This window comes from Benincasa hispida, chromosome 7, assembly GCF_027475165.1.
Source record: "Benincasa hispida cultivar pf3 chromosome 7, pf3_genome.v1.1, whole genome shotgun sequence".
In the NCBI taxonomy this organism is placed as follows: Eukaryota; Viridiplantae; Streptophyta; class Magnoliopsida; order Cucurbitales; family Cucurbitaceae; genus Benincasa; species Benincasa hispida.
The window spans coordinates 22,966,721-23,038,809 of NC_143484.1; the positions used below are offsets into that span (position 1 = coordinate 22,966,721).

The 72,089-nt window shown below is 34.1% G+C and overlaps 1 long non-coding RNA gene and 1 pseudogene across 1 annotated transcript; both read left to right on the forward strand.

The window, feature by feature from the left end:
• The first annotated feature begins 430 nt into the window (after positions 1-430).
• LOC120081867 (uncharacterized) lies at positions 431-17,673 on the forward strand. Its single transcript, XR_016530794.1, has 6 exons — positions 431-2,113; positions 2,192-2,232; positions 2,814-2,863; positions 3,309-3,463; positions 14,468-15,738; positions 15,839-17,673. It is a non-coding gene; the product is annotated as an uncharacterized LOC120081867 (long non-coding RNA).
• A 23,368-nt stretch (positions 17,674-41,041) lies between these two features.
• On the forward strand, positions 41,042-42,253 carry LOC120081874 (MLP-like protein 43 pseudogene; annotated as a pseudogene).
• The last annotated feature ends 29,836 nt before the right edge of the window (positions 42,254-72,089 follow it).

A 72,089-nucleotide genomic window follows, 5' to 3' on the forward strand; every position in this document is an offset into this window, starting at 1 on the left:
GTTATAAAATTTTGCTATATTTTGTAAATATTTTGATTCATTTTCTATATTTAAAAAAAGCTCGAAAGAATTTGTGTATTAAAAAATAAATATTTGTGATCTTGATTTTGGGAGTTTTTTTTCTTATATTTTCCAAGTTTTTGTGAAGGTTAGAGATAGCAATTGCAAAATTACAATTCTGATTTGTTAAAAAATCAACAATCAAAGAAACACAGAGAATGTAAAAAGTAGAAAAATCGACACAAAGGTTTATATAGTTTAGTAATAATGTGTTATTTTTGTTCACGAGCAAAAGAAGAGGCCAGTTTATTATTAAAGAGAAAATCTCATATTATAGACTCAAAGAAGTTGGTAGAGTTAGAAAACTTTTATATAATGCACTTCTCTATTCCATGATAGAATTAAAATCTCGCTAAGTTGCGAAATCCATGATGACAACCCCGATTCTCAGTAATTTCGTGGCGCAAAAGATCTCGAAGAAACCTTGACATATGGAGGCCATAAATAGGGCATGAACTTCAAAGATTCGAGACAAGTTACACATTTCTTCACCAAGCATTCTTTTATTATTCACGATTCAAGCATTTTTTGTTCTTTGTAATTCTATCATACTCAAGAGTTCTTATTGCTTTCTTATTCTGTCCATCTTTATCGAAAATTTTAGGGTGTTAAGACCTAACTCTCCTTGACAAAGGTTGAGTTGGATTGATTGAGGAAGGATTGCAGTAAACACTTCTTGGGTTTTGGCTAGTATACGTTGTAATTTCCAATTTTCTGCATTGTTTTACTCTACATTACAGCACTGTTTTTAGTTTTCAGTTTTTATTTTCATTCAAGTTTTGTACTCTTTCACATTAGCTTAATTTTATATAAGTTCTTCCATTATTCTCCATCTTTATTTTGTTTTAAGTTCTTTCATTATTCTCCATCTTTATTTTGTGTTTACTTTTTATCATGTTTTTCAACCTATTTGTTGTTTTAGTTTGTTTCAATATGGGCTAAATCCTCCTTTGAGATTTAAATACGTAAGTGCCCCAAGGGAGGATAATAAGCCTTCCATGCCCAAAAATTAACTTTGCTAATTTTCATAACATTATTTGCTATTGTTGAGTTTATTTTCATTATTAAGTTAGACTAATCACTTAGATTGGTAAACAAAAGTTGGGTTTAATACTGAAAGGGTTATATACGACTTAGTTTTCATAAAAGTAATATAGTGAAAACCTTTAGGATCTTTGATCATGTTTTATTTATCTAAGTTTACATTAACCTTAGACATATAAGTTTAATAGTTTAGTTTTCTAAAGGTACTTCATAGAAGATTGAATAGGTGTTGAAAATGGTCCACCAGTTTTAAGTTTGAGTCAAAATTACAGTAGCATGAAAGGTAACATTCTCCAATGGGTACACATATGTTTGAATCCCTCTTTTCATTATCATTTATCTTTTCACAACAGCCATCTCTCAAAATATTTTCTGGCTACATTTGGTTTCTTTCTTGATTAAATTTTGTTCATCATATAAATTTTGCTATACATGTTCCCTTGGGTACTAATGACCTCAACCAAGACGTAGCCTTATTGTTGCATTCGATACGGTTAACATAAATTATTGTTGTGAACAAAATCCTAAAATCTTAGATCACCTTCTGATTCACTACTTTTATGAGGGATTACTGTAGCAGGAGAAAAGCAATATTCACTAGAAGAAATTCAGGCTTCAATGTCGGTTGAAAATAACATTATTGGATGTATTATGTCGGTTGAAAAAAACGGATCTTCAATGTCGGTTGTAAACCGACATTGAAGATGGCCTACAATGTCAGTTTAAAACCGACATTGATGGCCACCCATTATTTATTTTAAAAAAATTTATCAAAATTAAATTTTGATTTCCCTCTCGCGTGTGCCCTAACTTTCATCTCTCAGCTCTCTCACTTTACCAAATGTACTGCAATGCCGTCGAAGCCGTCGAAGCTCCCTCGTAGTGCCCTAAAATTTCCTCTCTCAGTAGTTGCTGGTCGGCCGTTTGCCTTCAGGTGGGGTTGTCTTCATCGGGCGGTCATCGGGCGATCATCGGAAACGAGCTCGTCATCCAAGCTTCTCCATCGCAGGTATATTTGAACAACATTTTCATTTGCCTTCAGGTGGGGTTGTCTTCCTCTGTCATTTGATTATGTTTATAAACACAGGTATATCCTCTGTCGTCATCATCCAAGCTTCTCCATCGCAGGTATATCCTCTGTCAAATATCTGCTCACAAACTAATTGCATCCCATAATTTTCTGATTGCATTTTGTTTTCTCTCTTGATTGCATTTCACACCACCTGAAAGTTACCATTCTTTTTTTTTCAAAAAGAAATTTCATCAATCTCATTTTCAGCTTTATTATTTTTGTTTTTTTCTTGTTTGCATTTAGATCTTGTTGGATTTTGTTGAATTTGTTTGACTGTTTCTGAATGGATATGAATGTTGAATGGATCTTGTTGGATTTTATTGAATCTGTTTGATTGTTTCTGAATGGATATGAATGTTGAATGGATTTTATTGAATCCGTTTGATTGTTTTTGAATTAGTCTCCGTCGGTCTCCGTCCGGTGGTTTCAATCTCAGGTGGATTTTGTTGGGGTTTCTATTTCTTTGCCTAATGGTACTCATGTCATGTGGATTGTGTTGGGGATGTTTGTCTCATTACATATATTGTCTTGACTGATGTTTTATTCCTGCTTTTTCTTTCAATCTCAGCTTCATTAGTGCATTAACACAACAATTACTATTACTATTAAATTTGATGGTAACAATTGTGTTCTTTAGGACAAGTCGTCTTTGACCACAAATGGCAAGGCTAGCTTATCTCATGGATGGTATGTTTTGGACAATGTTTCATATTTGCCAACTACTTGTGATGTATGCCCACAGGCTAGACCAAAAGCATTTGTCTTTTGCATCAAATAAACATGTTGTTGCTTATGTTTTTGAACTAATACATTGTGATGTTTGGGGACGACATCATGTTGCTTCTCATGCTAGTTATCGTTGTTTTGTATTCATTGTTAGCTTTTCTTGAAGTATTTATAGAAAGAGTCAACTCTAAGGACACAGTTTATTGTGATATTTGTTTGGATTGATGGAATTTTGAACTTTGCTGAGTTTTTGTTTTTTAACTTTTTTTTTGTCGATAGGAACTGAGTCCTTGATATTGACTCATACGAAACACAGTCTAAGGACATAGTTTATTGTGATATTTGTTTGGATTGATATTTATTTTGATTCAATACTTGATTTTGAGTGAAGTTCTTCATTTGTTAGGTTCAATTTTGACGTGTAAGGCTAAATTTTGATTCTTGGGAATTTGGAAGGAAGATAGGAAGATTGTATTGGACGTGTTTTAAGAAGGTTGACAAGTGGAGAAGGTGCACCCAACACAAAAAGGACTTCATAACAACATTAATAACAAGGACAAGGTAATATTTATAAGATGCTTATATTAAAAGTCTAGTTGTTCTAAATTTGTTGAAGTTGCATATTTTTCAATCATAATTTTATGCTTTTAAATTTTCCCTTGTTATTGTTTTTTTTTTTTTTTTGTAGATTAAGTTGCATATTTTACAATCATGGATAAGTCATGGATGAAAATGAATAGAATTTCAGCTGAGTATGGTTTAGGGGTCGAGATGTTTATTAAAAATGGTTTACAACATTCAAATATATCAAACGTCATGAGTTGTCCATGTTTGAAGTGTGCTAATACAAAGACTCTAGATGTGAACAAAATAAAAGAACACTTATTTTTTAATGGTATAGATCAAAGTTATCAGACATGAATTTTTCATGGTGAATCATTACTGATTAAGAGGAACAATGAAAATGTGTCTACTAGTGAAAGAGACAAAGCTGATGAGGATGATGTTGATGTTGATGACACAATTGGAATGTTTGAGGCTGCATATAATAACTATTTTAGTGGAAAATCCGATAATTTTGAAAAATTATTAGATGATGCGAAGAAACCTACCCAAATTGTAAAATTTTTTCCAAAATATCTACATTGGTAAAGTTATATAATTTAAAAGCTAAATTTGGATGGAGCGATAAGAGTTTCACTGAGTTGTTGGAATTAATTCATGTCATATTACCTAGTCCTAATGAAATTCCAACTTCTAATTATGAAGAAAAAAAGATGTTGGATACTCTTGGAATGAAGTACGAGAAGATTCATGCATGTAGAAATGATTGTTGCTTGTTTAGAAAAGAACTCTCTAATGCAAATTTATGCCCCATTTGTGGTACGTCAAGATGGAAGCTTAAAAAAAATTTAAACGAAAAGGCTAAGAATATCCCAGCAAAAGTCATATGGTATTTCCCCCCAATTCCAAGATTTGAAAGAATGTTTCGAAGTAAAGAGACAACAAGTTTATTGACATGGCATGCTAAAAAAAAAGAAACAGATGGTTTATTAAAACATCCCAAAGATGCCTTATCGTGGAAAAAAATAGACAATTTGTGGGAGTTTGGGTCAGAACCTAGAAATCTTCGTCTTGCTCTTTTGACAGATGGGATAAATCCATATGGAGATTTGAGTAGTAGATATAGTTGTTGGCCAATGATGTTAGTGACGTACAATCTATCTCCATGGTTGTTCATGATGCGAAAATTTTTTATGTTGACTGCACTAATATCTGGTCCTAAACAACCGGAAATGACATAGATGTTTATTTAGCTCTGTTAGTAGATGACTTGAAAAAACTTTGGAAAGATGGGGTAGAATGTTACGATGCATATGAAGAACAACGTTTCATACTTAATGTCATTTTATTATGGACCATTAATGATTTTTTTGCGTATGGTAACTTGTGTGTTTGTACGGTTAAAGGATATCATGCATGTCCAATTTGTGGAGAGAATACTTCATCCATTTATTTACCAAAAGGGAAGAGGATGGCATATCTCGGGCATCGCAAGTTTCTACCCCGCCATCATCCATATAGGAAACAAAAGAAAGCTTTTAATGGTGCACAAGAATTAGAATTTGGTCCAGAACCATTGAGTGGGGAAGAAATTCTTGTAGAAACAAGTAAGTATCAATATTCATTTGGTAAGAAAAGTATCAAAGAAAAGAACAGTGGAGATAACACTTCAACTTATTGGAAGAAAAAATCTATTCTTTTCGAGTTAGAATATTGGAAGTATCTTGACGTGCAACATTGTTTAGACGTGATGCACATTGAAAAGAATGTATGTGCAAATCTTATTGGCACATTGCTTGGTATTCCTGGTAAAACAAAAGATGGAATAAATACTCGATTAGATTTGGTGGAATTGAACATTAGATCAGAGTTAGCCCCTTAAGTAGGAGAGATAAAATCCATTTTCAAGCTATGGAGCTGACTTCCACCATGGCTGAAGATAACCAACAGTTTGGAACCAGAGATCACATCTCTCATGAAAGAAATCTAAACATAGACATCCTGTCAGCGAAAGCGAATCGTTCCAAATCTCATTAAGAATGAACACAAACAATTACAGTCTAAACATAAACAATTATGCATAATAAGAAAATTACAAGCATGCTACTTAATATAAAGATACAAGGGATAGAGTATGCATACATTTGAAGAACTTTTCTTCAAGTATCCCTCGAACGTTCAGCAACACGTTCAACAACACGAACTTGAATGCAACGATCAGAACACGATCTCAATGAACGACGGAAAGTACCTCGATCACAATTGAGTTCAACCTGATCCTCGAACGGAATTAGAACACTACCACAAATGTTACCTTGGTATTCTCGATGTGAGAATCCAGGAGTTGTGGGCTCTGTATGATTTTGGATTGAGGAAAGCAGGAGGTAGATGATCGAGTAAATGAGAGATGAATGCTGTCTATCGTATAGACGACTACTCAATCGTTTAGTAAAAGGAAGCCTATCGTATAGACTTTACTACTCGATGTTTAGCAACAAGTAAATGAGTAACTATCGTATAGTCAACTCGATTGTGTATGCTCTCTATGCTGTCGTTTAGTAAAGCCCATTTACTCAATAGCCTTTTTGTGAGATTAATGCGAGTGAAAAATCAACTAACTGATTTTGAAAACAATTTTTCTTTTATCTCACAGTTACCATAACTTCCAATAACCTCCCATTTAATCGATTATTAAAGAAAAAGAATTCATTATCATATAATTAATATATTATAAATAAACATGATAGCCAACTTATCATATTATATTTATAAACTATAATTTTAATATTTCATCATATGAAACATATAAACCATAGTTCTTTTTCTATGTTATGATATTTAATATAAATCATATTTATATTAATTCCTTCAATTATTGTATCTAATACATCATATAAATTATATCACATATAATTGAATTAATTTAATTATATCACATATAATTAAACTTCCTCTTGTTAATTTGAACACTTTAAATTAACCCAAAATCTGATTCCCAACTTGAACCAATTGAGCTACCAAGGGGACCTTATGGATCTGTAGCTTGAAGCTCCAACGGTATGTGAATAATTAACTAAACTCTTTAATCACGAGATTCACCATCCATTAACTGTTGGTCACTTCACTAAAGACTGATAGTTGTACTTTTCGCAATACAGATATATTTTTGTGTCCATTGGATATAACTGATCAATAGTGTGATGACCTTTCGCAAATCGTTCGTAAGTACAATGGGCCAATTTACCATTTTTCCCCTGTAGTTACATCTAACTCCTTAAGTACCACTGATTCCTCTAATGAACAATAAGTCATAGTCTTACTATGACTGAGTCCTCTCTTCCAAAGAGAGGGAGTGGCCACTATGTTCAAGACCTGAAATCAGCCCTTAAGGGAGCAATTTATCTACTTACCCTTTGGGGAAGAAGTGAACTCCGTCTTGTGTAGCTAAGTTTCCAATTCCCCAATCAAACGAATCCTCAAAATGGTAGGCTTGCTGAGTTGGCAATCTAGCCACTCTCACCCATAGAAATCAAAGGACCGCCCTCATGAGCAGGAGTTCCTAACTCACTCAGGATTAAGGTCATGTCCCTTATGGTCATCCTAGTGAAATGTAAGTCTCAATTATTAATGGCGTTATATAAAGAGACTAATCATTTCGTAGTCCGATCTTATACAAACTCTTTGTATAGGATACATCCGCTCTCATGTCTCCATATGAATGGTCAGGATCAGACCATTTGTAGTACTTTACAACACTTGTAACATCTACAAAGCGGGTCGTATCCATAATGTCACAAGGATAAGGTATCCCTCCTTTATCCTTATACTACATACCATTTAGGTTATTACTTAAGGCATGATCCAATTCTAATATACGATACAAAAATAGTATAATATACAATAAATAAGGGCATACTCTATACCCCAGTATCATCTCCCACTTGCCCTAGACAGGATCAGCAATGTTGTGCTTCAACGCGATCTTTGTGGCTATCACATCACCATGATGCACAATCTCCTTGAATAAATGATATTTCCGTTTTATGTGCTTGCCTCTTCGGTGACTCCGAGATTCCTTAGAATTTGCCAAAACCCCGTTGTTATCACAATAGAGAGTGATCGACAAAGACATGTTTGGAACAACTTCCAAATCGATAAGGAACTTCTTAATCCAAACAACCTCTTTAGCAGTTTCACAAACGGCTACATATTCGGCTTCTATAGTGGAGTCCGCGATGTATCCCTACTTGATGCTTCGGCAAACTACAGCCCCTCCATTCAGAGTGAACACTGACTCTGATGTCGAGAGAATCTCTATCAGTCTGAAAGTCAGAGTATGTGTATCCTGTAAGGATCAAATCTTTATCTCCATATACGAGCATATAGTCCCTCATTCTCCGAAGATACTTGAGGATCGTTTTGACCGTCGTCCAGTGGTCTAATCCTGGATTGGACTGATATCGACTGACAATCCCTACTGCATAGCAAATGTCAGGTCTAGTACATAACATTGCATACATGAGGCTACCAATAGCTGATGCATAGGGAATCTGTCTCATTTCCTCAACCTCTTGAGGTGTCTTAGGACACTGTTCATTAGACAAAATAATTTCATGCCTAAAAGGTAATAAACCCCTCTTGGAATTCTATATCGAGTACCTGATCAACATCTTGTCAATGTACGATGCCTGAGACAAGGCCAACCTTTTGTTCTTACGATCCTTTATGATCTGTATCCCTAGAAAAAACTACGCCGCTCCCAAATCTTTCATTTGGAATTGGGTGACTAGCCATTTCTTAATGTCAGTCAGAAAACCTATATCATTCCTAATGAGTAGGATATCATCCAAATACAGCACTAGGAAAGCTACTGAGTTGTTGATGATTTTCTTGTAAACACAAGGCTCATCAACATTCTAGTCAAAGCCAAATGATTTGATCACACCATCAAATCTAATGTTCCAAGATCTAGATGCTTGTTTCAACCCATAAATGGACCTATTAAGCTTGCAAACCTTTTGCTCTTGATCTGGATCAATGAATCCCTCTGGTTGAGCCATGTAGATGGTTTTCTCAAGATTACCATTCAGAAAGGCAGTCTTGACATCCATTTTCCATATCTCATAATCATAAAATGTGGCTACGGACAGAAGAATCCTAAGAGACTTCAACATGATAACAAGTGAGAAAGTTTCCTCATAATCCACTTCCTCGACCTGGGTATAACCCTTTGCCACGAGTCTAGCTTTAAATGTTTGCACCTTTCCATCTACAACTCTTTTTCTCTTGTAGATCCACTTACAACCTATAGGTCTTACCCCCATCAGGATGATCCACAAGTTCCTAGACGGAATTGAAGTACATAGACTCCATTTCCTGATTCATGGCTTTAATCCACTCATCTTTGTTAACATCCTCCATTGCTTGCCTATAAGACAATGAATTCTCAACGCCATCATCAGATATGATGTTTTGGGCTTCAGTCAAACCCATGTAGCATTTTTATGGGTTCATAACCCTCTCACTACATCGAGGCAGTCTCAACTCTTGAGATGGTTGACTAGATGAACCGACATCAACAACTCTTGTTGATCTATCAGTCTATTCAACAACTCTTGCTGAACTCTCAGTAGTTTAATTAGAAATCTCATTTAAAACAAGCTTACTTCATAGTTTATGATCCCTGATGTAGTCTTCTTCTAAGAAGATAGAATTTGTCGACGCAAACACCTTGTTCTTACTTGGATCATAGAAGTATCCACCCCTCGTTTTCTTAGGGTAGCCTACAAATAGGCAAACTTTCGCACACTATTGCAACTTTTTAGGGTTAGCCACTAGCACATGGGCTGGATATCCCCAATTCCTGAAGTGGCGTAAACTACCTTTATGGCCTCTCCATAACTTAAAAGGTGTTTCAGAAACACTCTTTGAGAGAACATTGTTCAAAATATAATCTGCAGTCTCCATTACAAATCCCCAAAACGAGTCTGGAAGATGAGCATAACTCATCATAGACCGAATCATGTCCAACAGGGTTCTGTTTCTCTTTTTTGATACACCATTTTTCTGAGGTGTACCTGGGGTCGAGAGTTGGGACGTGATTTCATGTTCTATCATATAGTTATGGAATTCTAAGTCCATATACTCTCCACCATGATCAGATCGTAGTGTTTTTATCTTCTTACCTAACAAGTTTTCAACTTCAGCCTTATACTCCTTGAACTTTTCAAGAGCGTCAGACTTAGGTTGCATTAGGTATAGATAGCCATATCTTGAATAATCATCTATGAAAGAGATGAAATATTCATACCCACCTCGAGCTCTAACACTCATCGGACCACAAAGGTCTGAATGTATAAGCTTCAAGGTTTCTTTAGCTTTATAACCTTTTCCAGTAAAAGGTCGTTTGGTCATTTTGCCTTCAAGGAATGATTCACATACCGGCAAAGAATTTTCTTTTAGACCATTTAAAAGTCCACATTTCATCAACTTCTCAAGCCTATTGAGGTTGATATGACCTAACCTTAGATGCCAAAGTTGGGCGTTTTTCTTAGGAGAAACCTTTGGTCTTTTTGTCGTTGTTGCTATTTTGAACATTTCAGTATTAAGCAAGGCTTTTATGATTAACGACCTTAGTACATACAAGGTATTTTCTATTGAAACAAAACCAATCTCCATACCATTCTTAAAAATAAACATTTTATTCTCAGAAAAGAAGATGGAATAACCTTGTTCAATCAGACAAGAAACTGAAATTAAATTTCTCTTGATATGAGAAACTACATAAACATTATCCAGTAACAGATAACCTTTCTTGTCCAAAAATAACTTAAGTCTGTCTACAACAACAACTAAAACAACCTAACCAATACCGACTCAAAGAGTCATCTCTTCATCTTCCATCTTTTTCCAGGAACTAAATCCTTGATGGGAAGAACATGGTTGGTAGCACCTGAATCAAGTATCCAGGCAGAATCAACATTCTCTACCAAACACGTCTCCAAGACAAATAAATCACATTTACTGTCTTTAGACTTCTTCCTCTTTTGGAGAGTAGTGGGATCAGTATCAAAATCTATATAAGCTCCAAGTTCCATTTCAGAGAACAATTCTCGTCGATGAACTTCATCAGAATCAGCAACAATTGCCTTCTCTTTAAGTCTTTTGACATTTAAGAAAGACTGGAGAATATCTTTGGAACTCCCATTTTGCTCAAAAATTGAGAACTGACGTTCAAATAATTCTTTCAACGAGTCCATGATCTCATGCAATGATAATGTTCTCGATCCTTTTAGCCAATGCATCAGGTATGCTAGCCAAAATGTGAAGTCGGGCCAACGAATTAGCCTTCCCATACCTCATATTCATTACGAACATTTTGCAGTCCATCAGGGGTCGGGACTTGAGGACATTCCTAAACTATGACAAAGTCGAGGTCGTTTACCAAGAAATATGTTTTAATAGACTCTTTCCAATGTATATAATCGGTCAAATTTGAAAAGGAAACTAACGAAAAATCATGCAATGACATGTTGCTGAAAAATAAACATATTGATCTACACTAGATTTTAGCAAATACTCTTGAAATCCAGAACCCTGTATGATATCTAGTTTTGCAATGACATTTCAGTGGTATAGGACAAAAGCCACCGAAGGGTAGTCAATTTATCTTTCCTCTGAATTGAGACATTCTCAATCAATCATTACACCAAAACAATTGTTGTTCCTATAACGATTAACCATCATTGATTTGGTCAAGAAATCATTAACTTGCTTAACAATTTCTCGTAAGTGTGACCCTTCATTTTAGATCCCAGCGTTCCGCCCCAAGCAGTCAATCCAAAGGGAAAAAATCCGATTGGGGAAAAAACTAAAGTGACCCTATCCATTTATGGAGTTCACCTTGATATTGTCCAACCTTACAAATCATTCGAAAGGGGACGCTCCTAGGGTGCCACGAGGCCGTGCAAGAAGATCTCACAGTACAAACCAATGAAGAAGACCGCAGAACATGTTGACACACATCTTTCATCCACTTACTATAAATACTCTCTCCGTTCACCTTGATATTGACCTATGCAAATACCATCTGAAGGGGGATGCTCCCAGGGCACCACAAGGCCAAGCATGAATCTCACGGTGTAAACATTTAGGGAGAAATGTGAGTAGAATTAATATATCATATATATCTTTTCCTCCCACTGAGTATTTTAAGAACATAAGGTTTAGTTTACTTAAAAAAAACACGATGAATTATTTTAAATAAGTGACTATTTAGATTTGCCAAAAAGTAACTCTTACTTTGGAAAGTTAAACAACTTTTGATCATCATTCATTAAACAATTTAATGAACTCTTTGATAACTGTTGCATGCTTGCAGCAAATCTATCTAATTCACCTTTCCAGGTAGGTTCCCACGTAGAGGTGTTCCATTTCCATCAGCTTAAATACCCTAGCCTAGCCAGAACCCGCCTTAAACAAAAGATCCCTTATAGATAGATTTATTACAAATTTATTCTTTTATGGAAATCAATTTAGTCCTATTAAATCGATTTAAAAGATTAAACTTAGGTTTGTAATCTCATTAGAACCGTGAACTTAGGTCTATCTCAATCAAATTTTAAAACCCTTTTAAAACATGATTTTACCTAAGTTTGCATGCAACTCTTGGTTATTGATTTTAGTTCTAATTTCCATTATAACTCTTATAAAAGGAAGCAACTAAAACCATCCACAATGCGAAGCAACACATTCATAAGGCATTCACAACTCTTATAAATAAGCCTAAGTGTCATGCTCCATGCATTGTTCATTCATTACTACTTTTATATAACTCTTATATAATAAAGTAGTGAACCAAGCATACATGCTCTCATACATCTTTATAATATAACACTTATAATATAAAGATGATGTATGAATATGCTTATTGCATGCATAAATATAACACTTATATTATATGATGCATGAACATGCTTTCTTGTAATTTAATCATGTAACCCACCATATTATAAAACTTATAATACATGATGCATGAATAAATACATAACCTAAGGTGAGTTTTAAATCTATATGTCATATATTATGGCATATAAACAAACATACATCTTAGGTACATTTAAAAAAAAATGATGGATCGGGATAATATGCCTCAAAATCCAAAAAAAAAAAAAAAACTAACTATTATATTGAACCATCGAGTCAAGCAATTCAAACAAGTGAACCGGGTCTTGAATCGCCCGGATGAATCCTCGTTTCACTGATCATGTAACTTTTTCTTATGATCGTCTAATAAAGTTGGTCGAGTAACCACGATCGTGTAGCAACGATCGAGTACCATTGACTATGCGATGAAGCATGAAGGTCACTCGATCGTGTAGTGCACTGAGTGATGCATGCCTAAACGGTCAAGTAGACGAAAATTATGTGATGAAGCATGATTGTCTAAACAATCGCAGAGCAAGCATCAAGTATCGTATACAGGGTGATCGAGTAGTTATGACTATGTGATGAAGCATGTTGGACTACACGATTGTTTAGTGCGCGCCTACCATGCAACGAGTATCATATACTCTATGCGATCGTTTACCCCCATCGTTTACACGATCGAGTAGCCAACGTAAATCGATTGAGTAAACACTTTACTTGTTTGTTTAGCATAAGCCATACGATTGTTTAGTAAATGCTATATGATCAGGTAGAACTTTTCTACACGACTGTTTAGTCAATTCTCAACGATCGTTTAGCCTGGGCTACACGATACGACCAACGCTTGGTCTTCTTCTTCCTTGATGAGAACAACATCTCCATGCTTCTTTGAAACTTCATCACGAATGACTCAAGACACTTCAAACACTTTGAATACAGACTCGATTGCTTGTTAATTATGTCCAAAAATGCAGAGGCCCTTACAAATTAACACTTAAATGCAAGAGAAAGCTTTAAAATAAAGGCTATCATTCTGAAACATCCATCAACTATCCATAAACACATTTAACTCTTAAACACATCGTAGAAACAAACTTAACACCCACCATGACTCTAAAAGAAGTTCAATACAACAATGACATTTGGAATATCAGAACAATCTGGCTTTGATACCAATTGAAGAAAATCTAAACATAGACATCCTGTGAGCGGAAGCGGATCGTTCCAAATCCCATTGAGAATGAACACAAACAATTATAGTCTAAATGGAAACGATTATGCAAAATAAGAAAATTACAAGCATGCTACTTAATATGAAGATACAAGGGATAAAATATGCATACTTTTGAAGAACTCTTCTTCAAGTATCTCTCGAACGTTTAGCAACTTGTTCAACAGAACGAAATCAAATGCAATGATCAGAACACGATCTCAGTGAACGACTGGAAGCACCTCGATCACAGCTGAGTTCCCAACTCTCCAATTAGACGAATCTCCAAAATGGTAGGCTTGTTGAGTTGGCAATCTTGTCACTCTCACCCATACAAATCAAAGGACCGCCCTTATGAGTAGGAGTTCCTAACTCACTCAAGATTAAGGTCATGTCACCTATGGTCATCCTAGTGAAATGTAAGTCTCAATTATCAATGACGTTATATAAAGAAACTAATCATTTTGTGGTTTGGTCTTATACAAACTCTTTGTATAGGATACCCTACTTATAACATCTACAAAGTGGTCCATATCCATAGTGTCACCAGAATAAGGTATCCCTCCTTTATCCTTATACTACAAACCATTTAGTTTATTACTTAAGGTATGATCTATTTGTATGTCTCACATACATGCTTAAGTTACATAAAATAACCACAGATCTTAGTTTATTGGATTGAGTAAATGCTTATAAAATAACACTTATTTTATAAATAATAATATGTTCACAAAATGTTTATAAACTACGAGACTACCAGGAGAATTAAGACATCAATCCAAACATCTCAGTCAAACATGTCTTAACAGAAGATAAATGGACTTAAAGCTGAAATTGCTTAACTATCTATTCTTGTGAAACAGGTTTTCTCTGCAAAGACACAACCTCAGAAGCATGTTGTTGAGGTAAATTATGCTAGAAATCAGCAAGGCGATCGAATGTACAACAACAATTGTTGGGGAACCAAGGCCACTAAGGCAAGAGCAGTTCGAGTATGCCTTTGGAGGATATGGTGAAGAGCTCGACAGAGTCTACCATGCAGATTCAGCAAAACCAAAAGAAGTTCCAGTAGAGTTTTTCCTCTTACATGAGTAGTATGGCTACCCAAATCTTCTAGTTAGCTGATGCGGTCAGTAGGTTGGACACTTAGTATGGGAAGCCTCCTTCTCAATTAGTGCTCAATGTGCGTAATGTCAATGTCATTTATGCTATGAGCTACATATAGGGCCCTAAGATGCTTGATGATGTTTTAGTTGAGGTTGTAAGTGATGAGAAAAATGATGATGTTGAGAGACAAATTGCTAGCCTGCTAAGAAGATGTAGGGTAAGATTTGATCCACTTTTAAATTTAAAAGCTAAATATCCTTTGTGCTCTTTTTCCTTGCAAGTCGATTGTTGCTCAGGGAGGATTAGTTAAGAAGAAGGTGAAATCTGTCCAATCTTCTATAGAAAAGAGGCCTACAACAAAGGGCAAGAAGGTTTGGGTTGAGGTTTCTAAAGAGAAAAAGAAAGAAGATATGGTCAAACAGAAAATAGTTATCCTATGTAACTTACCTATTAAGCAGGAAGACCCAGGTATGTTTTTTGTGCCTTGTTAGATAGGCATGAGAAGATTTGAGCATGCCATGTCAGATTTAGGGTTTGCTATTAATATTATGCCTGCTTATGTTTTCTGTGAATTTCAGTCTCATATCCTGCACTCACATGCTATTTCGATACAGTTAGCTGACCACTCTATTGTTAGGCCATTTGGATTTGTAAAAGATATGTTGGTTAGAGTTAATGATCTAACATTTTCTACTGATTTTTATGTTTTGGATGTGATGTCTTCTTCACCTCCTTTTGATTTATCTATTATGTGAAAGAGACCCTTTCTTAAGATAATTAAGGTTGTCATCAATGTGGACAAACAACCTCTATAAATTGATCAGGGAGGTAAAGTTGAAAAAAATTTAATGATTGATTCTTCTCCCCCCACAAATCCTATGTGTTATAGTACTCATATTTTACAGGATAGTGGTTAAACTCCTAAGTTGGGAGTGGAAGATGGAGATATGGCGGTTCATGATGGTTATGGTTGATGAAGCCGAGTCGGGTCGAGCATACCGACGTTAAACAATTGCGCTAACTAGAGGCAACCAAGATTTATTTTTTTTATTGCTTTTTTAGTTTAGGTTTATTTTCTATTTATTTTTTTTTTGGGCTTAGTTCTTTCAATTTTTCTTGATCTTTAGGTTTTAGTTATCCTCAGAAGATGGAGATGATTATATTTTTGATGAGCAGGATATTACGGTCATCCAATGTGCCAAATTTTAGGAAAGTTTTATGTTTCACCTTTCATTTTGTTTTTTTTTTTAATTCTTTATCACATTGGGAGAAATGTTAGATTTTAAGTTGGAGGTGGGGTATGTCTATGTTCTGGTTGGAGCCCTTGAGCATCTCAACTCGAGCTATTTTGTTTGTGTGCTTTATATGCATGTTTGTTCATGTTAAGTGTTTTGTTATGATGACTAGTCTATGATGCATTCCCTTGTGATTTTAATTTGTATGATATGATGTTTGATAGAACAACATTGATTTTTAGCCATTTTAAATTTTTTTTTCTTACTTCTCATCCATGCTCAAGTTCTTTGTCTGCCTACATTAGACCTTGCATGCTTAGAATCGTATTACTTAGCCTGTATTTTGTTGTCACTTCCATAGGGCCCAGTGACTAGAGAGTGTATTGCAAGATGGGTTATAATGCAATACTAAGGGAAAAAAATGATTTATATGCTTGCTAAATCAACTGATATATATTTTCACTGAAAAGAATATATAAAAATGAGAAAAAAATGAACTTGTACTATTATGCATGACTAGGGGTAGAAAGAACTACCTCGTTCTGATTAGTTAGAACACTCGAGAGAGAAGAGTGAGTATGCAGTCTTGTGTGAAAGGTATTGGCCCTAGGTAAAATAAATACAAGTTTAGAGCCCTAGAGTTATTTTAGGACCTTAGTTGAAATATTACCGTCTTGATTGTTTTGGTGTTTGATAGTTGGTCAATGAGCCAATGTAGGGGGGGAAATAAATTGAGGGCCATTTAAAACCATTTTAAGCTGTTAGGATTTAACCAGAAGGGCTTTGAACTCACCCTTGCATAAATAAGTGTAGAACTAATTTTAAATTGTGCTTCGTTGATTGATCATAATTTGATTTCATTGTTGAGTGAAAATTAAATCCTAGGAGACTATTGAGGCTTGAGTAATGGACCATGTAATTTGAGTGAGCATATCATTTGTATGACTATGTTTTATTCTACCTTACTCGAGGACGATCAAGAATTAAGTTGGGAGTTGTGATAGTACAAAAAATGTGTTATTTAGCTCTACTTGATTCGGGATTGTTCTATGCTTTTATGTATTTATTATGTGATTTTGTAGGTATTGGGCACTCAAGAGGTAGAATTGACCATTTGGAGTCAATTGGAGTTAATTTGAAACAATTTGAAGCTAATTTGAGCATCTGAGCTTCAAAAGAGATAAATTACCAAAATGCCCCTAGAGCTAGTGTAACTACTCTCCACCCAGTGTAGAGCTAAGTTCAAAGACAGAAGCAACTCATTGCCCACAACGTTGCTAGAGTCCCTTTACGCTGCATCGTTACGTTGCAAGATAGAATTGCATATCAGGATAGCATAAAAACACTACACTAAGTGTATCTACGCAACAGATATTGATGGAAATCACTGAGCACGCGTGTGTTTGGCCCAAATCACCCCAACCTTACAATGTTACCCTTATGCTCAAGGTCTACACTCTGATTGGAGCATTACAACGTTGTCCTCAACGTTGCAATGCTGCGACGATGATTATAAATATCTCTTTTGTCGAATTAGGTTAGGGTATCACATTGTATCTGATTCCGACCGACTTCTAAACGATTTCTCTCTACTTTTCTTCTCTTTTTTGTCAATATGACATATCAAAACAATACCTTGGCATTTTTCATGAATATTATGGGCTAAGGTAATCATTTCTAGCTTGGGTTTTGGGAATTTTCTTCCTATTTGATGTATTTGTGAGTTTTCGAACTAGTTCATTGTAATTGTTAGATTCGATTCTTTTCTTGAATGTTTACGATTATATTTTCGACAGATGGAAATTTTATAATTATCGTTTTTAATTAACATTTGATATATGCCATTTAAGCTTGTGTTAATCAACTAGAATCAATAGGTTAGGTTAGTTTGTAAATCATTCAGACGAGTATTGTTCTAACCAACCTAGGATTGAATCAACCAAATATTTAATTAAGGTTGTTTCTGTTAGATATGCAACCTAACTTTACCCTAGATTTTAATATAATTAGGCCAACTTAAATTAACATGCTATTCATCGATTTAAATTAGGCTAATTAGTTTATTAGATCAGAGCATTCAGTGCCTGTGGTGAGGCGCGACCCACATCATAACCCAAGCTAGACTTTCTCAAATTGAAATTAATCACTTTAATTTTATTTTATGCATTTAAATTTATTTTCCAACAAAATAGTTTGAAAAGAAACCGCCATTTGGATACTTAAGGACTGGAAACTACTTTAATTGAGAAATTCGAGGGCTCCCTGAGTTCGACCTATGCTACCACTACTACATTACTTTGAGTGAATATGGTTAAATTATTTGGTTTGATTTTGGTTGACGAAATCCGCTCTGACCAAGTACCTGGTTGAAGGATATCATACCGAGAGTTCCATGAGTGGGCTTAGATTGCTCCGATTTCACAGTGACCGAAACATAAACGATATACATTCTATACTAATAGTTATGCATATTAAAATCGTCAGCGGCATCCTCAGAATACAATAAAACATAGGAAAAAGAGATTCATACCAAAGGAAGACTGTTTTCGTATGTGTGAACAAAAAGCAGCAGAAAAACTTCCCACCAATCTACCAGCACCCGGCGAGTTTATCGACTGTTATTGCACGATCCGAACGTACACGAACAAGGCCGCAGGGACAACACCACCACAAGGGATACCCGGGTATCCTCGGCGTAAAAAACCCAAAGAGTGGGCTCTGGTGAGTTTGGTAGAGGACGGAGGAGAAGACGTCGTGTAGACGATAAGCGCACGCGAGAAGAACTCTACTATCGTATAGCGGAGACGCTTATCGTATAATAGAGCTACACGATCGTTTAGGAAAAACTAAACGATCGTTTAGGAAAGAGGTATACGATCGTTTGGAGAATGCGTGAACTAGACGATCGTTTACACAAATGAGCTTCTATCGTATAGGCTCTCGCGATCGCTCTTTCACGGATTCTTTTTAGGTGCGGGCAATTAGAATGCACGACTTAATTATTTCATCAAATGAAAACTATTTTCAAAACTCGAACCCGCCAGTTTCCATAACCTTCATGGTCCCATCTTCCCACGTCCGAACGTGGATTAATTGGTTAATTATTAAATAATTAATCAATTTATTTAATTAATAAATATAATCATATTATATTTATATTCTATAGTTTGATATCATATATCTACTATAGTATTTTTCCTCTACTTGATATAAATCATATTTATATCTAATTTCCTCCAAAATAATGTATCTCATACATTTAGCCAATTATATCATATATAATTAACCAGTCCAATTATATCATATGTAATTGAACTTCCTCTTGTCAATTTGAACATTTCAAATTAACCAAAACACTGGTTCTCGACTTTATCCAAGCTACCCAGGTGACCTAATGGACCTATGGCTCGAAGCTCTAACGGTATGTGAATAGCTGACTAAACTCTTTAGCCACGAGATTCACCATCCGTTAACTGTCAGTGATTCCATTAAAGACCAACAACTTAACTCTTCTTACCACAAATATATTTCTGTGTCCATTGGATATAACCAATCATGAGTACAATGACCCTTCATAGATGCTCGTAAGTACAGCTGGGCCAATTTACCGTTTTGCCCCTGTAATTACATCTCACTCCTTAAGTACCACTGATTTCTCTAATGAACAATAGAATATAGTCCAACTATGTGTGAACACCTCTCGGGCCAAGAGAAGGTGTGTGACACCACATCGTTCAAGCCTCGAAATCAGCCCTTAAAGGAGTCATTTATCTACTTACCCCTACCTCGAGGAAGGAGTGAATTTCATCTTGTGTAGTTGAGTTCCCATCCCCCAAATCAGATGAATCCCCAAAATGGTAGGTTTGAATTGGCGACTTGGCCACTCACACCCATACAAATCAAAGGACCACCCTCAATGGCAGGAGTTCCCAACTCACTTAGGATTGAAGTCTCACTGATATCATGCTATTAGTGATAGTTCTCTATCACCAATAATGTGCTATCAATGGTAGCTTCTATTACCGATAGCGTGCTATCGGGTAGCTTCTATCATCGATAACACGCTATTAGTATTAGCTTCTATCACTGGTAACATACTATCATAGTAGCTTCTACCAATCATAGCCACTGGACTCCTTTTTACCCCTTTCTCATCCTTCCCAAACATTTATGTCTGTTTTCTTTTCAATGATAGCTTTTATTACTGATAAACGTGCTATTAGTGATAACTTCTAGGCATTCCACTTACATTTTAGTTCGAGATTCAACTTTATTAATTAAATTGACTAAGTTGGCTATCAATGATAGATTTCTATATGGCTATTAACTATGAAAATATAATCAAAGATTAAGCTATAAATGATAAAAAATATTAGTGGCTATTACTCATAGACTTTCATTTGCTATTTATATTTATTATTTGTTATAATAATCAAACTTGATGATTGACTTGTTGGTGTTAAGTCACTTATGAATTGAGTACTTTCAAGTCATGGGTACAGAACCCAACCTCATAATTCTTGTGAAAAAAAAGGGAAAGAAGAAAAAATTCAAATAAAGGAAAGACAAAATTTACAAATAAGAGAAAGAGAAAAAACTAAAACTAAAAAAGGGAAATAAATTAAATATAAAAAAGGAAGCAAAAACTGGACAAATGAAAGAAAAACTAAAAAAAGAAAAAGAAAGGGAAGAAGCAAAAAATCGAAGAAAGAAAAATAAAATAATAAAAAAAGATAAGGAAAGAAGCAAAAATCAAAGATAAGGAAGAAAATAAAAATAGAAAAAGGAGAAGCAAAAAATCGAAGAAAGAAAAATAAAATAATAAAAAAAGATAAGGAAAGAAGCAAAAATCAAAGATAAGGAAGAAAATAAAAATAGAAAAAGGAATAAGTAAGAACCGAAGAAAGAAAATAAAAAAAAAGAAATAAGCAAAAATCAAATAAAGAAAAGAAAATTAAAAAAAAGAAAAAAAGATTGGAAAAAACAGAAGGAAATGAAAGAAAATAAAAATAAAGAAAATAAGCAAAGATCGGATAAATGAAAGAATAAAATAAAAAAAAATAAAGAAGAAGCAAAAATTGAGAAAGAAAAGAAAATGAAAAAATGAAAAAAGAGAGAGAAAAAGCAAAAACCGAAGAAGAAAAAGAAAATAAAAAGACAAAAAAAAAGTGTACAACAATATAAGATAAGGGAGGACGAAATTAGAAATGAAAAAAATTCAAAAATTGACTAGTCAACTCATCCATATTTGCAAATATTTTAAAGATGTAATATATTTTTAATTTTTTTTCTTATTCTACCATGTATTTCAAATATCCAATAAAATAATTTGAATCAATCCATATAGCAGAAACCAAATTTACTCAGTTATTTGGGATTAAATGAGAACACAAATATCCTTTTCAAGGCCTTCTTCACCGAAGTCAAAGCTTGATCCAAAGTTGAATCCCAACTCTAATCAATGATCCGTAAGTACAATCCAATGGCAAGGGAATTAAGCCCAAATATTAGCAACTATCAACAACTCACAAACGGAGTCACCAAGTCGAAGAACTTACCAAAATCCACAAAAAATTGATCTCTAATAATGTCGAACAGCACATTTTCGGCCTAAAAAATTAATGGCAAGGGAATTAAACCCAAATATTAGCAACTATCAACAACTCACAAACGGAGTTACCAAGTTGAAGAACTTACCAAAATCCACAAAAAATTGATCTCTAATAATGCCGGACAGCATATTTTCGGCCTAAAAAATTCCTCTAAAGCAAATTTAAGGCTCAAACGTAATAGGTAAACATTAATTATTCCAAATCTGAATAGACATTCAAGATCCCTTCAAGAAAGTCCAACAAAACCACTAAATCTTACCCAAAAATCAAAATTTCGTCAATTAGCAGTGGCTTCTTGCGACGGGGCTCGTCTAAGGGCGATAACAGAGGTTTGGCGGCGTGATAGAGGTGATACTGATGGAGGTCAGAGCTTAAAACAAAAAATGAGGGAGAGAACTTAGAGAGAGAGAAATCAGAGGAGAGAGAGAGGTGGTGCACTCACCAGCATGCGTTAGCATGGACTATAGGTGATTGACAACCTGGCTATGTTACTATATTTTAATGGAGTTAACGTACAATTAGCGGGAAAAATTAGGATCATTAAGCATTCTAATTCATCAATTTGAGCATCTAAGTAAGCATGCTCATAAGATAAAAAGAGGGTTTATGAAACATACCTTTGAAGAACTCTTTAATCTTCAAATTGAGCTTGAATCTCTTCATAAAAACGTTATAGACATCACTTGATCTTTCCTACCATTCTCTAAGATCTTAGATTGGGTAGTGGAACCTAAAATAAGCTGGAATTTAGGGAACCATAAGAAGAAGTTTTTCTGGTTTTCAGCTAGAAGATGAAAAACAGTTTCGTCAGTAACTTAACTCTCCAATTCTAGAATGCATGGCCTCCCAATCTCAGCAATTGAACTAAGTTTTTCTCACCTCTTCCATGCAAGCCAAATTGACATGGAGAGGACAACTCCTACTTGGGAGAATTAGTGGAATTGTATGTGTTAATAGTGGGAAAAATTCACTTTGTGGAATTATCCAAAAATTGAATTTTCAAAATTAAAATTCAATTTTCTTTTCAATTTTGAAACTAATTTTCAAAATTATTTTTCGAAAATTCAATTTTCATTTAAAATCAATATTCAAAATTCAATTTAAATTATTAAAACACCAATTCCACAATTATGATTCTTATTCATGAAATTTAAATTAATATTTAAATCGAATTTAAATATTATCCAATTCTTCAATTTCATTTAATTTGATAATTAAACGTGTAATTATATCACATATAATTACTAACTCCCTTAATTGAAAATTAAACACTTCAAATTTACTCATCACTCCATTATAAGGTTTAATCCGTTTGTGATTTAGTGGGGGACCTAATGGACCTATAGATCATGGGCTCCAACGATCCAAGATTAATTGACTAAACTCTTTTAACCAAATTAATCAACATTCGTTACCTATCGGGTCACTCCACGAAAGCCCAGTAGTTGCATTTCTCTCACTGGAGATATATTTTTTTCCATTTGATTTAACCGTAATCAGTAATTCGACCACATGTTGTTTGTAATAACGGTCGGGTCAAATACTGTTTTACCCCCGAGATTACATCTTGCTCCTTAAGTCCCACTGATCCTCTAATGAACAATTTGTTTATGATCCAATCACCAAACCAAATTCCTCTTAGGCTAGTGAGAGGGTGGAGCCCTTTGTTCAAGACCCGAAATCAGTACTTAAGAGAACAACTTCCTTATTATCCCTAAAAGCGAGTAGGAGTGAATTTTGTCTTGCATCCTATGTCTCCAACTATCCACTTGATCTTACCCCTAAAATGGGAGGCTTATTGAGCCAACATTGTTGAGCTAACCCTTACTTATGCAAATCTAAGGATAATCCCAAATAAACAGAGATCATAGTTAGCTCAGGATTAAGGTTGAGTTACCCAGGTCATCGTTTTGAAACAGTCAATCTTAAACAGTAAACAACGTTATAAGGTAAGAGTGACTTATTTTTTAGTCCAGTCTTATACAAAATCACTACATAGGATATCCCTACTCGCATGTCTCCATATGAATGATTCAGGATCACATTGTTTGTACTAAATACAAAGTGAGCTGCAGCCAATAGTGTTACCAGAATAAGGTAACGAATCTTATTCATATACTATAGAACGTTTTGGTTATCTACTTGAACTTGATCAATTCTTATGACTCCGCATAAAGTCCAAGTATTCATGTAATAGCCATCGATCTTAGTTTATTGAATTTAGTGTAATTTACGTATTTAATAATAATTTTATTGAACAAAACCTCAATAACATTTTATTACAAATAGAATATGTTTAATTTTACAAACTACGAGTTTTAGGACATACAACCAACATATTCAACCCTCAATATATTAAATACATAAACACATGGATTTCAACTTCTTCTCGACAAACAAAATTGGTGTGCTTGGAGGCAAAACATTATGGCATCTGAAAAACTTCTATAAATAGTCATGTATCTATGACTTGCTATTCCACCCTACTAGACTACCCTATAAGAAGTTTTGAGAACGAAGGTGTTCTATTCTCAAGTTCATATCTTATACTTGTAGTCATCTAGGAAAAGAAAATTTAATTTCCTTAACCTTAACCATTAGTTGGAGCTAAATTACTTTCAACTCTCAATCAAATTGACGACTTTGTTAGTTTCTTGTTCTATCTTGTGCCCAAAGTCACAATCCCTTAACTCTACAAACACATTCGATAACTTAATTTTTCGCTAATAAGGCCTAAACCTTCCCTTTCAATTGTTTCTGGTAACAGTTGCTTATCAAACTTCACTACATAAAATATTATTTTCATCAACTCCCCTATAAATTGAAGGAGCTTATCAAACACCCCAATGTTTGATTGTCTTGCTTAATCTTTTATTTTGAGAAGAAGATTTTCATACTAACACTGAGTTCCATGACCAACAACTTGAAAAAGCCACCATTTCTACCTACACAAAGGTCTAAAGTTCCCCAAGATAAGTAGAGATTTTACTTTTACACCAAACCAATACCTTGTAACCACTCATATCATGTTTAAAAAACCAAACCAATCATACTTAACTTGGAATTTTGAACACATTAAGTTCCTTTCTCTCTCCAAAATGGTAATATTTTTTAGAAATTTTTATCTCATTCACACTTATCTTTGACAAAATCACTAAATTCAAAACGTCTTTTTTTCCACTTTTTAAGTGAAACTTAATCTCTTAACCCAAAATGTGTAACTATTCATAATCCTTTATAAAAACTACAATATAATTTCGAACTTAAAACTTTAGTAGGGGATCTTCCACAAGTCAATATTGATATTAATCTTCAAATCTTTTTTCTTCCTCTTGACATGATTAAACTCAAGTTTTTTTCATCACATGAAATACATAGACGAAAGTACCTCGATTGGGATTTTGTGGGTTATATGTGTTTTGATATGGGTTGTTACATACAAAGTAGATCGATTGGGATTTTGTGGGCACATTTTGTAAGAATGTGGTTCGCTGCATTCCACACAACTAATTGCTACAACTTGGTTCAACGCTTTGATCTGGTTGACATTCCCTACCAACGTTCCATTGTTTAATGCCATGGCTTTCAACAAACTAGTCACTACTACCATTTGCGCGCTGACAGCTGATTGGTGATATCAGTTCAATCAGCTCATTATTTGTTCTCTGTCCATCTTTAGATCTTATTCTGTAACCGTCATCTACCCATTCATCATTGTTTATTCAGATTCGATGCAAAATAGCATATGCTTCAGTATACATTGTGTCCAATGATTGTCCTGCCACGGAGGCATCTGCCACTGAACGTGATGGTTTACTCATTCCAACATAGAAAATTTTCATTTGTACCCAATCAGGTATATCATTGAGTGGGAAATTTCTGACAAGTCCTTTGAATCAGGCCTACACATCATTTAATATTTATGTTTCTTTTTGTTCAAAGTTGGTGATGTCACGTCGGGGTTGAGCATTCACTATAGGAGGAAAATATTTATGCATAAACTTCTCTACCATCCGTTCCCAAGTAGAGATATCACTTAATCCAAGTGAATAAGCCCATTGTCGAGCTTCATCTCTGAAGGAGAATGAAAAAAAGCGACAATTGGATCCCTTAGGCTATAATTCCTAGGATCACAAATGTATTACAAATTTCCATAAAGCTCTTCAAGTGAGCATGTGGGTCTTCGCCTTTGGCACCTCCAAACTGGCTAGTGACTTGAATCTTCTGATACATCACATGCTTTATCTCAAATCTAGTTCTATAAAACACTAGATACATGATTCCTGGTAAAAAAATCATACAGATTCAGCTTCGCATACTCTCTTATCAGTCTATTACCATGATGCACGAGTAATATAGGATTCACTAGTGCGTCTACGTTGTTGGTTGCATTTTCAATGTTAGGATTATTTTGTTGATCATGATAGGATAAAGAAACAATCAGAATCAATAAGTACTCTAATTACAATTAATTTGAGTTCTAAAAAACATGTAAAACATAAATAGGATAAACATATTCGATATAAAACATAAATAGGATAAACATATTCGATATAATTAATTAACATTTAATTTATCGAAAATAAACTAAATTGGAGAGTTTATAATATTTAAATATTGATTTAAATATTAATTACATAAATAGGATTCATGTTTAAAATGAGGTGTGTTATTAGTTTAATATTTGATATTAAATTATTATTTAATTAATTAAATTTGTTTAATTAATTAAAATCAAATTAATTTTCATTTTTAGATTCATAATGAGAAATTGGTTTTTTGAAATTTTGAAATTAATTAAATAAGATTTTAGTTAATTCTGATTTAATTAAAATTGGAAATTGAGTTCTTCGTGGAAACATCCAATCTTCTCTAAGTAGGAAGTGGATTCTTCCTTATTCACATACCTTGCCCACTTCATCTTGTCCATTTGAAGTGGCATCATCAATCTCCATAGTGCCTGCATGAAGAAGTATAAAACTCTCCAATTTTTGCAGATTGAGGAGGTTTTTTTTGCGGTTGGAAATCAGCTTCTACACATCTGTTATTCATCTAAAAAAACCCACTCCAATTCCTACCAAATTCACTTCAATCTTGAGTTCCACCACTCAAATTCAAGGTTGAGAATAGCAGAGAAGCTCTCTTAGTAGTTCACTGAAGATTTAGAGTTGAAATTACTTGAAAAGCAGCTTGGGTTGGAGGAATTCTTCAAAGGTATGTGTTGTTTGAAACCCTCTTCTGAAAATTTTGTTTTTGAATGCTCTTAGAACTCAAATTAAATATAATTAGAGTTTTGATTATGATTGCTTCCATTGCATATTTCTACATTCTGTCAATTGGTATCAGAGAATGATTTTAACACTCAATTAATGTTAATTTGAGTTTGGTGGGTGAATTTCTATGATTGTATGTTTTGGTACTGATATGGTAGCCGGTTTGATCGGTTTGGCTTTTTTTGGTCTGATTCTGCCTAGTTTGGTCTGATTCATCACCTTTTGAAGCTCTGGAGGTCTGGTTTAGATGGTTCAAGTCCTGTTCGGATTGGTTCATGTGGTCCAGTTTAAAATTGAAGCTATTTTGAACCTATATTTTGTAATAATTTAGTTATTATTGCTTGCTTAGGATGCGAAAGTTGAACCATATCAGTGCTGTTTAATTATTTATGCATGTGTTGTATATTATTTTTAAATGAAAACATGTATGTGCATATTGTATGCCATGTAGATTTAAAATCTCACCATAGGAAGCATGTTACATGCATTATATATATGTTATAAATAGTTATAACATATAGTATGCATGTTTCGGGTTTCTTTTGTTTAATATAAGTGTTATATTAAATGTTGAGTGTCTTTGTTGAATGTTATGGATGCAAAGCAGGTCGTTTTTTTATAAGTTGTTATAAAATTGAATTAGACATTTAAATCCATAACAAAGATAAGTTGCATGCTCACGTAGGTTAAATACTTGTTTTAATAGTTAAAATAGGTCGTTATCTTATAAATCATGGTTACAAGCTCAATCGGTATATAATCCTATCTAAGGCTGGAGGTTTTTAAGTTGACGGTCTACGGAACACCTCCTACCTGGGGATTATGGCTAAATAATTGAGCGTTGTTAACCAGTTTATAAGTGTACGTGAGCGGTGTGAGGTAATAAAACGGTTTATCACCTAGATATCATAGGTTAAAATCTATTTATAAGCATTATACTTGGATAAACTACATAGAGTTACGGTTGTTTATTTAACCGAAATAAACCTGAGTATATATATACCAAACAAAATAGTAGAACACTTCAGTGGGTGTTTAATAACATGGATGATATATTATTAGAATACTTTAGTGGGAGATTAGTAACATATACGATATGTTATTTTTAGCTCTCACGTCCTTAAGAGTTCACATCGAGATTCATGCGACACTTCATGTCACTCTGGAAGTGACCTCCATTCAGAAAATGTTTGCATGAATCAAGATTTAGGTGAATAGGGGAAGTTGTTCAATTTAAAATCAAATATGTGATATATTGTTTTCAATTCTCACATCTCTAGAAAGTTCACACCGTAAGGTTCATACAACGCTTCGTGTAATCCTGGGAGTGACTTCCATTCGGAAAGTATTTGTATGGGTTAAGATCAAGGTGAATGGAGAAGTAGTTCATAGTCAGTGGGTGAAGGATATGTGTCAACGTATCCTGGGGTCTCGTTCGTTGGTTTAGACCATGAGATTCCTATGTTGCACCTGCTGGTTTTCTTTAGGCGACCCTTGTTAGTCGTTTAACGACGGCTATCTCCTTGGAGGGTTGTAACATGGGATTCAGAACAACTCAAACTCTAAAAATGGATAGGATTTCTTAGGTCCATTCCCAACCTTGGCTCTCCAATTCGGTAGCCTCGTTGGGGCTGACCTCTGAAATCTGAAAATGGATGGTTACACTTACAGAGTTACTAAGTGTTCATAATTTTTGACTAAAAACGGTAACTAAATGACTATAGGAATAAGAGTTATTCTGGATATAGTATTTAGTCAAGAATGTCTTGCTTTAGTGACGAAATATTTGACTACCCCTCGGTAGCACTTATTCTGACTCACTATAGTATCATTGCAAATAAATAATGATTATGGGTACATTATTACTTTTTTTTTTTTGCTAAAACTTAATTTGGATTTAGTTACAATTCACTAATAAGAATTTATTTAAAATTTTAGCATGTTGAATTCTTCTAGAATACTCGCTTTCGCATTAATTAACGGTAATAACAATTTAACATGAAAATTACTAGCACAAGATGATTCAAAACAAGTTTTACAGAGGAATATCCTCTATCTCCCATCTCATCTAAAGTTTTGAACTATATAGATGAGAATGCGAAAATCGAACGACATAGTAAATACAATTTATTTGTCATCGAGACATGCTTAGTGGAAAATGATAAAAAGACTTAGATAATAGATTCAGATGCTACTAACCATCTGTATTTTCTCTCAAGAAACAAGTTCCTTGAGACAACTTACATAAGGCAAAACAACCATTAATGTAGGGACCGGAGAGGTTGTTTCATCTAAAACAATTGGAGATATGAAGTTATTAATAGAAGATAGATACATTTTACTTGAAAATATTTTTTATATTCCTTCTGCGAAAATGAATTTAATATCTGTCTCATGTTTACTGGAACACAATTACAAAGTTTCTTTTGAAAATAATGAAGTGTTCATTACTTCGAAAGATATCAAAATTTGTTTCGCAAAACTAGAAAATAACTTGTACATATTAAAACTGACTAACGTAAAAGCCATTTTGAACATAGATTTGAGACTCAAAATAAAAAAAAAGGAAAGTTTCTCCAAATGCCCATCTTTGGCACTTGGACTTTGTCACATAATTCTCAACAAGATTGAAAGACTGGTTAAGAACAGTCATCTAAATCAGTTAGAAGATAGTCCATTACCACCATGTAAATCTTGTCTTAAAGGGAAAATAATTAAAAGATCTTTTTCTGGAAAAGGTCTTCGAGTGAAAGAACCCTTGGAGCTAGCACATTTAGACCTTTATGGTCCAATGAATGTTAAAGCTAGAGGAGAGTATGAGTATTTCATTAGCTTCATTGATGATTATTTAAGGTATATTTCATCAGCTTCATTGGTGATTATTTAAGGTATGACCATATTTTCTTAATACATCATAAGTTTGAAACACTTGAAAAGTTCAAGGAATATAAGACTGAGGTTGACAATCAATTAGGTAAAAGGCTTAAAATACTTCGATCAAATTGAGGAGGTGAGTATATGAACTTAAAATTCCAGGACTATTTTATAGAACATGGAGTTCAGTCGCAACTTAAAGCACATAGCACACCTCAACAAAATGGTATAGTAGAAAGGAGAAATAGAACCCTGTTAGACATGGTTCGTTCTACGATGAATTATGCCCAGTTGTTAAGTTCTTTTTGGGGACACGCAGTTGAGACTGCGGTGTATATATTGAATATGGTTCCCTCGAAAACTGTTTCAGAAACATCTTACGAGGTATGGAGAGGATGTAAAGGTAGTTTATGTTACTTCAGGATCTAGGGATGCCCAACATATGTGTTGGTGTAAAATCTTAAAAAGCCGGGACGCCGTTCAAAGGTATGTCTATTTGTAGGTTACCCTAAAGAGACAAAAGGTAGTTTCTTCTATGATCCTTAGGAAGATAAGGTATTTGTATCAATAAATGCAACTTTCTTTTAAAAATCATCAACTTCAATGTAGACTAGTAATAGATGAAATGACCAGAGAAACGTCAAATGTATCAACAAGAGTTGTTGATCGAGCAAGTCCATCAACAAGAGTTATTGATGGACCTGTTGATGAAACTGGTACTTCACATCCTTTTCAAGAGTTGAGAGTACCTCGACGTAGTAGGAGGGTTGTGCAACATCCTGACCGGTACATGGGTTTAACTGAAACTCAAGTCATCATACCAGATGATGGCTTAGAAGATCTATTGACTTTCAAACAAGCAATGGAAGATGTGTAGTGGATTAAAGCCATGAACCTTGACATGGAATCAATGTAGTTCAATTCAGTCTGGGATCGATCAACCAGAAGGGTAAAATCCATCAGTTGCAAGTGGATCTATAAGAGAAAACGAGACCAAGCTGGCAATGTACAGAGTTACAAGGCTAGGCTTGTGACAAAAGGTTTTACCCAAAAGGAGGGGGTAGACCATGAAGAAACTTTCTCTCCAGTTTCCATGATAAAGTCTATTAGAATTCTCTTGTCCATAGCTTCAGTTTATGATTATGAAATCTGGCAAATGGATGTTAAAACAACATTTCTAAATGGCTATCTTGAAGAGAGTATCTATATGTCTCAATTAGAAGGTTTATTGAACAGAGTAAAGAGCAAAAAGTCTGCAAGCTTAATTGATCAATTTATGGGTTAAAACAAACATCTCGATGTTGGAATATGGGATTTGACACTGCGATCAAATCTTATAGCTTTGAACAGAATGTTGATGAACCTTGTGTTTACAAGAAAATTTTAGGAAGACTGTCGCTTTCTGGTTCTGTATGTTGATGTTATTCTACTCATAAGAAATGAGGTAGAATTTCTGGGTAACGTCAAGTGATGGCTTGCTACGCAATTCCAAATGAAAGATCTGGGAGAAGCATAGTATGTTCTTGGGATCCAAATAGTTCGAAACCATAAGAACAAAACTCTAGCATTATCTCAGTCATCTTATATACATAAGATGTTGTCTATATATAAAATGCAAAATTCCAAGAAAAGTATGTTACCTTTCAAACATGGAATTCATCTGTCTAAGGAACAATGTCCTAAGACACCTCAAGAAGTTGAGGTTATGAAACGAATTCCATATACATCAGCAGTAGGGAGCTTTATATATGCAATGTCATGTACACATCCCGACATATGCTATGTAGTTGGAGTTGTCAGCAGATTTCAGTCCAGTTTTGGATATGATCATTGGAGTGCCATTAAAAACATCCTTAAGTATCTTCGGAGAACGAGGGATTATATGCTCGTGTATGGAAAAAAGAATCTGATCCTTACAGGATATGCTGATTCTGACTTCCAGACCGATATTGATTCAAGGAAATCAACTTCAGAGTCAATATTCCCTCTAAATGGAAGAGCAGTAGTATGGAGAAGTATAAAGCAAAGTTGTAATGCTGATTCCACAATGGAAGGTGAGTATGTAGTTGGAAGTGAAACAGTAAAAGAAGCAGTATGGCTTAGAAAGTTCCTGACTAATGTAGAAGTGGTTCCAAATATGCACCTGCTAGTCACCCTATTTTGTGATAACAGTGGAGCGATTGCAAACTCAAAGGAACCTAGAAGCCATAAACGTCGAAAGAACATCGAGTGCAAGTACCATCTCATCAGGGAGATTGTACACAGAGGAGACGTGATCATCATGCAGATAGCCTCACAAGAAAACTTGGCTGATCTATTTACAAAGGCCATCTCGACTAAAGTGTTCGAGGATCACCTAGTGGGACTAGGACTACGGGATACTTAGAACTAGGACAAGTGGGAGAAATAATGGGTATCTATTGCCTTAGTTTATTGTATTTATTCTATTGTTTTTATTCTCTCAGTGAACTCAACATTGTATATATTTGCATATATTTATCCACTGAAGATTTAGTCCAAGTGGAAGTTTGTTAGGTTGTATGTCCTAAAACTCGCAGTTTGTAAAAAACCTTTTCTATTATCAATAAAGGTATTATTCAACGTCTCTTCAATAAAGTTGTTATAGAATTTATAGATTGCACTAGAAAAGACTAAATCCAACAAACTAAGATCCATGGCTATTATATGAATACTTGAACTTTATGTAGAGACAAAAGATGGATCAAGTTCCAATAGATAGCAAAAATGATCTATAGTATACGGATAAAGTTGGGTGTCTTATTTTGATAAAACTATCGGATGCAGCCCACTCTATAGTTGTTACAATTTGTTGTAAGATGCTACAAACGAAGTGATCCTGATTCGTTCATGTATTGACATAAGGAGTGGGCGTCCTATGCAATGAGTTTGCATAAGATCGGACTAAGAAATAAGTCACTCTTATTTGATAACGTTGTTTACTGTTTAAGGCTGACTTTTTCGCTTAGATGATCTAGGTAACTCGATCTTATTCTTGAGCTAACTACGAACTCTTGTTTATTCGGGATTATCCTTAGATTTTCATAGATGATGATTGGCTCAACAATGCTAACTCAATAAACCTCCCATTTCAGAGGTAAGATCGGGTAGATAGTTGGGGATATTGGGTGCAAGATGGAATTCATGCCTACCCAATTTAGGGATAGGAGAAAGGCTATTCTCTCAAGTACTGAATCCAGATCTTGAACAAGGGGCCCCAAGCTTTCATTGACCTGAGAAGGATCCGGTTTAGTGATTGGATCACAAACCAACTGTTCATTAGAGGATCAATGGAACTTAAGGAGCAAGATGTATTTCGAGGGTAAAAACAACATATTGACCCAACCGTTATTACGAACAACCTGTGAAGGGTCGACTTACTGATTATGGTTAAATCAAGTGGACAAAAATATATCTACAATGGTGTGACTCGATAGTTAACGAATATTGATTAATTCGGTCTAAAGAGTTTTAGCCAATTACTCTCAAATCGTTGAAGCTTATGACCTGTAGGTTCATAAGGTCCATTTACTAGCTCGTAAAACATGAACACCTTGGATTAGTAAATTGAGTAAATTTAGAATGATTTCAATTCGAACTGTTCAAATTGAATTTCAATTTGAAGTGTTCAAATTGAGTTTAGGATTTGAATTTGAATAGTTCAAATTCAAATTAAGGTTTGTATAATTATATTCGATATAATTAATTAAGTTTGATTTATCAAAATTAAACGAAATTGGAAAGTTTATAATATTTAAATATTGATTTAAATATTAATTAGATGAATAAGATTAATGTTTAAAATTAGGTGTGTGATTAATTTAATATTTGATATTTAATTAATTAAAATCAAATTAATTTTCAATTTTAGATTCATTTTGAAAAATTGGCTTTTTGAAATTTTGAAATTAATTATTTTTGAATTAATTAAATAAGATTTTAGTTAATTTTGAATTAATTAAAATTGAAAATTGAGTTCTTAGTAGAAGCATCCAATCTTCTCTAAGTAGGAGGTGGATTCTTCCTAATTCACACACCTTGCCTACTTCATCTTGTCCATTGGAAGGCATCATCAGTCTCCATAGTGCCTGCAAGAAGAAGAAGTATAAAACTCTTCAATTTTGGTTGATTGAGAAGGTGTTTTTACTGCTAGAAATCAATTTTTGCACATCTATTATTCATTTAAAAAAACCCACCCCAATTCCTACCAAATTCACTTTAATCTTGAGTTCCACCAATCAAATTCAAGGCTGAGAATAGTAGAGAAGATCTCTTGGTGGTTCACTGAAGATTCGAAGTTGAAATTACGTGAAGAGCAACTTGGATTGGAGGAATTCTTCAAAGGTATATGTTGATTGAAACCCTCCTCTGAAAATTTTGTTTTTTCATGCTCTTAGAACTCAAACTAAACATAATTAGAGTGCTTATTGACTATTATTGCTTCCATTGCATGTTCCTACATTCTATCAATTAGTATCAGAGAATGATTTAAGCACTCAATTAACGTTAATTTGAGTTTGATAGGTGAATTTCTATGATTGCATTTTTGGAACTGATATGGTGGTTTTATCAACTTTGGCGTTAGATTTCTCTTTTATTCTCAAGTTATATTTATAATTGGCTCTTGTTTGATGAGTTTATATGTGTGTTCTAGAGTCTGTAATTTATTTGGAGTCAATAGAGTCGATATTAGGTTGTAATTTGAAGTTTGAAGCAAGCAAGGTCGAGCAACAAAACTGGAATTGAAGCTTCTGCTTGCAAGCGTTGCAACACTGTTCATCGAGCATTGCAACGCCACAGGCATTTTGATGAACAACATTACAATGCTGGGATGAGCATCGTGATGTTGCTCATCCCAGCCTAGCAACAATGCATTAGAGCCGGTTTGCATGGGAGGTCGCTAGTTTGACCGTTTTGGCTTCTTCCGGTCTGGTTCAACCCAGTTTGGTCCATTTCAGTAACTTTGGAAGCCCTAGAGGTCCGATGTTCATGTTTTACTAGCTAGTAAAGGGACTTTATGGACCTATAGATCATTAGCTCCAACGATTTGAGATTAATTGGCTAAAACTCTTTAGACTGAATTAGTCAATATTCATTAACTACTGAGTCACACCACTATAATTTGATAGTTGCACTCTTCTCATTGTAAATGTTGTTTTACCCTCAAAATTACATCTTACTCTTTAAGTTCCACTGATCCTCTAATGAACAATTGGTTTGTGATCCAATCCTTAAACCAGATCTCTCTTGGGCCAGTGAGAGGGTGGGACCCCTTGTTCAAGTACTGGATTTAGTACTTAAGAGAACAACTTTCCTCTCATCTCTAAATCGGGTAGGCATGAGCTTTATCTGCCACCCTATGTCCTCAGCTATCTACCTGGTGTTATCCCTGAAATGGGAGGCTTATTGAGCCAGCGCTGTTTAGCCAACCCTCACCTATGCAAATCTGTGTATAATCCCAAATAAAAAGGAGTTCATAGTTAGCTCAAAATTAAGATCGAGTTACCTAGGTCATCTAAGCTAAATAGTCAGTTTTAAACAGTAAACAACGTTATAAAGTAAGAATGACTTATTTCTTGGTCCGATCTATACCAACTCATTGCATAGGACGCCTCTACTCCTCATGTCAATATATGAACGAATCAGGATCACTTTGTTTGTAGCACCTTACAACAAATTGTAACAATTACAGAGTGGACCGTATCCGATAGTGTTACCAAAATAAGACACCCAACCTTATTCATATACTATAGACCGTTTTGGTTATTTACTCAAACTTGATCCATCTTTATGTCCCACATAAAGTTCAAGTATTCATATAATAGTCATGGATCTTAGTTTATTGGATTTAGTCTTTACAAGTGCACTTTACGTACTCAACAAACAACTTTATTGAATAAATATCAAATAACATTTTTATTGATAAAAGAAAATGTTTAACTTTACAAACTGTGACTTTTAGGACATAGAACCCAATAGATCAGCCATACTTTGTTCAAACCCTTCATTGAAAGGTTCGCTCGAATTCAGGGTCAATATCAAACTCAGATAGTTTATCGTTGCTCATATACTATTTGCAACTTTTCGGTGAAAACTTGCAATACACCTTTAATCGAGTGTCTACTTGTGAAAACTGAGGCCAAAATAAAAGAAATTAGTTGGATCTAAGAAAATCCTTGGCAACATCACAAATACTTGTTATGTGTTGTATCGTGTCTTAAATAATCACAAAAAATTCACAAGTTTTGGTCTAAAAAGTCCAAGTATAAACTTAATAAGAGGTAGTTTCTGTGAAGACTAAGGTCGAACACATGGATTTTCTTGAAAAACTCAACCAATTAGGTAGTAGTTCTCTACTCAGATTCATGGATTGGTTTATGATAGATGGAAAATAGAGAGTAAATATGCGTGCATCTTATGATATACATTCGTTCTCCATACTATATGCGTTTAAGAATATATGATGACCATGCGTTCCTGCCACAAGTTTTCTTGCTCTTTCGCTAAGTATAATGAGATCGCAAGTTTCTCAGGGTGATCCGAGGTCGAACTCAGGGACTTGTAACTAAATGTTGTGAAGTGATGTGTTTACGGCGAAGAATAAAAGAATAATAAAGTTAAAGGACTATGCGCTACTCCTACTCCTAACTAAACAGATTAAGCAATGGAAGTATGACTATGAGAGTTGGTAGAGACGCAGAAACTGTTCACTCGTAATAAGATTCATGGAAAAATAGATAAAATAGTGCAGGGGATAACTTCACTACATCATTAAGCTTGATCGCAAGGGTAACCCTAGCCAGCACAAGTTATGCAATCATGCTATACACAAATATACGCATGTGATACATATGCAAAAATGTCGATAGGGCTTATGTCTAAGTCTCTATCCTTGGTTATGCGATCTAACACACATAAGACAGATGACCGCATACCACCACATCCTATTTTTAGGGCGCATGCGCTGTGTAAATAGCAATAGATCTTATGTCTAAGTTTCTACTTTTTGCTTATGCGATTCTAATCCGACTCTCTCAAGTCTAGATTCTATCTTTAGACTACTCTCTCAAATATGTCCAAAGGGTGAATGATGCACTCATAAGACAAGATGATCACATAAAGCATGGTTGAACATAAGATTATTCCTATCTCTAGGAACACTGCTTATTTTGCTTAGTGAGTTCCACTACATACCCTTTCGGGCAGTTAGTCGCCGCTGATCAGCTCATAGACAAGCGTTGCTACAGGCTCACACTAAGCAAAGAGTATTTACTCATTATACTCACGCAACGCACACCTCTCGGTAGTCTGCTACATGCTTCATATGTCTATGCCGCATGATTGAGTATGCGATACTCTCGCAATCTTACTTAGTTTGTTGCAATGAAAGTAAGGGGTGATAAAGAAGAAGTTAATGAAGATGGAGTCGAAGAAAATAAAGAGATGCATTGATTACAAGATGTATTAATGTCTTAAGCCAAAATGTAATACAATACAAAGATAGAAGAGAAATGGAGGGCTAGATGTAGGCAATCTCTTGCTTCCATCAAATGTTTGTCAAGGCTACCGGTGGTGCCATGGAAGGACGGTGGAGTAGTCTCTCTCGAGATCTATCTCTAGAAAAGCTTCAGTCGTCACTTGGAATGGGTGAAGGAATGAAGAACTCTTAAAGAATGTTTTCTCATGCTTTCATCCGTGATCATAAGGATCTGGCTTAAGGCAGAAGCTCGGATGCCTTGAATTTGGGCTCTAAGGCTCTATTTATATAGTTTAATCACCTACAACATTAATGGTCCTACTCTGAATCTCTGTCACTAACGCCTTGATGGTCTAGCTCTGTACCTCTACCACTAACGGCGTGGTAGGTGAAATGTCAATATCATCTTTTCGGTACTCCCAGGGTATGCGTTCATGCTCGTTTTTGCCGAAGTACAGCCGCATTCCACCAATCTTGCGATCACCCTTCTATCATGGTTATTACTTTGTAGCCGCAACATCCATGCGATGAACGCATGCGATCAATAGCCGCAACATCCATGCGATGAACGTATGCGATCTCCCTTGCAATGGTCTGGGATTCACCGCATGCGATCGATTCCTGCGATAGCTACAAAAATAGACACTTCGACGCAGAATAACGCATAATATTGGGTTAGCGGAAATTTCCTATGCTGATCGACGCAAGCTCACTTTTCATATGAATTCTTAGTATAATCACTGCATATTGTACTTATTAGCCCTCATAATTCTAAATAAGAGGTTGCAATAACTTGTATTTCTACCAGTAATCAGTTTATCAATAAATGGAAAGATGTGTTGGTTATCATGCATAAAAGTAAGATAACCTCTCGGTGAAGTTGTATGGACGATGTGTGTGCACAGTGAGCAACGATGTTGAATGTGATGAAAAAATATGGAGAAAAGAAAGGGGTTGAGATGGTAATATCAATCCTTTGAACATATTATCAAGTTTTTGTTCATGTTCATAACCTTAAACGGACTCCACCTCTAGATGAGTTAGCTACATAGATCATATTTGTATGATGTATATGTTAGTTATTTGAACGTAAGGCTGTATTTATCTCTAAATACACTTCTTACTTAGCTTAATAACATCCACAGTTACTTCCTCTCTCGAGTAGTTGACTATTACCACTTGGTTCGATTAGCTAGATAGAACCAAGAGTTGGAGTTAAATATGCATTAAGTAAATGAACTTTTACTACCAATATGCTTGTCAGAACGATGCTAAACCTACCCCAACCATCTAAAGATTTAGCTACTTATGGATAGGGTTATAAAAGTGAAAGAGACGATGAAGATAAAAGTCATGATGTATTATTGTAGAAATGAGTTCGGTACAATATATAAAAAATACAAAAATATAAAGTTAAAGAAGAAATATGGAGGGAATGAAGATCAATCATTGGCTGCAATCTCTTGCTTCTTGTCGAATTGAGGTGATGATATTGCTTGCACGATGTTGTGCATGCGATAAAAAACTGAGATGAAGGCTCTCTCAAACTCTTCTCTCCGGCAGCGATGGTAACAGTGGGGGTTCTCGAGAAGAATTTCCTCGAGAATTGGATGAATGTTCTTCATCGATTGGGTATGAATGTGTCTCAATGAGTGTCTAAGAGGGTCCCTTCATTCTTTCAGGACCACTATATATAAGGCTGGACACGGGGACCATTCTGCCACCCAGGGTTGTGGCAGGCATGTCAGATAGCTTTTTCATGTCTGTTATTCGTAGTTGTCGGTGGTCCTCTCATATGCGTTTGATACTCCTTTGCCCTAAGATGTTTTCAACACATGGCTCTTTCTTCTTTAATTTCACATGTTTTCCTTTACATCCACCTGATTAGTGATATAAATTTCATAAGCTTTACATTTGAACTCAATGAATGCACAGAAGGAAATTTTGCGCTATTTTCTTGTGATCCTAATGATTTTCTGATCAATAACATCTAAATATTCTAATTCTAAAAGACGATAACTTGTATAAATTCAAGTTATCAAGGAGATTTATAAATCTCGGTGAGATAATATGAATATCTCGTCCTAGATTTAACCCTTATTTTCAATCTCGAGGCAGAAAACATAAATCTTGGTCGAGATTATTTTCTTTCGACCAAGATTACCTAAACAACAACGCAAACAATTTCATTTGGTGTTAATAGCATGCATGTTAAAAAACCAAACATTTTTCATACATAAAAGATTGAGATATATACCTTCTTTTTGTTTGTTTCTGTGATTTTGTGTAGATAGATGGTTTGGGAAGATAGATGGGGTTGAGAGAGTTTATAAAACTTGGTAAAACTTTTTACTACTAAAACGTGTAGAGCAAACCAATTGTGGGTTCCTAATACAATTTATATAATAATATAATATAATATAATATTTGAGGACATAATAGTAAATTTAACATTTTAATAAATATCCAGTCACGTGGAGGAATACAAATTCTTTTCATTTTCTAACTCAATCTCGGTCTTGATCTCTGGCATGATGACCTGAGCAAAACTATTGAGTTCTTAAATAGGGTGCTAGTTTTGAAATATGAAAAATTCACAAGATTATTTTGGACAATTTTCCAAAAATTACCTCTCAATTAATTATTGAAGAATGACTTTTAAATAATTTTAAAAATTTCTAAAATCAATTTAAACATTTGTTAAACAGGGGAATGATTTTGATAATGACTTTTTGATACTCCCAGACGTACCCTTTATGTATATTTATTAGTGGTTTAAATATGAAATAAATGCTTTGAAATATAACTTAAACGTCTATTTGGCTTAATTTTGAAAGAATTTCCTTAGGTTCTCTTTCAAAGTCTTTTTCGAAGTAGTATTCTATAAAGTTGAATTATTGCATTGAATTTGTTTTTAATTTTACCTAAAAGATCTTATACTATTAAAGACATTTGTCTTCTCTTATAAATCTATGATCATCTATTTATTTAATTGACATGAGGCTTTGATTGTATTTCTATCCAACCGACTTTAAAGAAAAGGCAAATGAAAATAAAGAACAAAACATAGCACTTTAATCTTGTTCTTGAACTAAACACTCCAGCATTGAGAGGAAATTTCTCTTTATTATAACAGAAATATTAATCAATTTTTTTGAATATCGACAGTCCTGCCAACCCTATTGCCTTATTTAATAATCTATTTCCATGCAATAAATAACTGTAGTAAAACAATAAATTATTATTACAATTTCACTTACTCTCTTAATTCCAAAATATTGCCTTTTTAATTTATAAATTCTGAGATTAATTTTAATTTAGTTCTTAGATTCCAAAATGTTACAATTTTAATCGTGAGGTTTAAGGTATAAATGTAAATAGGGATCAAATTAAAACAAACTGAAACCTCAAAGGCTAAGATCCTGTTTGGTAACCATTTTATTTTTTGTTTTTATTTTAAAAAATTAAGCCTATGAATACTATTTCCACCTTTAAATTTCTTTCTTTGTTATTACTTTTCAATAATAGTTTAAAAAACCAAGCCAAATTTTGAGAACTAAAAAAAGTAGTATTGAAAAAGTTGTTTTTGTTTGTGGAATTTAGCTAAAAATTCAATCATTGTACTTAAACAAAGATGCACATCATTACAAGAAACGTGGAAGAAATAGGTTTAATTTTAAAAAACAAAAACAAAAAATCAAATGGTTACCAAAGGAAGCTAAACAAACAGGTAAAATTTGAAAGTAAACCATTCTCTATGTAATGGACCTAAGTTTTGTCTGGTTTGGCAAAACATTGTCTTTCAGTTTAAAAGTACAACTTAAGTTTCAAGCCAGCAAAAATGTCTTGTCTCTATGGAAAGTTGGAAATTGATTTTGAAATAAAAGCTTCTGCTTCTAAATTTCATGAAATGTTTCATAAGAGACCACACCATCTTTCCAATGCTTCTGGAGACAAAGTACGAGGTTGTGAGCTGCATGAGAGTGAATGGGGCAAAGTTGGTTCCATCGTCTCCTGGAATTATTTTCATGGTTTGTTTCAATCTATTTCCTTTTTCTTTTTATTCTTAATGGAACATAGGTTAATTTACAAATTTGGTCTCTATAATTTTCTATTCGTGTCTTAAAAGATCTTTAAACTTTAAAAATGGCAAATTAGTCTTTGTATTTTTAATTTTGTGTCTAACAAATCCTTGATATATATCAAGCATTTTTTAAATTTAACAAATCTATGACATATAAAACTATACTTTGTGTCTAATATAGATTGGTTATTAACGTCCCGTTTCATAATTATGTAGTTTTTGATATTTAATTTTGAAAAAGTACATCTATAAATAACCTTTCTACTTCTAAATTTACTACTTTATTATTTACTTTTTAACAATGTTTTAAAAATCAAACCAAATTCTAAAAACTACAAAAGTAGTTCTCGTTTTTGGAATTTACCTAAGAATTTAACCATTTTACCCATATTAAAGATATTGTATAACTTCGTAAGAAACTGAGAAGAAATAGACTTAATTTTTGAAAACCAAATGGTTACTAAACGAGAAATAAATTTTCAAATTTATTGTCCAATAGAATCGTAAACCTTGAAAAAAAGGTTTAAATAGGTCAAAGATCTATTAGACATAAAATTAAAGGTTTAATATTATTAGATACAAAATTTAGATTGTATGCATAATCATTAGACACAAATTTAGAAGTTTATAAGAAACCTATTTGAAATAACATTTTAAAGTTAAAAAGTTGAAAAACTGATGTATTGGTAAACCACAGAAGGAAAAGCTAATGTAGCAAAGACGGTAATTGAAACTGTGGATGAGGAGAAGAATTTGATAGTTTTCAAAACAATTGAAGGAGACCTTATGGAGCATTATAAAACGTTCAATTTTATAGTTCAAGCTACTCCAAAGGGCAAAGGAAGTGTGGTTCATTGGACTTTGATTTATGAGAAGCTTCATGAAAACATTCCACATTCATATTCTATGTTAGAGTTTGCTGCTGCCATGTCCAAAGACATTGATGCATACCTCATGGGAGGCAATTAAGAACCTTCAAATCAAGATTTCTCCAATTCTCTTGAAGGGTCTTCCTGATTATCAAGTATATTGAATCTTAATATATACTATATACCCAATTGAATAAATGCTTGTATGACGTGTTTTCTTTGTAGTTATTCTACGTAATTATCATGTCTCCTAATGTAAGAAAGAAGAAGAACATCATTCACCATGAATCGATTATTAGTAAAATTATGATTATAAGTAAAGTTGTACTAAATGTTGGAACCAAATGTCGATCGTTGTTGTGTCGTAGAAATTCACTGTCTTGAAAGCAAAACTCGGCACAACTTCGGTGTTAAATTGCATATGCCGATTGCTCTTCAAGATTAACACAACTTCCCAGCTCAAGTGTGCACTCACCGGAGAAAGGAATGTGGAAATTATGCTTAGACCACGATGAGAAATAGAGAAGAGAGGGGATCAATTTTCTCATATATTTTTTTCAATAACTAAGAGCCTTTCAAAGGAAGATAAGATCCGTTTTTCAAACAAAAAGAAAAAAGAAAATAATTTTAAAATTGATTTTAAAACAGTTTTAGAATTAATTGAGATTAATTCTTGGAATTGAAACAATTAATTCTTAGAATTAATTTCAAATAGTAATAAAGCATTTTTTCAATTTTCTTTTATTTTGATATGTTAGTCATTTCCAACAATCCCTCACGAATACTGGTATAGCAAAGAAAACAAAAAGCATTTTATAAAACCTATTTTTTGAGTAAAGTTGGGAGACCAAGACTTAAACATCAATATCTTGATGATTTGAATTGATACATAGTGAAATGAGGCAACAACTTTGTTAGAGAGAGTGAGTTACCTCTTGAACTTTCAATAACTATGGTTGAGAACCTCAAAACAAGTTTTACTCCTTAAATTCCCATTGATTCCGCGATAAAAGAGTGCTATTTAAAGTCATACACATAGAACCTCGAGTCAACGTGAAAACTTTAGAAAAAAAATTCTAAAACTTTTTCGTAGAAGGCGGAAACACCTTCACATTTACATTTGTTACTTCATCAAGTTTGTCGCAATAGACCACACATAGATTAAGTTATGAAGACTTACTTCATATCTAATCCATACCAGGACCAACTTTATCAAGCCCGTCAAAGACAAACTACTCAAAAAGTGAGCTATGAAGATTTTACAACTATCCATCAAGTCCATATCAAGACCACCCAAAGAAAGGGCTATGAAATTTAAAACTTTTAGTTCTATCCATCAAGTCCATACTAGGACCACCTAAAGAAAAACTATGGAGTATTTATGACTTTGAGTCCCAGGCACAATGAGGATTCTTGAATTATTCTATTGGTTTAGACATTGAACTCCAAGGAGATAATTTCTCCTTTCAACAACTGTTTCACAACTCCATGTATGATGCATTTGGCCATTATACACACTATTCTTGACAATCCTTAAGGCAACTTGTGAATCACAGTGCAAAGAGACTAGTACTGATGCCCAGAATGGTACATCACCCAGTAGGCTTCTAAGCCACTCATACTGGTGCCCTGCTAATTTTATAACAATAAATTTAGACTCCTAGTGGACATTGCTGTACAAGTTTGTTTTGCAGGTTTCCATGAAACAGCTCCTCTACCCAATAAGAATACATATTCACTAATAGAGCTTACTTCATCATTCTATATATCCCAGTTTGTATACACTACCCTTCTAGTATGACAGAAAATATTCAAATGCAAACAATAATCTATTGTACCATTAAGATACCTTAATAAACAACGAAGAGCAATCCAATGATCTTTATCAGGATTATATATATATCTACTCAATCTTCTTAGAACATATGCAATAATAGGTCTAGTATAGTTCATGAAAGCATAACACTTCCTATAATCCTTGCATATTCATATCAAGAAACACTATATTCCTTATTTTTCTTAAGACTCATAATAGTATCATAAGGTGTTCTTACAGAAGTTTCATCAAAACTATCAAACGTCTTTGATAGTTTTCAATATATGATTGACATAAAGAAAATCCATTTTCAGTAACACCAAGTATCATATTACCCTTACCTAAATCTTTCATTTCAAATTATAAGTACACAAATAACTTAGTATCAATATTTACATCTATATTTGTACCAAAGATCAGTATATCATCAACATACAAATAGATAATCACACAATCAACTCTCAACAACTTTTAATAAATACATCTATCAGAACAAATTCACTTTTAAAACATTGATTACTAAAGTATTGTTAAAATTTTCATATCATTGTTCAAGAACTAGTTTAAGACCGTAAAGAGATTTTGTGAGTTTACATACCTAGTTTTCTTGACAAGCAATGTTTCATATATATATTTTCTCTTCCAAGTTACTACTAAGGAATATCATCTTCACATCCATTTGATGTAATAAAAGACCACATATTGCTACAAATGCTATCAAGGCTATATAATGGCTATTTTGGTCATATGAGAATATGCATCAAAGTATTCAATTTTTTGTTTTGCATATACCCCACAATCACTAATCAAGCTTTAAGAAATTTTACTAAATTCACGTTTAATTCATAAATGTCTTCTCATAAGCTGCTAAATAGCTAAATCATGAAAACCATATTCATGAATTATCATTTCCTCTTTTCAAGATCCTGTACAACTCAATAACTTTATAATTTCAATCAATTAAAATTATATATATGTACGCCTATATACCCATGATCATTCCCTTATCTAATCAATGTAGAATCTTGGTTGCATTCCCAACGATACTCCCCTCGAGCCAAGGACTATCTAAACCTCCCCTCAAGTAGCCAGCCATCAATCTAACTCTTATCTAAGCAAACTCCTTTTTACTAGGCAAACTCCTTTTTACTAGGCAAACTCCTTTTCACTAGAGCATACCTCCTATCTGATAGGGTTAAACCATGGATCAGACCATGACTACTTTCGAGACCCCACTACATCTTTGTTTGACACTATATCATATCAACATGGCGAAACTAGGGGATGACTCTAATACCACTTATTAGGGTTAACAACTCTCCAAATATCTTCACAATGGTATGATATCGTATCTATTTTGGACATGAACCCTTATGGCTTTGCCTGTAGATTTGACCCCAAAAAGCGTCATACCAACGGAGATGGTTGTTCTAACTTATACACTCATGAAAAGTTCTTATAAAATATCCACATATTTTATAACTTAGACATTATCTCAAATTATCATCAATTCTACAAGCTTCCACATAAAACAGATGAAATTTACATATTTTCATATTACAAACAAGCTCGGTGATAGTCAAAATAATGTTATAGGATCAAATTTCTTTCCAAAATAATAATAATAATAATAATAATAATAATAATAATAATAATAATAATAATAATCATCTACCATGATAAAAATTAAAACCAAAATATTTCATCAAAAGAGAAGTAGATTCCGATTTATGAGAGATATTAGAATATTAAAAGGTTTATCTTATGAGGAATAGGTTTCTGAAGGAATCTTTGGGAATCATTCCTTACTTGGAACCATATTCTCAATTAGTTTACATGCTCCCACAAAGGGGAAAACTGAAATATAAATTCCTTAAATGCTTTTGTTTTCCAGTCAAGAACAACGTTCATGCATAAATATTCAAATCCAAAGTATCATTTAATTCATGCACATATTCACAAATCCGCCGCTTACTGGATTTCGGTTGCTCTATGTTGTCCTTCGTAGAAAATAACAAGGAATTTAATTGAGCTTATTGGATTTTTCTTTTTGATAAAATTAAAGGTCCAATAACATTATAATAATAATGGACAAATAACAATATTGTTGGTTATCTGTAATTGTAAAATCCTCATTGCTCGTTATAAAATTGATTTAGGCCGGTTCTCAAAGTAGATGTAGATCAAATTAGTTGAACCAGTGTTCATTCTTTACTGCTTTCGATTTATTCGGTTGATTGTTTGTGCATTCTGTTTGACCATCTAAGTTAAGTTCAAAACTCTCCCATCCAAGGTAGCCACGATCGGATCAGAACCGAGCTTCGAAGTCTTGTCTTTTACAGAAATCCAGAATCTTGTGCTCCATTGTTGTCCATCGACGTTTCATTTTGGAAGGATCTAGATGGACCTTTCCAGATTTGATCCTCATTTGAAAAAGATGATAATGATAATTTTTGCTTTCAAATATTTGAAATCAAATGTAGATCGTTGTGGTGTTGTGAAAAATCTATGACCTTAAAACAAAATTCGATGTGACCTCGATGCTAAATTACATAGGTTGGTTGCTTCTCAGGGTTAACACAACTTCCAAACTCAAGCATGCCTTTGTGAAAATTATGCTCAACCATAGAGAGAAATAAAGAAGAGAGGGGATCAATTTTCTCATATATTGTTTCCAATTCTTTAAAACAAAAAAAGAATACCATTTTGAAATTAGTTTTAAAATTCCTTTCGAATTAACTGAGATTAATTCTTAAAATTAATCACAACAATAATTTTTGGAATTAATTTCAAACAGTAATAAAACATTTTTTGCATTTTCTTTTGTTTTGCTATGTTAGTCATTCTCAACGATAAACTGAAACATATAGTTTTTCGTTCAATATGTATGCGGTTAACCGGTTGAGCGGCAAAAATTTTCATTACGTACATTTAAAACCTTATAAGTTATTGTGACCAAAAAAATAAGAAAACTTTTAACACTTATTTTGAATGGGGCTAGTGCATCTATTATATCGATGAGTATCTATGTTATAGTATTAAAACTTCTATCAATCTGTGTGCATTGTTCCTAAACATGGCTTTCAAAAGATAAAATACGAATTTTCATTTTAGATGTCGATAGTTCAATCTCCTATACTTATAGAAGGGTCGAACAAACTTTCATGTGATGATAATCTTATTTGATAGCATCGAAAATGTGTTATCTTAGTGCCTCTAATCTAACTCGTTTATGAAGTTTAATGTGATTATATGATTATATTTGTAGGATCTCGAGTAATACATGCATTCTAAAGTGTTACAGGCCATTCGGGGTTAATTTGGAACAAATGGGAGCTAAAAAGAGCAAACGAATTTCAAAGGAGAAAAAATGACCAAAATATCCCTTGAAGCATAGCTGATATTGTGGTTGAATTGTATTATGTGATGATTCTACTGCATGTATTGTGATGATGAGAATCTATGATAGGCTGTAGATAATCTGTATTCACATTAGTTAGGACTCACAAGCATGTATGTATGATTTTAGGCCAAATTTAATTTTTTTTTTTTCTTGTTTCTTTTGCACCTTTGAGCACATAGTCATCTTATCTTTGGTTTTGAATGCTTTGGATTGGATTATTTGGCCCATATGTTTGTTGTCACCTAGAAAGACCTAGGTGATAGATGTTAAGTAACCGAAAGCTCAACCTAGTAATGCATGCTTATGTTTTTTTGCCAAATTCTTATTTTGTATTGTAAAATTCTAATGTTGTAAAATAGAAAAAGTTGTAAAAGGCAAAGCATGTTGTAGAGTAAAGGTAAGTCTATATAATATTTTTTAAGGGGATTATTCTTTTTTCTTGGGATATGATTAACCTTAGGTGGCTATGACACCCGTAGTTGCTCTCTAAGCTAAAGTTTCCTTAGGAATGAGTAGGCTTTGACACCTTCTTAGGATAGGTTGCTCGTAGTTGGATGTCTTTTGTAGGATCGATATGACAACCCTAGAGGGGGTGAATACGGTTTAATCAAACTAATCAAAAGTTTTTACTAATGTGAGTCCAATTAAATAAATTAACAAACTTTTTCTTAACAAGTAATTTAAACAATAAATTTATATAAATAATTTCACTTTGAATTAAACAAGAAATTAACCAGCACATTTTAAAGCACAATTTTTAAATCTAATAAAAGAATTTGTAAAGAATATATAAATTTAAGAACTACCAATCAAAATAAACATATATGAGCAATTAAATTTAAGAACAAAAATTGCAAATAATTTCAAGCAATAAAATTTAACAACGAATTAATTGCAAAATTAAATAGTTGAGGGATAAAGGAACCGACACTAAGAATTTTATAGTGGTTCGGCACAACCGGCATACATCCACTTCCCAAGCTCTACTTGGGTTTGTCACTCAAACTTGACTCTTTCCACGAATTAGAGTCGAACAGCTACAATGTTTTTTTTTTTTTTTTTTTTTTTTCTGGGAGCAAAAACAAACTTGATTCTTTCTATGGTTGAGGATCAAACCGTTACAATGACTCTTTTATCGGGATCAAGAGCAACCTTTACAATAGTTTGAAAAAATAAATAGCACGCTTGACAAACTCTCTACAAAAGTGGATTTACAAATTTTAGCTCATAACTAATCAATCCTTACGACATAAAATAACTCTCTCAAGAAGAAGATGAAAAGAAAAAAATTGAAGTTTAGAGAGAGAATAACAATGGTGGCTTTGATTATCGAGGATTGAAAAATAGTGTAAAATTGTTGCTAAAATTTGAGAAAATGAAGTGTTTAAATAGAGAGCAAAAATTGTTGAAAACCACATTTCATCTGGACCATTAGATCTTGTAAAAGAAAAAACAATGGTGGAGACTTTAAACTAAACTAGCCGTTAGACACAACCAAAATATAATATTAAATTTTTTTTCTTTTTAAAATTATTTTTTTAAATCCAACAAAAAGTAAAAAGCCACCATGTGTCCGAAACTAGCCGTTACCACAAATATAAAATAATATTAAATTTATTTTTCTTTTAAATTCATTTTTTAAAACCAATCCAAGAACCAAAAGCCCATTATGTTGTTGGGATTGGTGTCTTAATTCTCTTGGTAGTCTCGTAGTTTGTAAACATTTTGTAAACATATTGTTATTAATAAAATAAATATTATTTTATAAGCACTTACTCAAATCCAATAAACTAAGATCCGTGGTTATTTCATGTAACTTAAGCATATATGTGGAGACATACGAGTGGATCATGCTTTAAGTAATAATCTAAATGATCTGTAGTAGATGGATAAAGGAGGGATACCTTATCCTGTTGACACTACGGATGCGACCCGGTTTGTAGATATTACAAGTGTTGTAAAGTGCCACAAATGGTCTGATCTTGACCATTCATGTGGAAACATGCGAGCGGGGGTATCCTATACAAAGAGTTTGTATAAGACTAGACTATGAAATGATTAGTCTCTTTATATAACGTTGTTAATAATTAAGACTTATATTTCACTAAAATGACCATAGGTGAAATGACCTTAATCTTGATTGAGTTGGGAACTCCTGCCTATGAGGGCAGTCCTTTGATTTGTATGTGTGAGAGGGGCCAGATTGCCAACTCAATAAACTTATCATTTTGGGGATTCGTCTGATCGGGGAGTTGAGAACTCAGCTACTCAAAATGAAATTCACTCCTTTCTCGAAGTAGGGGTAAGTAGATAAATTGCTTCCTTAAGGACTGATTCTAGGTCTTGAACATAGTTGCCACACCCTCTCCTCGCCCGAGAGGACTTAGTCATAATAGGACTATGACTTATTTTTCATTAAAGGAATTAGTGGTACTTAAGGAGTTAGAGGTAACTACACGTGGCAAAACGGTGAATTGGCCCAGTTATACTTATGAGCGATTTGTAAAAGGTCATCGCACTGTTGATTGGTCATATGGACACAGAAATATATCTGTAGTGCGAAGAGTGCAGTTATCGGTCTTTAGTGGAGTAACCAACAGTTAATGGATGGTGGATTTCGTGATCAAAGAGTTTAATAAGTTATTCACGTACCGTTAGAGCTTCAAGCTACATGTTCATGAGGTCCCCTTAGTAGCTCAACGAGTTCAAGTTGAGAATCAGATTTTAGGTTAATTTGAAGTGTTCAAATTAACAAGAGGAAATTCAATTATATGCGATATAATTGATTCAATGTATTTGATACATTATCATTTGAGGAATTAATATAAATATGAATTATATAAAATACTATAAAATAGAAAAAGAACTATGGTTTATATGTTTCATATGATGAAATATTAAAACTATAGGTTATAAATATAATATGATAAGTTGGTTATTATATTTATTTGTACATATTAATTATATGATAATTAATTATTATTTTTCTTTATTGAGTAGGAGGTTATTGGAAGTTTTATGGTAATTATGAGATAAAAATGAAAATTATTTTCCAAATAAAAAAAATGATGATTCATTCGAAATAATCTCACAAAAGGGCTATCAAGTAAAAGTGTTTTACTAAATGATAGCATAGAGAGCATACACGATTGAGTTACGAGTTTATTATATAATAATTACTCGTTTGTTCGTTGCTACACGATCGAGTAGCAAAGTCTATACGAGAAAAGTCTATACGATAGGCTTCACCTTTCTAAACGATCAAGTATTTCGTCTATACAATAGACAACATTCATCTCCCACTTACTCGATCGTCTACCTCTTGCTTTCCTCAATCCAAAATCATATAGAGCCCACAACTCCTAGATTCTCACACCAAGAATACTAAGGTAACACTTATGGTGGTGTTCTAATTACGTTCGAGAATCGAGTTGGACTCGATTGGGATCAAGGTGCATTCAGTCATTCGTGGAGATTGTGTTCTGATCATTGCGTTCAAAGTTCGTGTTGTATGAACGATTTGTTGAACGATCGAAGGATACTTGAAGAAGAGTTCTTCAAATGTATGAATACTCTATCCCTTGTCTATTCTATTAAGAAGCATGCTGTAATTTATAGTATATGCATAATCGTTTTCGTTTAGACTATAATTGTTGTGTTCTTTCTCAATGGGATTTGAATGATCTGCTTCCGCTCACTGGATCTCTTTTTAAGAGTTCCTTCACATGTGTCACTCCTCCATTGCTCCAAGTGGCATCTTTCAATTGGTCCACTTTGATGAAAAAAATTATGCCACATCATCAGCTTAGGATTTTTCTATAAGCTTGTTCCAGCCATATCTTTTTCGTTTAATGTCCGATTTAGATGATCAAAACTGGGTTGGAACCATTGTTCTAAGATGTATGCAATAGTCACTTCAAAACACTCAAAATTAATAAGAAAAAATAGGTTTATTATCATCAAAATATTAATTAGTTAATTAATTAAAATTAATTAATTTTAGATTAACAGCCAAAAAGGCAACACCTTTAACTTAACTCGTATGGGAAAGTCATGAAGTGATGTGCTTTAATAAGGTTTTCTCTTTTGTGTAAAGTAAAAAGAAAAAAACAATTGGTTTCATTAAGTGTTTCATTGCCATTTTGAGTCTAGGATGCTTAACTCTTGAGCCTTTGAGTCAATATAGAGGAAAAACGAGCTGGGGATTGAATAAAACCTTACCAGGCTTGTAAGGACCTAAGTAGGATGGCAAAGGGCACACACACATAAGAGATAAAGAATTAGTTTTAAATTTCATATTGATTGTGTGCATGCAAGTTATTTTTATCTTTGTGTATACTTTGTTATCCTTTTCTTTGAGATTAGATTCACTTGTTTGTTGCAGATGATTCACTTTTATTTTACCTTGCTCAAGGACGAGCAAAGTTTAGGTTAGGGGTGTTTGATAACATCCAAAATGTACTATCTTAGTGCCTCCAATCTAGCTCATTTATGAAGTTTAATGTGCTTATATGATTATATTTGTAGGATCTCGAGTAATTCATGCATTATAGAGTGTTTATGGGCCATTCGGGGTTAATTTGGAACAATTAGGAGCTTTAAAGAGAAATCGGACATTAGAGGACCAAAAATGATCAAAATGTTCCTGGGAGCGCAGAAGGCAACGCAGTGATGCCATGCACGACGCTTTTTCTTGAGAGCTTATTTTTGGGAAAAATGCAGGAAATGCCATGCAACACTCCTCTGTGGCGTCGTAGCACTACATGTGCATGTGACATTGTGTGCGGAAGGGGGGGGGGGGGGGGAGGGAGGACAGTGCTATGCTATCAATCCCCCTCTGCCCTTTGACAAGGGATGCCAATGTTGTGGTGCTATCCCTCAGTGTCGCAGCGCTGGCGTTATTCTATAAATACTTTTTTTTCACTTTGAGGGAGATTTTATTCTCCATTCAACCTCCAATCTAATTTTGTCCTCACTTTCTGTATTCCACTTGTATTTTCTTCCTTTTATCTAATGTAATCAATAAAGACGATGTTGGATCTTGTCTTCTCCATCACCATGGGAAGGTAAGATTTACAGATTTCTAGTTTAGAGAATTTTGGATGAACTCTTTGTAAATTTGGGTGAGTATTCTTAATGTAATCTTTATATCTTGGCTATGAGTTTCTTTTCTGATTGAATGACTTTACAATTATATTTTCTCTTGATTGTTTGACAAACTACTTGATATTTATGATTAATTGTTTTTGATTAACTTCTAATATGTGAGATAAAATTATAGGTTAATTTCTAAGAAGTAAAAGAATAGATAGACTTGTCATTTGTTGTCTATAACGAAGAGCATTGACCTATTGACCAGGGAAAAACGATATTGAATGTTTAATAGGCGATTATAAATTAAACATTCATCTTTTCATAATCCCTTGGCCCACCAACTTGGTGGAGTTGAGTTGGTATGTTTTAACAACTCACCCCAACTCACCCCAACTCTCATTTCTTCCAATGTTTTCAATGACTCCATTTATTAGCTACCGTAAGCAACTACCGCTGTCACACTCTGGGAACCAATGCCGATGACCACTTTGAAACAGCCAACTCTGGTGACTAACTCCGGGCTCCGATAACTTCTAATGACCACCTTTGCACAGTCAGTTTTGAGCTCTGATGACCACCTTCAATGAAAACTCTGACGACCACCTTTGCACGACCAACTCCAACTACTAATTTTGAGCTCCGATAATCAGCTTCGATGACAGACTATGGCAACTAACTACGACGACCACCTTCATGCGACCAACTTCGACGACACTTTCTAGACTCTGGCAACCACCTCTAATGATCAATTTTGAGTTCCGACAGCTACTTCTAATGACAACTCTGCTGACCAACTCCAACAACCACCTCTAACTACAAACTTCGACGAAAATCATCTTTAATGATCAACTTCGACGACCACCTTCACACTACCAACTTGATGACTAACTCTGAGCTTCGACAACCACCTTCAACTACAAACTTCAGCAAAAATTACCATCAATAATCAAATTCAATAACTACCTCCAACTACAAATTGGCTCATTGTTGTATATCCTATTATTCGTGAACATGTAAATAAATCATCAATGAAAACCCTACTTTTGTGTAGGTTCGACTCATATATTCCATGACGGTTAAAGTATATTGTAAGGTTGTTGATTATATAAAAATAGTATTTTAAATAGTTTAAGTGCAATATTTATATGTAGAAATTGTAATATATATTTATTTAATTGAATTCACATATTAAATGAATGTTTAAGAATTTGGAAAAGTATGTATGTAATTTAATAGTGGAACAAAAAGTTAAGAAAAAGCAAACAAAAACAAAACAAAACAAACATAAGAAATTAAAAAAAAAAATCATAAAATGGATATTTATTTTTTTGGAACATTTTCCAGCAAAAATGAGTGAAAATGAAGATTTGTTCTTTAACGATCTTTCAAATTTGGAGAAATTGAAAGTGAAATTTTTTAAAAACGTGGTGACACTACATTGGCTGCTAAAATGATGGGAGCGATTAAACTAAAAAAAAAAAAATCATGATAGAGAAAAAATATAGATCAACAACAAGGTGAAATTCATGGAAAAAAAATTAGGAATCAAAAGTTTTGATTTCTCTTTAGTTTCCAATTTTATTTAACTATATTTCTACAAGAAATGTAGTTAGTTCATTATTATTTATTATAAATAATAATAATAATAATAATAAATAAGAGAAAAAAAGACAAACTTTAAAAAATAAAATAAAATAATTGTAATTCATATTTAATTAAAACAATGGTAGAATTATTGAATAGAGAAGTTTCAAAAAAAAAAAAAATAGTAATCATAAAAGTAGATTATGAAGAGTTCAAAGAATGACAATAGATACCCTTGATATATAAACTCGACCCTGTACTACAAACAAGATATATGAACTCAGACAAAACAATTATGCACCCCAAACACAGACATATGAACTCAACAAATATATAAACTCCACAAACATATGAACTTCAGACATCATGTCTCAAATCGGCATCCCAAATAGCCCCTAATAGAGAACAGATATCAATAGATAACAATCACATGACAATATGATAGAAATCAAGAAGTTCTTAATCCATGATAAAAATCACATGTCAATTCGATAGAAATCATATATCTATGAAAAACCTAGAATAAAGTATATCAACATATAATATTGTATTAAGTGTATATTTATAAAATCTTATTCTATATGATTTCCTATTCTATTTCCATTGAATTCTAATTTGTTATATGCAAATGTTGGAGTTATGAGTGGAACGATAATATTTTGGCTACTGTAAGAGGAAGAAGAAAAAATCTCTGACGAAAAAATGGAGGAAGAAATAGAGGCAGAAAAGAATTGGAGTTAAGGGAAGCAATCAAATAGTAATCAGAATAATCAACTACAAATCATAAACTACTGAGTATCAAATACAAATCTGTGAGAGTTTCTGAACCTAACTTAGATGGCCAAATAGAACGCAAACAATCAGCAGAAATAAATCGAAAGCAGTAAAGAACATCAAGATATATAGTGGTTTGACCAGTTTGATCTACATCCACTTTGAGAACCAGCTTGAGTTAATTTATTAATTAGCAATAAAGGAATTTTACAAATTATAGATAATCAACGAAATCACCAATCTGTAATTTTAAGTATCCACTGATACCAAGAGATCCGAACATAACGTCACCTCTGACAACTGAGAACAACCTGCTGCAAACAACCCAAAACAGTGTGCTACTCGTCTCTGACCGGCGAACTACGCGCAGTCCCGTGCGTCTCTCTCATCGCTGCCGCTCCACGTAAGAACCAGTGCGAAACCCACGCCCTCGCCGGATGAAAATCAATATTGCACTGCTCGCTGATCTGCAACTATGCGAGCACGCCGTGGACACACGCCGAATGAACTAGGCGGCTCCACGTTCGTCTTCTCTTCAGTGGCGGCTACTGCAAATTTCTTCAGACAGCTCGTGGACTTCAGACGCTCCTCGGCGGCTCACCTACTCACTGGCGGCTTCCCTCTGTTTTTCTTTCTCTCTTGTGGTTGCTCCCTATCCAAAAATAAGGGTTACACAAAAATAAGGGTTGCAAAGAAGAAGAGATAATTACAAGTTTGCCACTGCTCAATAATTACGAAAATGCCATTGGGCCTTTAATTTTTCCAAAAACCCAATAAAACCCACTTAAATACCTTGTTATTTTCTACAAATCTCCCTCATAACAAGAGTATTTAAGTGCCAAGCTGATTCTCCAATCTTCCTATCATCCAGATTTAATATTCAGCCCATTTAATAGTTATTTGAACCTATGGGTTGGAAGAACCTTGGTTAACATATCTAACAAATCCTCAACTATATGAACCTTGACCAGTCAACATCTTTCTATGCCACAACTTCTTTGATAAAATGAAATTTGATATCGATATGCTTAGATCATTCGTGATGAGATGGATTCTTTGCAAGATGAATAGCACTCTGGCTATCACAACGGACGATAGGAATGAACTCTGTTAACAACAACTCACCAACTATTCTTTTCAACCACACTGCCTCTTTCACAACTTCACCCACTTAAATATACTCTGACTCAGTAGTAGACAAGATAATAACTGACTGTAGAGCAACCTTCCAATTGACCACATTACCAAATAAACAAAAAATGTGACCTGATAGAGATCTTCTTTTGTCAAGGTCTGCAGCATAATCTGCATCTGTAAGGCCTTCCAACAGTGCTGATTTATCACAATCTCTGCTAAAACACAATGATACACTGATACTACTACCTTTCAAATATCGAAGCACCCATTTAACTGCATTCCAATGCTCCTTCCCAGGATTGGACATAAACCTATTTATCATACTCATAACATAATTCAAGTCAGGCCTAGTACAAATCATCAAATACATAATACTTCCAACAACATTACAATAGGGAATATTAGCCATCTCTAACTTTTCTTGTTTAGTAACAGGACACTGAGATGAAGAAAGCCTAAAATGAAATGCTAAGGGTGTCGAAACTGCATTACAACCAGATATATTATACTTCTCAAGCAGTTTATGCACATAACTCTCTTGTGAAATGGTTAACAAACCTTTCTCCCTATCTCTTTTCACATCCATGCCTAGGATCCTTTTCAGTTCACCTAAATCTTTCATCTCAAATTCACTACTCAATCGTTTCTTGAGATCACAGATTTCAGAATAATCCTTAGACACCAGAATCAAATCATCTACATACAGAAGTAGATAAGTATATGTACATTTCTGAGATAGTTTCCAGTACACGCAGGCATCATATGAGCTCCTGTGAAACCTCTGCTTTAGAATAAAGGTGTCAAATCTGATATACCACTGTCTCGGCGATTGCTTCAGTCCACAGATGGACCTGTGAAGACGAAAAACCATGTCTTCCTTTCCTTTCACCTCATAGCCCTTAGGTTTAACCATGTAGATCACTTCCTCCAATTCACCATGAAGGAAAGCTGTGGTGACGTCCATCTATTCAACAAACATATCAAAGTGAACAGCAATAGATAAAATTAATCGAATGGACGAATGCCTCACCACCGGAGAGAAAATCTTATGACAGTCAACTCCCTCCTTTTGTGTGTAGTCCTTGGCTAACAGTCTAGCCTTATACCTAGGCTTGCTATCACTTCCTATACCTGGCTTGATTTTATAAATCCACTTTGACTGAATGTGTTTCTGATTAGGAGGCTTTGGAACTAATGACCATGTCTGATTCTTCTGCAATGAAAACAATTCTGCTTCCATAGCATCCTTCCACTGTTCCTTCAAATCAGATACAATAGCCTCCTCAAAAGTAAGAGGCTCTGCTTCAATACTGTCAGCTGCACAAGTAAGAGCATAAGCAACTAAATCAGTATAACCATACCTCATAAGAGCATGCCTCACCTGCTGAGGCCTGTCACGTGTAAGCTGATAGCTCTGTAGGTCACTGCCACTTGAGCTTTCTTTACTAAAAGCTCCCTCATCAATCAAAGTCCTCTACAGTTGAGGCTGTCTACCATCAGAACGGGATGACTGATCACTAGAATCACATGAACTAACTTATGGTTGTGCTTTAAAATCAATTCTAACCCCCGCCTCAATCAAATCAACTATCTGCTGTTTCTGCTGCTCTTTAACACGAAATGGCATCTCTGTTTTATTAAAGGTCACATCTTTGTTGATAATACATTTATTTCTGCCCTCTTCCAAGCACCAAAGTTTATATCCTTTAACACCCTGAGGATAGCCAATAAACATACATTTCAGTGCTCTTTTATTCAGCTTCCCTTCCTTGACATGAGCATAAGCTGAACATCCAAACACTCTGAGATGATCCAAGCTTGGAGCTTTTCCTATCCATATCTCCTGAGGAGTCTTTAGGCCTAAAGCAGAAGATGAACTCCTATTAATAAGATAACAGGCTGTTTGGGTAACTTCCCCCCCAAAATTTCAAGAGTAATGAAGCATTTGTCAAGAGACATCTTATACGCTCCATAATTGTTCTGTTGAACCTCTCAGCTAAACCATTTTGCTGTGGAGTATACGTAATAGTGAAATGCCACGTAATTTCTCAGATTTGCAAAATTTATCAAATTTGTGATTCACAAATTCCAAACCATTGTCTGTCCTCAGATATTTTACCTTCTTGCCTGCCTGGTTCTCAACCTGCTTTTTCCATTCAAGAAATTTCCCAAAAGCTTCATCCTTCTGTTTTAGTGGATACATCCACACCTTTCTTGAAAAATCATCAATGATTGACATAAAGTATCTCGAGCCTCCCATAGAAGGTACCTTTGTAGGATCCCACAAATCTGAATGAATATAATCCAATATTCCTTTGGTAGAATGCTTCTCTTTCCCAAACTTCACTCTGGTAGACTTTCCCATTATGCAATGTTCACAAAATGGGAGTTCAATGTCTTTAACTCCTCCAAGCAAACCTTGTTCTGAAAGAGCTTGAAGACCTCTTTCACTGACATGAGCTAGTCTATTATGTCATAATATAGATTTATCTATTTCTTTCCCAGATGCAACAGTAGCACTACCTGAAACTGGAGTACCCTCCAACACATAAAGGCCATTCCTCAAGGTCCTCTTCAGTTTAACTAAAGAACCCTTGATAACCTTCAGAACTCCATTCTCAGATTTATAAGAATAACCCGTTCTATCTAATTCGCATAGAGAAATTAGATTTCGTTTGAATTGTGGAACATACCTTACATTTGTAAGAATTCTGATCATATCATCATGTGTTGCAATTCGAACTAACCCAGTTCCTTTTACATCACAAGCACCATTATCATCAAGCAGAACTAATCCCCCATCATTTTCCTGAAAGTCAATCAAGAAATCCCGATTAGGAGTTATGTGAAATGTGCACCTTGGATACATGATCCAAGCATTCTGGGTGTCCCTGTTGGACACCATCAAAACCTCTGCTGAATCATACCCATCAATAATATTTACTGCACTAGAATCCCCTGCATGCTTGCTACTTGATACTTCCTTGCTCTTATTCAAAGAGCAATTTTTTCTAAAGTGTCATTCTTTATGACATAGAAAACACTTTTTGCTTTTCCCCTTTGATTTTGACCTGGATCTCGACTCTTTTCCTTTTCTGTTCTTTTTCTCATTTCTTCCTCTGGCCATGAGTAACTCTCCATCCTTGCGTTCCTTTTTAATCTCGAGATTTCTCGTTCTCAAGGCATCCAACACTATATCCATGGACAATGAATCCCGTCCATATTTAATAGCTGCCTTAACTTCTCGATATGATTCTGGCAAAGAATTCAGAAGAATAATTGCTTGATTTTCATCCGACATCTTCTCACCGATATTGTTGAGATCAACTATAATCTTCTGGAATTCATTTAGGTTCTCTTTTAAGCCTTTACTTGAGTCCATCTTATATCCAAAGAATTTCTCTTTTAGATATAATTTATTTGGCAAGGACTTAGTCAAATAAAGACTTTCCAGTTTCTTCCACAACTCCACTGTAATACTGGTCTCATCTACTAGCCTAAGCACTCCATCTGACAGATACAAAATTATCGTCGAATAGGCCATCTCGTCCATATCCCTTTTTTCAGCTTCTGTAATTGTTGAAGTTTATCTTTATTTAAAATTTTGGTTACCTTTTGTTGTACCAGAATAGCTCTAATCTTTTTCCTCCATAACCCGAAATCACCTTTCCCATCAAATTTAACAACTTTGAACCGTGTAGACATCGAAACCATCTGTCATATTAATTCCAACAAAAATTCCTGAACACAGAATATGCCAGCACACACTACCACACACATTTTTTGGATCAACTGGAGCTCTGATACCACTTGTGAGAGTTTTTGAACCTAACTTAGATGGCCAAACAGAATGCAAACAATCAACAAAAATAAATCGAAAGCTAAAGAACACCAAGATATATAGTGACAAATCCAATATAAATCACAAACTATTTACTATCAAATAGAAATCGCATAACAATCACATAAGTTACAATATACTCAATCTCTAGCCAAAATATAAACTAGAGAAAATCCAAATCAAACTCTATTCCTCAATCTTTGCAAATCCTAGAAAAATCACCTCAAAGTTAGGAACACTCATTGCCATGTCTTTGACATTATTCCACATTTTTCAATTCTCATATTTAAAAAAAATACAAGCTATGACATTAGCAACAAAAAAGTGTGAATTTACAAGTTTTTTCAAAATGGTTGCTTATGAATCCACATACTTCCTTCCCTATACAAAATAACCTTCACCTCCAAATTACCAAATAAAAAATATTCATACATAATTCATACATATTCACTGTAATTTAATATCATCTCATGTATCAAGTACTCTCTTTTGTTCCATGGCGATTTCTAAGGCCCGACCATGCCTCCTCCGTCAAAGCCATATTGTGGCCGCCGTATATAGAAAGATAACAAGAAAATTTGCTTCTTCAAGAAATTTGTAGATGATGAAATCGAAATCAAACAAAATCGTTTTGTGATTTTAGGAAATGGAGCAATCGTAAACAAGAGTAATCGTGAATAAAACAAAATCAATTTGTGACTTTGGGCCGGTTGTTATAAAGCACTGAATGTTGTAAGGTAATGCATTGAAGGGAATGAAAAGGCAAGATATTTTTACAGATTTTAATTACAAGGGTAATTTTGGAATAAAAAAACTAAATATCAAAAAACCTAATTAACATGGTTTTAGTATTTTAATATTTTTCAAGATATTGTTGTATTTGTAAAATTTCAAAATTTGATGACATGGATGTTAAACTACAATCTTAATTTGCTATCTATTGCAATTTCTCAAAATTCAATCCCACTTTAGGTGGGAAGTTCTTTTCAAAGTCTTTTTAGTGACTATAGAGAAAAACTTCTTCTTCTCCCATTGATCTCTCTCTCAAATATCGAAGAGAAAAGGTTTCTCCAAAATAATAGAAGAAAAAAAATTTTCCTACCCTAAAAAAAAATTCAATTCCTTTGTTGTTTTTCAAAAATCGGTTCCCACAAACCAGTTCTTGCAAAGCGAATAGCCGGAAAGACTCTATGGAGGTGTCGACATTCATGTTCGAGAGGAGATTTATCACTATTCGTAGAGGAAGAAGCAATTGCTATGGATGCTATGGATTTTCTTGAAGAAAATTTTTCAAAGGTTATGTTTCTTCTTCCTTCTAATTTCATGCTTAACTTAGTACATATTAATGTATGTTTCTTCTCTTATTGTTATATTTTTAAAATAAAATCGAAACAAAGCAATCACTTACTTCCACTATAGGATTCGATCCCTTCAAAAAAATTTATTTAAAATTGATGGGTAGCCCATTCCATCTTTCACTTTTTTTTTTTTTAAAATAAGAATAATTATAATAATCACTAGTACAAAACTGGGCTACAATGTTGGTTTAAAATTGACAATGTAAGTGTAAAATGTCAGTTCAAAATCGACATCGAGGATCACATTATAAAAGGTCTTCAATGTGGGTTGACTTTAATGTCAATATTTTAGACCGACATTATAGATGACAAAGATTTCAATGCCAATTATCTTCAATGTCAATTTTCAATTGACATTGAATACTATCTTCAATGTCGATTTTCAACCGACATTATACGGCAACCGACATTATACCTTCATCCCATACGTGTTTTAACGCCTTATGTTTTAAAATGTCCAATCCATTTTCAATGTTGGTCAAAGAATTAAAAACCATCATTAAATATCTCATTTTGTGTCGGAAAATATCCGTCGTCGATATTAAAAATATATATAAAAAATTTCATTGTTGTAATGTGTGCTTGCTATAATTCATGTTTGTTGTTTTGTGTGGCAAGCCAACAATATTTTCCTTCTGCCTATAAATGCACAAAACTCATCCTAAAATATAATAGTAGCCAAAATAGTACACTATACCACAAAATTAAATATAAAGTTACCTAACAGCCACTAACAACACACTTTCATAGAACTACAATAAAAAACATCATATCCAACACTTCTATATCACATATGGGACCACCTACCCCTCCAAAACTACAACTAGAAATACCAATCACTTCTATAATATCGATAATCATTTGTCCCCTCCACAAAATAACAGTTAGTACTTCCATTCTATGAGTACTTGCACCAAATACCTATAAACAAAGAAACCAAAAACGAATTTTCCAACAAAACTTGCCTATTCTACTCAAATTTCTTGCTTATATACATAGTGCAATAACAAAGGTTTGTGTAAAACTACAATCAAGTACACATCATCCAACACTTCTATATCACATGTGGAACCACCCACCCGTCCAAAAGCTACAATAAGAAATACCAAGTTGATACAAATGGTCCAAGAATCCAAAGAATAATCTTGTATTATTGAATAATATGAGAGGCTACAAGGCTATTTATACATATTGGACAGTGAGGGTTATCTAGGTAGTCGGTCAACTACTTATGTAACTGGTTTTACAAGTAGTTTGTTTTATCCTACAAATAGTCTGTTAATAGGTATAAAAATCACAACGAAACATCAACTAAATTTAAAAATATCCAACAAAGGAAGATAACTCCTACATCAACTCCATCTGACCGAGAAGATCACATTCGCCAATGAGTCTGATTAAGTAAGTTAAAATTGATCTAGAGGATGGTAATGATAGATGTCTGAAACATTGAATGTTGAGCTGATTTTCATTATAGGTGGTAGATCAATGGGGTAGGCATTTGGACCCAATTTCTCAAGTATAGGAAAAGGGCCTATCTTTTTGTTGGTGAGTTTGAAGTGTTGTCCAGTTGATAGTCCATTCTTCTTCAAATATGATGACTAGGTCTCTAAGTTTGAAGTTAGTACGTTGCTCATCTGCTTTTGATTTATAGATGGCAATAGTAATCTAAATTTTTGCAAACTTCCTTATGTATTTTTATCTCTCTTTCAGCCATTATACTTGCTTCAGCACTTTATATCAACAAAAGTAGGTATATTTGCAAGATTTAAGGTTAGTCTCGGAACTTGTCTACACAAGTTCCGAGACTAATCTGAGCATTTTCTAGTTGACCGCTTGACCATATTATTGAAGGAAAAGTTTTTCTGAGCAAGAGATAAGTCTTATTGACGGGGTTTGTCTCCAATAAGGAAACTTAGGAGGTTTTCAAGTGTGCGATTTGTATCCTCTATTTGTTCATTAGTTTTTGGATGAATTGTTGAACTGAATAGGAGGTTAGAGCTGATTCTTTTCCACAACGATCGCCAAAAGTAACTTATGAATTTGACATCTTGATCAGAAACTATGTTCTTTAGAATTTCATGTAGACGAAGGACTTTCCTAATAATTATGTTCGCAACATTTAAAGGATCATTAGTCTTTTTACAGACTAAAAAATGTGCCATTTTGTTAAATCTATCACAACTACTAAGATGGAGTTGTATTCTCATTGTGTCTTAGGTAAACCAAGGATAAAATCCATGAAAAAGTCTTTTCAAATATTATTAGGTATAGGTAGTAGAGAGTAAAGTCCTTGGTTTAAGCTAGATCTTTTAGAAGTTTGACATATAAAGTGTCTTTTAAAAAAATTAGCAACATATTTTTTCAATTAAGGCCAATATAATTTTGAAGAAACAAGTGTTAAAGTCTTATCCTTGGCTGGAAGATGGTTTGTACAATTGTACCAAATATCTTTAAAATCATTTTCTTTAAGTGATTAAAAGCTATAATTTTGCCTTGAAGTAGAGCGAGTAGTGTACCTTCGCGACTTAGGGTGTCAACAACCTTATTGACATTTCTTGGTGTATGTTTGTTGACAAAGTCCAAACGTAGGAGACATTGTAACCAACGAACATGCATGCGACTACTAGATTTTTTAGATTGTGAAAATTTTGAAGAGAAATGTTCAATTAATAATAATAATAAAAAAAAAAATCTACGCCAACAAGATAATGATCAAATTGTTTCACGGCTCGAACTAAAGGGCAGAGTTCTTGCTAATAGGTTGACCATTTTGTTTAGGGATGCTTAGTTTTTCGCTAAAAATCTCAGTAGGATGTTTGTCTTGACTAGGGACAGCTTCTATTGCTACACCGAAAGCATCTACGGAGACCTCAAAGGATTTGTGGAAGTCTGGAAAGCCTAGGACTGGAGTTGTGCTTAGAGCTTGTTTGAATTTTTCAAAACTTGTAGTTTGTTTTGAAAGAGATTTTATTTTTTAAGCAAGAATTTAAAGGGCCAGCAATGGTGCTAAAATTTCTTATGAACTTTCTGTAAAATGAATCTAATCCTAAGAAGCTTTGAATTTCCTTGACTGAATTTGGTTGAGGCCAATCTAAAATGGCTTCTATTTTCCTAGGATCTATATTAACTCATTTAGAGCTTATTAGAAGTCCCAAAAAATATAGTTGATTTTGAAGGAAAGAACACTTCTTTAGATTTATGTACAAATCATTTTCTTTTAGATCAGTAAAAATAGTGTGCAAGTGTTTGAGCTTTGTTTCACGATTACAACTGTAAATTAATATAACATTAAAATAGACTACTATAAATTTATTTAAACAAGGCAATAGGATTTGGTTCATTAGATGCACAAAGGTACTTGGAGCATTTGAGAGGTCGAATAGCATAATTAACCACTAAAAAATACCTTCATTTCTTTTAAGGGTTGTTTTCCATTCATCTCTAGGTCTTATTCTTATTTGGTGGTAACCACTTCTTAGATCTATTTTAGAAAAGATTGTTGTCCATCCTAATTGATCTAATAAATATGATAAACATGGAATAGGGAACCTATATTTGATTATTATTTTATTAATTACCCGACTATCAACAACACAAAGTCTCTAAGAGCCATCTTTCTTAGGTGCAAGTAAAGCTGCCACGACACATGGACTAAGGCTAGGTTATATGTGTCCTTTTTCTAAAAGATTATGTATATAAATGTGCAAAGCTGTTAGAAAAAAAGTGGAGGACAAATATGAAAAATGAGAGATATATTTTCCATTCAACTAAGCATGCCTTTATATAGGCTTACAAACATAACTATAGGAATGCCAATGGTTTAAAGCTATAAATGTCATCAAATGCTCATAACTTACATAACTCCTATAACTCAAAAATCACTATTGGTTACAAGAAACTAAAAGTCACAAAACCCAAAAGTCACACTAAATGCCACAAATAAAGTTTAATAATGACAAACTTTTCAACACCCACCTTAAACTTGATTTGTTACACTAAGTAAACTCTTCATTTTGATGAAAGTCTCCAACTTGAGGGGTTTTGTGAAAATGTCCGCCGCTTGGTCTTGTGAAGAAAGTTCCACTTTTTTCTTCGTAATGTAATCACGAATGTAGTGAAATCGGGTATCAATGTGCTTTCTCCTCCCATGAAATACCGGATTTTTGGCTAAGGCAATGGCCGATTTGTTGTCAACATAAATCTCCATTGGACCTTTCATTTGAAACTTCAACTCCTTCATTAAGTTTCTTAGCCAAATTGCATGACATACACATGAAATTGCTGCGACGTACTTTGCCTCGCATGTTGATAATGTGACTATGGGTTGCTTTTTTGACATCCATGTGAATGCCGTTTCACCAATAAAAAACACAAACCCCGTAGTGCTCTTTCAATCATCCAAATCACTACTCCAATCACTATTACAATAACCAACAATATCAAAATTGTTAGAAGAGTCATAGGAAAGACCATACCCAATAGTCCCTTTGATGTAGCAAAGTATTATTTTTGTCATTTTGCAATGTGTTGCTGTCGATTCCTCCATAAATCGACTAATAATTCCAACCAAATAAAGAATATCTGGTCTTGTACATGTTAAGTATCTTAAACTTCCAACCAAGCTTTTGAAATATGTAAAATTTACCTTCTCTCCTCCATCTTGCTTGGTGATTTTGACTCTATATTCCATCGGTGTTCTAACTGGATCAGCATCATTCATATTGAACTTCTTGAGCACTTCTTTAGCATAGCCCTCTTGGGATATAAAAAACCCATCTTCACCTTGTTTGACCTCAATCCCAAGATAGTAACTCATGAGACCAATGTCCGTCATTTGAAACTCCTTTGCCATCTCTCTTTTGAACTCATCAAACATACTAGGTTTGTTTCCGTTAAATACTAAATCATCAACATATAAACAAATCATTAGTATGCTTTCACCTTGCATTTTGATGAAGAGGGCATGCTCATAAGGACACTTCATATACTTCTTCTCTTGAAAGTACTTGTCAATCTTCGAATTCCATGCTCTTGGTGCTTGCTTTAAACCATAAAGTGCCTTCTTCAATCGAAGCACTTTATCTTCTTCACCCTTGACTTCATAACCCAATGGTTGTTGTACATATATCTCTTCCTCAAGAATTTTGTTCAAGAATGCCGATTTGACATCCATTTGATGTATCTTCCAATGATTATGGGCTGCCAAAGCAATAATCAAACGAATAGTTTCAAGGCAACTCCCATTAGTCTCCAAATCGCTGGATGAACCTTCAGATGACGATGATCGATCGAATGAGGTGATACTAGAATGGGCAAACCTTCACCCATTTCATCCCTGGTCGGCTCATTTTCATCGTTTTCTTCAAAATATGGAAGGAAATCATACTCCTCCTCTTATATATTCTAATCCCGAGAGGTTTCCTCATCAAAAACAACATCACGACTAATCATTACCTTCCCATTCAAAGGATTGTAAAGACGATAACCCTTTGAACTTGCATCATAGCCGATGAAGATGAGTTTCTCGCTTCGATCATTGAGCTTGGTCCTTTTTTCTTCCGACACATGAGCATATGCAATACTTCCAAACTCCTTGAAGTGACCAATCCCGGGCTTTCTTCCGTTCCATGCTTCTTGAGGTGTCTTGTCAAGCACACTTTTGGTTGGTGCTCGATTTGTCAAATAAACCGCACAAGCTACGGCCTCCGCCCAAAATTCCCTCGACATTTTCTTTGTCTTTAGCATGCTTCTTGCCATGTTCAAGATTGTCCGATTCTTCCTCTCCACCATGCCATTTTGTTGCGGTGTCCTTGGGACTGTTAATGGACGTCAGATGCCTTTTTCATCACAAAATTGTTTGAACTCATTTGATGTGAATTCACCACCTCGATTGATTCTCATGGCCTTGATTGTAAGGTTTCTTTCATTCTCCACACGTGCCATACATCTCTTGAAGATTTCAAATACTTCTGATTTTTCCTTCAAAACGTACCCCCATGTTTTTCTAGAAAAATCATCAATAAAGAGAAGGAAATATTTACTTTTACCATGGGACTCTGGTTTGATCATTCCACACACATCGACATGGATGAGTTCTAAAGGCTTCTTTGCTCTTTTCATAGGCTCCTTTGAAAAACTACTTCGATGATGTTTGCCAAGCAAACACCCTTCACACACTTGGTTTGGCTTGTGAATGTGTGGTAAACCTCACACCATCTTTTTCTTGGACAAATCTTATAGACTTTCAAAATTGAGATGCCCGAACCGTAGATGCCATAGCCAAGAGAGATCTTCATAACACGTCTTCAAGCATTTTGGAACATCATTACATATATTCAAAGGAAATATTCGGTTTTTGGTCATGGAGACTTTAGCAATAAGTCTCTCATGATTATCTCTCAAATACAAACAATTGTTTTTCATTTGAACTTCAAAATCTTTCTCTAACAATTGTCCTACACTCAATATATTATTTTTTACATTGAGAATGTAATAAACATTTGTGATATATTGATTTTCTCCATTTTTTTAACCAAATGAGTTTTTACCTATTCCTTTGATGGCAGCCAAAGAATTGTCTCCAAAGGAAATATTACCATTCTTCATCTCGTTCAATTCCACAAACATCTCGCATTTTCCACACATGTGATTCGAGGCTCCTGTGTCAAGATACCACATACTATCTTGACTCTCTTCTTCTCTCTTTGAAACCATAAATAAGTTTCCATTCTTCTCTGCATAATTCGATTGCCCTTGATGGGCTTTTGATGTGCTAGCGGTTGATCGGTCCTGATGCTTTCGATCAACTGACTCTGTTTGAGATGAGTAACACTCATTCGCATAATGTCTATATTTGTTACAATTATTACATTTTACCTGAGATTTATCTCTCTCGAACCTTCCACCACGTCTTCCACGACCTCAACCTCCTCTTCCACTTGAGGATTCAGACGAGTTTTGAGAAACATCAGTGTTGGCTTCACCTCTTCCACCATGGCCTCGACCACCACAACCTCTTCCACGTCCATGACTATTCTCTTCCTTTATTTTGAGTTGGAGAAGTTGTTCAACGGTCTCTGTCTCTGTTTGCTCCATCCTTTTTTTTTTCTCCTCATAGGCTTGTAACGAGCCTATAAATTGTTCAATTGTCATATTCTCGAGATCCCGTGTTTCCTCGATCGTCGTGCGATATTCTCAAACTTTGTATTTAGACTTCGTAGAACCTTTTCCATGACACGAACATCGATGATTTCTTCACCATTCTGTCTCAATTGGTTGACGAAAACCATTACTTTTGTGTGATATTCCGCTATCACCCCCGTCTCTTTCATTTGTAAAGATTCAAACTCACCACGTAAGGTTTGGGGCCTTCTTGTCCCCATTTCTTGTCTCCTTTAACGCATCTCTTTGCACTTGATCGGCTCCAGCTTCTGCCTCTTGGAAATCGTTCTCCACGATCTCCCATACATCTTGTGCTCCTAGTAATACTTTTATCTTAATGCTCCAATTGTCATAATTGTTATGTATGATTAAGTAATGAAAATTAAAATTGAGATTGCATGAAGCATGACACTACTTTAGGTAATTTTATAAATATTATAATTTTACTAAATATGTCATTGTACGCAATATTTGCTTTTAATTTATTTCATTCAAAATTTATAATTGTTATAAATTTCAATGAGATTAGAAATTAAAATCAATATAAGGAGTTGCATGCTAACTTAGGTCAAAATCATTTTTTAAAATAGTTTAAAATATTTCACTTTAGACCTAAGTTAACAATATTTCTAATAAGATTAGAAATAAGTTTAATCTTTTTAATCAATTTAATAGGATTAAATTGGTTTTCAATAAAAGATTAAAGTTGTAGCAAATGTATCTATAAGAGACCTTTGTCTAAGGCTAGTTTTGTCTAGACTGAGGTATTTAAATTGACGGAAACGGAACACCTTTACCCAGGAATTGACTTGAAAGGTGAATTAGAAGATTTGCCACAAGCATGCAATTGTTGATTAAAGTTTATTAAAGTGTTTAATGAATAATAATACAAAGTTTTTTAACTATCCAAAATAAATGTTACTATTGAGAAATTTAAACAATCACATAGTAAAATAAAATAGTCGTATTTTTCTAAATAAACTAACCCTAGGTAAAACACTCAGTGGGAGGAAAATAGGGTATGCGATACTTCATTATTCTTTTCACGTTTCTCCCTCATAGTTCACACCGTGAGATCTATACTCTGTCTTGAGTCACCTTTGCTAGGTCAATAACAAGATGAATGGAGAGAGTGTTTATAGTAAGTAGGAGTGGGACGAGTGCCAACAAATCCCATGGTCTCTCTCATTAGTTTGAGTATATTTTCATGCTCGGCCTTGAGTGACCTTTGCTCGTGTCCTCCTACAAATGGATTTGCATGACCTTTACTTATACTCTATAAATGGATAGGGTTGCTATAGTTTATGCCTCAATAAGTTTTTTCCCTATGGTTGGCTCATTGGATCGGAACTCTAGAATCTAAAATGAGGGGTTTGACTTACAAGAAAATGTATAACTAACTAACAATTTCTAGAACAAAAAATTGTGACTAATAATTATAGGAACAAAGAGTTATTCTATTGTAAATATTGGTTGAGATTGTCTCATTTCAATGAAAGAGTACCTGCTCACCCTGTTGGGTTTTATGCTCTAAAACTCGTAGATAGTAAATGTTATTAATTGACCGTTATCAATAAAAAGTTATAGATGTTAATTCAATAAATTTTATTGTTTATGTTGTTTGACTATTTTGTCTTAATAACCCTAAATCTAATAAACTAACATCCAAAATTACCTTTGAACTGTATATTGAGACATACAGGGATCAATGTTCAAGATAAGATCTAAAGGGTCTGTGGTATAGGGATAAGGCTGGGTGCCTCATCCTGGTAACACTATATATATGACCCACATTGTATTTGATACAAACACAATGATCCAACGTGTTTGGGTAGTTGATATGCGAATAGGGGTATCCTATGCAAAAAGTTTGAATAATATTGGACCACGAAATATTAATCATTAGATGTCACACCGTTAATTAGTTAGGTTCCTATTTCAATAGGATGACCTAGGAAACTTAATCTTAATCCTGAGTATATTATGAACTCCTATTCACGAGAGATTTTCCTTTGATTTGTATGGTTGAGGATGGCTAGTTCGTTGATCCAATATGCCTACCATTTGAGGACAAGACTGAGTGGGGAGCTGAGAATATAATAATACAATATGGAATTCACTCATTTCCATCTTAAGGGTAAGTAAATGAGTGTTCCCTTAAGTCACTAGAAGAATTTCAGGCTTCAATGTCGGTTTTAAACTGACATTAAAGGGCTTTAATAACACTGTCTTTAATGTTGGTTGCAACTGACATTAAAGTCCTTTAACGTCGGTTGACATTAAAGCTCTTTAATGTCGTTTGCAATTGAAGCCCAAGAATCAAATGAAGCCCTTTAAACCGTCACTGAAGCCCAAAATCTGCACATTTTATCAATTATTATCCGTTTTTTAAAATTCTATTGCTGAATCCATTTTTTCGGTTAAATAGTATAACATGACACATCATCATCGAACACTATGGCTATGACATATTATTTATGTATGGATTGCAAATCTATTACATTTATTCTGCAAATTCTGCTATAAAATTATATAATTTAAAAGGTTGTACAATAATTCAATCCTTGAAAACAAAATTTACAAGTAATACAAACATTATGAGTTTACTGTCCCTCTCCACTTGGTAAGTGTGGATCCCTTCATAATTTTTCTTGAACAGACCCCCCCCTCAGCTTCAGCAGTGTCTGGTTATAGGCATCTTTGTCTGACCACTGTTGTTCAAATGATCACAAACAAAAAAGGTTTAAGACAAAAGATTGAAGGTGAAAATGTGATCAAAATTCATATTCAACTAACCGTGTTTATTGGGAATGTGTATAAATGGTACATTCAAGGAAAAATTCTTGTAATGAATGTGTTGGATCTAGAGTTCTCCAAGAAAAAGCATAAAGAGGTTGTGATACCAAATCTTTACTCATTTGTTGCACCTGCAAAACAAGAAAACTCAATAGTTGAATAAATGAGAGAATCTTCTTTTTCAAGATCTTGAAGAAGAGAAGCTGGGTTACCTGGATATGAGATACGAAGACGATGGAAAATTTTTGGCAGTATAACGATGAAGTTGGACTCATCAATTAAAACTTATTAAAACTGTGAGTCAAACATTATTTTAAAGTATTTAATTAGCATAATGCACATGTTCTCAAGCCAATCAAAATGCTTTTTACTCTAGGAGAATCTATAACTACCATAATATAGCAGAGACTCTAGTAAATATTCATATGTAGAGTAAAACTTCCAAAAAAACTCAAAGATGCCATACCTGCAACTATCTCCTAAAGCAACAAGAGCTATGAATATAAAATAGAATCTTTACCAAATTCACATTTAAAGAGAATGCATCCAAATCCATAGTCTTCAAAGGTTGCTTTAACAGTCAACGGTAGCCTCAACAAATAAAAACATATTTATCTACATGCTCTCAATTATCATGCTCTCAATCAGGCGGTCTCTCTGCTCAGAGTATTTGAAAAGGATTGCTTCTCTAATTGCACTAGCTTCCATCATTTAGTTCCTGCATCTATCGCTTAGCTCTAGCGGCCCATCGTGTAGCTCAATCGTTTAGTAAACGATCTTGCTCTTAATGATCTATCACATAGTTTATCGTTTAGCTACCGCACCCATCGTTTACCTCCATCGTTTAGCGCTGACGCTTTATTGTCTAATGCATCCGCCTATCGCTTAACGTCATCGCCTATCGCTTAGCATTCCGCCTATCGTGTAACGCATCTGCTCATCATCTAGAGCAGCACGGCTATCGTCTAG